Raw genomic sequence first — 71,582 nt, 5'->3', positions numbered from 1 at the left:
ATCCATTGAAGAATTATTGAGATACTAAACATAATTAATATACTAATAGAAAGTTGTGGAAAATATATAGAGTTTTAACAAAGAAAAAAAAGGATCACTTTCAAAAGTTATGTTCTAAATAAGGGAGATCCTTCAAAAGAGTACAATGTATTGGTTTGGGATTAGATTAATCATATTAATAATCTGTTACATCATAGTAATAAAAAAGGGAGTACATAAATAAACTGAGACCATATTCGCATGAGAGCATTCTTGAAGATAGAATGTTAGGAACCACCACTCTCCACAATGGTATGATATTGTCTACTTTGAGGATAAACTCTCATGGTTTTACTTTTGATTTCTCCAAAAGACCTCATACCAATGGAGACATATTCCTTATACCTCAACAATCCTCCCCTCGAACAAAGTACACCATAAGCCTCCCCTGAGGCCTATGTAGCCCTCGAATAGTCTCCCCTTAATTGAAGTTCAACTTTTTCTCTAAAGCCCTCAAACAAAGTACACCCTTTATTCGATACCTGAGTCGCTTTTGACTACACCTTCAAGGATTCAAAACTTCTTTATTCAACATTGAGGATTTTATTGACATGACTAAGTTAAGGGTATGACTCTGATACTATATTAGAAACCACGTAACCTCTACAATGGTATGATATTGTCCACTTTGAGCATAAGCTCTCATGGTTTTGCTTTTTGTTTCTCCAAAAGGCTCACATCAATTGAGACTCATTCCTTACTTATAAACTCATGATCATCCATTTAATTGGCCAGGGTGACTCCCTCCGACAATTCTCAACATAGAATAACTAAAAAAAACTTTTTAAAAAAATTAAAAAGTACTAAATATACCAATAAGGTATAACTTTCTTTTCCAAGGCTGAGTTCTAGGAACTCCAAAATTAAATGTGTCGTACTTGGAGCAATCTTATGATGTGTGACCTCTTGAGAATCTTTGTAGGATGCACGTGAGTGAGAACAAAACATACTGAAAGAACATGTGTTACTCTGTGAGAATAGTCTTCATTTTTAGAAGTAGGAAGTAAGTAATACGACCATGTCGCAAATGAGCCGGAAATGTCGAGGCACAAAAGTGTCGGATCCTAATCCAACACCTTGATAATAGGTGTTACACGATGTCTCAATAGATTTTGAGATGTTTTAATAAAGTATAATATGAATGACCTAAAGATATAGTTTACTAGCTAACACAAATTGTACTTCCACAATGAAACATGTTCGAATCTTGAAACAAAAGAGCAAGAGAGAATAAAATGTGTGTACGGAGAGAATATGGGGGAGAGGAGGTGGAAGCCAATATTTTGTGTATGAGCTATCTCTCTATATAAAGGAAGCAAGGTGGGGAAATGAAAATCATACACCATCCAAACACTTACCAAAAACAAGTGAAGATGGCTACCAAAGATGGCTATATTATTGTGTTCTTCTTACTTAACTTTGTATTTCTTCTTGTTGGAGCACAACGGGAGGAGGATCTTGCCCACAGAATCAATCGAAGAGATCTTCCATACAAGGTGATAAATGTGTTGAACTTTAAGTTTTAAGTGCCAAAATTCAAATGAATGTGGGTTTCACTCTATAATGTTGTTTTATTAGTATGAAGATGGTGTTTCAGCTGGGGGAATGAAGAACTGGAATATCTACAATCCCACACACCCAGGTCTTTCTTGTTCTACTTTTCTAAGTGTCTACCTTAACGTTATTTTTCTTTGCTCTATCATGATTTTGATGCTTCTTAGTTTAGGCTCGTTTGATATTGGTTTCGTTTTTAGTTCTCTTTTTTTGTAAAAGAGTTTTGATGCCTCAAAATCCTTTTCGTAAAATTTTCACATTTGTTAGGATCGTTTTAGATTACTAGTCACACTTTAAAAAGAGCCAGGTTTCGAGCAGTGTTCTAATAAGGACGTTGGACCTCTAAAAGGGTGGATTGTGAGATCCCAATTTGGTTGGAGAGGAAAATGAAACATTTTTTTACAAAAGTGTGGAAATCCCTCCCTAATAGAACATTTTAAAATATTGAGGAAAGTCAAAAGATGACAATACCTGTTAGGAGTGGGCTTGAATAGTTACATCATAGTTTCGTAAATCAAAGTTTATAATTGTTATAAATTTTTATCTAGAAGTGTTTTTTTAGCTCTACTATTTGTCTCAAAGATACTAAATACCATCTTGAAAGTCAATAATTTTATCCCACCATTGTTGAACTACATTACTTCTGATAGTTTTATTATTAAGAAAGTAATATATGATCTTATGAAAAGTATACTCAAACATAGAGGTTAATAATTGTGGTACCCGAGTAAATGAAGGGTACGTGAAGGAACTGACACTCATCTGAATGAGCGTAATCCTGAGGATGAGATAATTAAGAAAAACTTAAAAGAATTGAATGTTTATATATATATATATTAACAAAGTTTATCTTCTTATTGAATAGATAATCATATGAACTTCAAAGTTAAGTGTGACTTGGTTGGAATAATTCTATATTAAGTGACATTCTACTAATTTTTCTAAAAAATATGTGAGGAGAAAAATATGCTAAAAAGGATCCGTGTTGGTCTTGAAGTAAGTAAAGTGATCATATTGCAAAAATGCTAGAGCTATTAGATGCCGAATCTGGATTCTAAATCCGGATGGTTCATTACAATAATAACCGAGATTTCACAAGAATTAATGATATCAAATGCATTAATAGGCACTATAGTCTCTTAGTTTTCTTATAATAATTAATGGATTTGAATGTTAACATTTGCACTTCTCCTAATAATCACTCAATACCAAACAAACATAACCAAAACAAGCGATGATGGGTATCAAAGATGGCTGCGTTATCGTCTTCTTCCTCTTGACTTTGTATTTCTTCGTGTTCTTGTAGCGGAAGTGCAGGACGACGATAGTAATCACGTAATCAAACGAAGTGATTTTCCTGAAGACTTTATTTTTGGTGCAGCATCTTCAGCTTACCAGGTGAAGAAATGAGTATTAAGTTTCATTTTGTAAGTACCAAATTGAATGAAGGAATGTGGGTTTCACTGTTTCTTTTTGGTTGATGTTCTTGGCAGTATGAAGGTGGTATCTCAACAAGAGGAATAAATAATTGGGATATCTACACTCATAAATACAAAGGTCTTCATCATTGTGCTTTTTTAATTCTCTTAGCATATATTCTTTACTTTTTTTATTTTTTTTTTTTATCAATTTTTGGCCAAATTCTCGGAACAATTAAGTCAAAAGCTTTTTAAGAACTACTTTCATTTTCAATTTTTTGTTTTAAAATAATGTTTATAAGCTAAATTTCATTGAGATATATGGTTCCCATTAACCATATAGCAACATTTTTGTTGACACGAGTTTTTTGTCGTATTTTTGGCAATGAAATGCACAGACTTCTCTCGACCCTTTCCGACGTCGAGAAAAGTGAAAATTCTTATGGTATTTGATTATGTTTCTAATAATCTTTGGAGGAGGGTTGAGAAATGAAAAGTAACTAAATATTTGTGAATTGCAGAGAGAATTGTGGATCGTAGCAATGGAGATGTAGCCGTTGATCAGATCCATCGCTACAAGGTTTGTAGGATGGCAACCAAAACTAGGATTTAGTTCTAATCTATAATGCTCCTAACACATCAACTAGAACCTATTTGTTTGTGTACTTTTATCATAAAAGCACTTCTAAAATTTCAAAAGTTTGATAATAACCTTAAACTTTAAAAAAAAATCTCAAAAAAACACTTTAAAACTAAAAAAAAAAAGAAAGTTTAAAATTCTTATGGAAACAATTAACACTTTATTTTAAAATATCCTTGAACTTTTAAAACCGTTTAAAAATTACCTTTTAACTTTCAAAAGTATTCCCTTGAGTTTTTAATTGTTTTATTAATACTTTAAACTTCAAAAAAAAAATATTCAAAATACCCTTCCCAATTAACCAATTGTACCACGTATCAATAATATTCATAAAATTGTAAAACTAACGTTAAAAAATTTGGAGATAACCTATAAAATGTAAATAGACACCGAGCGTCCATCCATATATTGAAGATAAAAATAAATTTAACGACAAAGTTTTAATGCTAAAATTTTATTTTTTGAATTTTATTTTAAAGCAGAGGATATTAATGAAATTTTAGAAAAACAATAATTTTTTCTAATCATCACTAAAATTTAAAGGTATTTTTTAAATAAAATACTAACGGTTTCCCTTCAAAAACTAAGGTAAGAGTATTTCTTAGACTTTTTTGAAAGTTGACTGATATTATTAAAACTTTTGAAAGTTAGAGGTATTTTGAGACACAGTACAAAATTTAGCCGTTTTTTTTTTATTAATTTAGTCGAGACAAACTCTAACTAATTTTTTTATATTATCAAATTTATCACATTCTATTCATTGCTTACTAAATCATTTGGATAAATATAATGGAATGTATTGAGTAGAGAGCTCCTAACTCTTGTTTGGATCTTATTATTATTAGCTTAGTTATTTTGTTTTATAAAATAATATTGGAAGAATGACCCATACTTTTATATTTATAAATGCAGGAAGATCTTTCCTTCATGCAAGAAACTGGCTTTCATGCTTATAGATTCTCGATTTCTTGGACTAGAATATTGCGAGGTAATTAAGGAATTATCGACTCATAATTTCGAGAAATTTTCTTATATTACAGTAATATGAGTGCTATTCTCATTAATTGATTATAATATCAGCGTTTTTCATATTTTTTTAATGCAGATGGAACTTTGGAAGGAGGTCTGAATAAGGAGGGAATCGAGTACTACAATAATCTCATTGACGACATGATCTCGAAGGGTTGGTATTATCGTAATTTTTCATAACTTTTTCGAAAACATTTGATTGATTAAATCGATTAGATAAGTGATAACTTTGAAATTAGAGAAGAAAACTACCAAATTTTGTTGAATATTTTGTATGAACACTACTCTTTTCTCCTTTTCTTACCACTAAATATTATGATTCGTAGGCATCACACCTATGGTTACACTTTTTCATTGGGAAATTCCACAAGCTTTTGTCGATGAATATGGAGGCTTCTTGAGTTCTCGAATCATGTAAGTAAATTTATATTGAGGTTGCCAAATTTTCATCTTCGTCATTGTTAGAAAGTGTTTGCAAAAACATTAATTGATTGTAAGATTTCACATCGGTTTGAGAAAACAACGAAACATTTTTTTATAAGAGTGTGAAAACCTCTCCCTAGCAGACGCGTTTAAAAAATCTTGAGGGGGGAAGCTTGAAAGGGAAAGCCTATAATCGATTGTGAGATCCCACATGGGTTGAGAGGATAACTCGGGCAAGCCTATAATCGTGTGAGATCCCACATTGGTTGAAGAGGATAACGAAACATTCTTTGTAAGGGTGTGAAAAATTGTTTGTGAGACCCCACATCTGTTGGAGAGGATAACGAAACATTCTTTATAAGGGTGTGAAAACCTCCCCTTATCAGGCACGTTTTTTTAAAATCTTGGGGGAACATTCTTTATAAGGATGTGAAAACTCTCTCTAACATTAACTTTTTTAAAACCTTGAGAGAACATTCTTTGTAAGGGTGTGAAAACCTCTCCATTCTTGATAAAGGTGTGAAAACCTCTCCACAGCAGACACGTTTTTAAAACTTTGAGGGGAAACCTGAAAGGGAAAGCCTATAATCGACTGTGAGATCCCACATTGGTTGGGGAGGACAACGAAACATTTTTTATAAGGATGTGAAAACCTCTTTATAGCATACGCGTTTTAAAGCTCAAATAGTACAATATCTACTAGTGTTAAGCCTGAACGGTTACATTAATAACCTTAAAATTCAATTACAGGAAAGATTTTACGGACTTTGTCGACGTTTGCTTCCGAGAATTTGGAGATAGAGTCAAGCATTGGATCACGGTGAACGAACCAAATACTTACACCATGATGGGTTATGCATTGGGACAATATCCACCTGGTAGATGTTCAGAGTGGCAAATTCACAATTGTCTTGGTGGGAATGCAGCCACAGAACCATACATCGTTGGTCATAACCTAATTCTTGCTCATGCTCATGCTGTCAAAGTTTATCGAGACAAATATCAGGTTCTACCAAATATATCAACTTTTAGCAAATCCTTCAACTTTTTACTTAATTCAATCATATTTCAACCACTCTCTATGGCTTTGTTTTGCAGAAAACACAGAAGGGTGTGATCGGCATCACAGTGCTGGCTGATTGGTATGTCCCGTTAACAGATACTCCGGCCGACATAGAAGCTGCAAATAGAGCTGTTGATTTCTTTTCTGGTTGGTAAGTAAATTTATTGATACAACTCAAACCTCTTGAATTATTGATTTTTTCTTCTTTCAAATTTTCAAAACTTTCTATTAAAATTATTTCAGTACAAATTTTCTTGAGATACTCAAGTAATGAGAAGTGTACGAATGAACCGAGATCATATCTAAATGAGAAAATAGGATGGTTAAGAAAAGTTTAAAAGAATTGAATATTACTATTTATACCAACATGGTACACATTCCTTTTCCGTCGCTCAATCATAAGAACTTCAAAATTAAATATGTTTTATTTGGAACAATTTTATTTTGGGTAATTTCTAAGAAATTTTATTAGGAAGTATGTGAGTTGGAACAATTTTATTTTGGGTAATTTCTAAGAAATTTTATTAGGAAGTATGTGAGTTAGAACAAAACTGTAACAACCTCTTTGGATTATCCCTCTTGAGCTTGCCCTCAAAGTTTTTAAAATGCTGTCTCCGAGGGAGAGGTTTTCACACCCTTATAAAGAATTATTTCATTTTCCTTCTCAACCGATGTGGGATTTTACAAAAACATAAATATATGAATGAACCGGGATTATCTCTGAATAGAGCATAAGATGGTTAATAAAAGTTTAAAAGAATTGAAAATTACTATCTATACCAATATGGTACAAATATGGTACACTTTCTTTTTCGACCGCTCAATCATAAGAACTCTAAAGTTAAGTATGCTTTCTTTGAAATAATTCTATGCTAGGTAATCTCTAAGAAATTTTATTAGAAAACATGTGAGTGTGAACAAAACTGTAATGCTCAAGCCAACTTCTAGTAGATATTGTTTTATTTGAGTTTTCCCTCAAAGTTTTAAAAATGTTTCTTACGAGGAGATTTTCACACCTTTATAAAAAAAATGTTTTGTTCTCCTCCCCAACCGACGTGGGATCTCATGTTGGTTTGAGAAATAGTTTTAAATAACGTGACCATGCTGAGCGATCATGGCACTTGAACATGGGTTACATTTGTATTCATTATTTGACCAAATAACTTAAATGGAAAATATAGGTTCTTCAATCCAGTCGTGCATGGTAATTATCCAGAGACCATGATATCCCGAGTAAAAGAAAGATTGCCCCATTTCACAGAAGAACAAAGAATTTTGATAAAAGGAAGCTATGATTTTCTTGGAGTCAACTACTACACTTCCAATTATGCCAAAAATGATGACAAACCAGCTGAACGTCCATCCTACCTCACTGATTCTGGAGCCATTTCTTTAAGTACGTGATTCTTCCTACTTCTATACTTCTTACTCATAAATATAATGATATTTGCTTATAGTTTAGGGTTTCTTTGTTTAAATCTCTCTAATTACACTTCGTATGATCGTTACAGATGAACCTTCACTTGGTCCAAAGGTAAATTGTCTAAGCTTTATCTTAAGATGAAATTTGAAAAACGATATAAACATCTTATGCTTGTCCGTCTTTAAGGTGAATGCATCATCTTGGCTCGCGGTTTATCCCCAAGGGTTAAAGGATACGTTGATGGACATTAAAAGAAAATATAACGATCCAATTATCTACATCACAGAAAATGGTAATAGAACAAAAATTTGTTTCGATCCTTCTAATTATTTATTTTATTTATTCATAAAAGTTATGCATGGTGCAGGATATTTTGACTATGATGGTCCTAATGTTAAGGAATTGATTGATGATAAGAAGAGAGCGGAATTCTATAACGATCATCTCTATTATCTTCACAAAGCAATGGAGTAAGTTATTTCTTTTTTTCTTTTCTCATTTTGGCCACAAATGATTTGAATCAAATATTATAGGGATGGAGTAAAGGTAAAAGGATTCTTTGCATGGACGTTATTGGACGATTTTGAATGGCAATCGGGATATACCCAACGCTTTGGCCTCATCTATATTGACTTCTTGAACGACTTGAAAAGAATACCGAAGCTTTCACTGAAATGGTTCGCCAATTTTCTCAAGAACTAGAGATGTTTCAGCTACCAAGTTCTTGCTATTTGGTGAACTTTTATATGTTACATGTTATATGTTATTGCAAGTTTCTTAAAAGACTACTCATAGAAAGAAGTAGCTAAATAAAGTTGCAATAGCAAAACCTTGTCGTGTTTTCATCTTTATGATTTTGGCGTTGATTATCAATCAAACGAAGCTTGTCTTCTTTTAAGTGTTTCTTTTCTCTCTCTCTCGTTATATATAAAGTAAATTTGTGAGCTAGTAATGAATACTAAGTAGAATAAGTTATTAACTTATGGAGTAATTTTATGAACTTATCACGATCATTGGATTCACATCATATCTAACTCAATGATTGAGTTTACATTATCTAGTTCCTCTAAGCATCCTTAGATCACTAATTTCATACGATCTAGCTCCTCATAAGTTTGATTGGACTTATTAGACTTCATGTAATTTAGCTATGCACTCAATTATTCCCTTGTTAAACCACTTCATGATGGGGTGAGACGTAACCTCTAGCATAGTCTAACTCTAGGATGTGTGCGACTTATATCTCATTAAAGAGTCTATTATTAGAGATTAGTTGCTTCTTCACGAGGTTCTGAGAAGGTTTTGTGGAGAAAGTTCGACTGAAATTGGACTCCTCAGAACTTTCTCTTCTCTCTCTCTTTTTTTCTTCTCCTTTCGATACTTTTCCTTCTTTATTGACTAACTCATCAATAATAGTTTATACGACCTCCCTAATGCCATTTTTTTTCATATTTTTCTTGAGTTTACGAGAACTTTTTAAATATTTTCTCTTTAACCGACTTCAAATTCGACCTCTAAGATCTTTCATAAGTCATGGAAGTTTGACCACTATGAAAAAAAATAGTATTTTTAATTCATTGTCAAGGCTCCGATGTTACAATTTTCTTCTCATTTTTCCTTTCTTTTACAGAGTTGTCCCTGATTCACTTTTCCTAAAGCGTTCCGAGCACCATCCACCACCATTGGGTATGACTTGCCTCCTCTTATACTTCGTAACAACGATAATTCTTACCTGCGATGACAATCGTGAGTCTTAATTGGGTATTGAAGCTGATATGAACCAAGAGACAACAATCAAACTTTATTCTTCTTCAATGTAGCATGAATTGAAACATCTTTTGATAATTTTGACAACCTTTTCTTCACATCTTCAATGAAGCATATTGTATGATTGATGTCTCTTGGTTCATATCAGAAGCATACTAAAAAGAAAAGAAAGGTAAATGTTATGACTAAATTTAAACTTCTGATCGTTTAGTCGAGAAACAAGTTTGTTGTACATCGAGCAGCCATTGAATGGCTAAGGGCAAGATAGCAACCTAGACATAGGCAAGTGGGTCACAACATTATATGGTTGAGGCCCAGCATCTTCACTTCGGGGCTCAACGTCCTCACTATCTAACCGATGTGGGACCTCACAATTCACTCGATGTCTGGCTCTGATATCATTTATAACAGCACAAGTTCATTGCTAGCAGATATTGTCCGTTTTGGTCCATTACGTATCGTCGTTAGCCTCTTAGTTTTAAAATGCGTCTGTTAGGGAGAGGTTTCCACACCCTTAAAAAGAATACTTCGTTTCCCTCTCAAACTGATGTGGGGTCTCACATTGACTTGTAGAGCAAGTTTAGTAAATTTGTCAGTGCGCCCTTCTAGTAAATACTTATATTAGGTATGTTTCATTCACAACAAACAAAAAAGAACAAAAAGAAACATAGTACGTAAGGTTTTTGGTACAAATAAACTCTCTCCTCAGATTGTTATTTTTGCTTCGATTATTTATTTCAGATCAAAGGTCAAAACCAACTTATTTACTATAAGATTGAGCTTCATTTTTTAGTTCTTTGATCCTTTTATTTGCTTTTATTATTAATGGCGACCACCTTTGAGAAAAAAAGAAAATCTTTTTTTATTAATTGATTGGTTTATTTTATTATTTTTAGGGGAAATGTGTAGATTTATTTATCATAAGAAAACAAAGAAACAAAGAACAGAATTTTGTGGGCGAGATAACACGTAAGGAATCAAAAAAGAAATTATTGAAGATGAGAATCGAAACAAAGGATTTTATTTAACAAAAAGAAAAGAGGATTAGATCCTTGAGAAGAAAACGATAGTGTATAAAGCTTGATTCATGCTTCAATTTTGAAAAAGGATTGATCCATGCTTTTGATCCTTTGACTTCCCATTAATAAACTACTCATTTTTTCACAACTTGACGAGTAAACACTCCACTTTTTATTAAGACCAATCGAAAATGAACACAATTCTTTGGAGTAAACACTCGCACTCTTTATTAATACTAATAATCGAGAAGAGATTACAAGACACTACAAGACACACTCTATGTGGTAAATACTCGCACTCTTTATTAAGACCAATTGAGAAGAGATTACAAGACACTACAAGAATAATATTGCACTCGATGCTATGTATTTCTTGTAATGAAAACCTAAATTGGTTTGTATTTTTGGATGAAAACTTAAATAAGGTGGAGTACCTACCGTAGATTTAGACAATTTATTCTTAAAGTTTCTCAACTTTTTTTCCTAAAATTTCTAAATCTATTTCTAATTTTATTCCTAAAATAAATATATAACGAGCACTATTAGAATTGTTGGGTTTGACCCTATTGAACTAGTGATAGATATTTTATAACACTCATGACATTCTTCGACTTTGTTGTTTAGCGGCCAAGTATATCTTAGTATATATCAACTTTGTTCTTCTTATGAGTAAGCTTGCATCTTGGACATATATTTAGAATCAAGTAAATCAATCATTTTGTGCCTTACAAAAAGATAAAGGATAGAGAATCAGGTGTGGATTCTTACCATTAAGATTAAAAATGATAGATAGAGAGAGGTATTTGGTATAATTGAGAGGGATCATGGGGTTTGTCCACAGTGACTCACCACCTTTCCCAAATGCTCCAATGTGTTCGAATATGAACAAAGATAGAGGGGATAGTGAAAGATCTCTTAAAGAACTTGTAGGCATACAATAAAGTAAACAAGTTCGAAAATAATTTCCTATGGTGATAGATCACATGGCACAACCAATGACTTGATCTTTTCACGAGTGATGTACATCCTATGACTTGATCTCGACGGTTTATATCTTGAACGATTAATCTGGTTCTAGGATGTAACACTAGAGTTCCGACAAGAAATTAAATACTTGATTTTTTTTCTTTTAAAATCAAACTTTTGAGATTTTATTGAGAACGGTAAAGGCCGATTTTTAAGATGAGGTAAAAGAGAAAAATGTTTAGAAAAATCCTATAAATGCAAGCAAATATAAAGAAAATAGTAAAAAACTAAGAAAATTGGTCAAAGTCAACCTCAAAGGTAAATTGGTCATTTGATAATCTATTCCTAATTTGGGGTCTCCATGAGTCCTAATTAGATTTGTATGATGAAGAAAAAGAAAAAAGAAATGAGAGGAGAAATAGAGAAAAAAAAATGGGGCTTTAGTCTTTAGAGAGAGAATGTGGAAATCAACTCGAAAAGGTGGTTTGAAGTTGGAACTTTGTCAAACTTCCTTCAAAAAGAAATGCACAAAGGTGTTGCGAGAACCATTTTGAACTTCTGAATTGATCAAATTCGTCAAGAATCGAGGAAGAACCGAAGATAAGCGTTTCGTGTTCTTGATTTCAATTATCATTCAAATTTGAAAGCTTTTCTTAGAATTAAGTTGTGCATTCTAAATATGTTGATATTAGAGAACTTTTATGAAAGAAGTCAGAGTTGATTCGGATAGGAAGATGGCATTGGAGAACCGTTATGAGCTTTTGATTTGATCACATTTGTCAAAAATTAAGAAAGAATCGGAAGGTAAGCATTTTGTGAGATTTCGGTTTTCCTTCAAATTCTAGAGCCTTTCTTGGAATTAAGTTTTAATTTCTTAGTATGTTGATATTGTAAGAGTTTCACACAAGATTCATGTAGGAAGCAAGAGTTAATTCGGACGAGAAGGCCGTGTTCCGATGAACGTTAAGAAATAGTAAATTTTAAATTCTAGATCGACTTTGGACTTGATTATTTGTTGTTGTGGCTGATGAAGAATTAAGAAAAAAAGTATACATGTGTTGATGGATTATAAATCTACCACTTTCGTGAAGGAACCAAATGGATTCGAGCTATTTAGAGAAAGTTACCAAAATTAGAAGAAAATAGGAAGGAAATCAAAAATTGTGAATTGAATTTGGGTTTGGCTGAATTAATATGTGCTGCATAATTTTTGAAGACGTGCCAATCCACTCACCACCTGTGTCCGACCTGAGGGCAATCTGCTCCAGCTGACCCGAGCTCCGCACCCCAGCCAACCCGACTGAGGACACATATGTATGCGCTCATACCCTGTGTCACGATCGTGCTTCTTAAAGGCGTGTTGCATGTGGCCACATGTCGAATTCTTCGGTTATACACGTTTAGGACGTGTCGTCTGTAGCCGCATGCTAGTTTCAAACCTCTTTTACTTTCTTTCATATTAGATAGGTTTTTATTATTATTGTTGTGTCAATAAAGGGGTGTATGACCGTTCACCAAAATCATATCTACACCCGCTAGGACTAAAATGCACCAAATGTACTATTGGAGAATGTAACTAGTTGTCAATTCTTCATATCCGGGTTATATGCTATCAAAGTAATTGTTGTTGCCTACACGCTTTTAGCTTATAACATTGTTTTCTTTAAAATTGCTTTCAACGTATTTCCTTACCCACATTTGCTAAATCATTTCTCTCAAACATGACCAGAGGCTCAAGCATACACCAACGTTGTCCGCGAAATCCGCGTTTCTCACGGCTAACTTGTTTACTCGGTTAGAACAAGTTTCATACAGTCGTTGTCCTGGTATGGTAAGAGTGCAATTGTGACCCGAAGTCGGAGTTAAAAAAAATGATAACATAATCCCAAAATAGAGAATAATATAAATCAATCTTACAAACGTAAATCAAATTAAATTAGTTTGAAAATAAAAACCTTTTGCAAGAAGACAAAAAAAATCGAATATGTATAAAGCATCATTGAAAAAAGTAGAAACAAAACAAATAAATAAAAAGACTACAAGTAAATACATGTCATGACTTGGAACCTTATAAAAAGGAGGGAGCGACAGCCTATAGTGCACCACAAAGAGAGCAACCAAGCCACCTTTGATCTGAAACTCTCTCCAAGGATCAAAGCAGCAAAACCCTTACTTGAAGCAGAATGGCTAACGGTAAATGAACTAGCTTCATTTCTTTTTCTTCCTCCAACCTCAAAATTTCTTAATAATCTTTATTATTTACTCTTTACCTCCAATCAATCATTACATATCCTTCGACAATATGAAACATCAAACATATGGTTCGTCTTATATTTTTGTTGTTTTGTTATGCCACCTGAGTGAAAGAAGGATAAGAAGGGTTCATGAATGAGCTGAGACTACATCCAAATGAAAGCTATCCGGAGTATAGAATGACTAAGAAACACTTAGAGGAAATGAAAGTTACTACCTATACCAACAAGGTGCACCTTCCTATTCGGTAGCTCAATCATAAGAACTCGATAGTTAAACATATTTTGCTTGGAGTAGTTCTATGTTGAGTGACTTCTTGAAAATTTCCCTAAGATGCATGTGAATGAAGACAAAGTATACTGAAAAGACTCGTATTGGTCTGTGGAGATAGTCTTCACTCTTAAGAAGCGAGGAATGTCGGGACCATTAGGTGTCGAATTCGGATTCCGAATTCTTATCCAAATCCTGGGCCTGAGGTGTTACAAATGGTATTAGAGTGGTTCCTCTCCCAATAAGATGTGGTTTGGGGACGAACCAAGGCGGAAGCTGGTGAGCATGTGACACCTGAGTAAAGAATGAGTAACTAAATGAACCAAGACCACATCTGAATGAGAGCTATCCTGAGGATAGGATAACTAAGTAAGGCTCAAAAGAAATGAAAGTTACTACCTTTACCAACAAGATCCACCTTCCTTTTCAATATCTCAATCATAGGATAGTTAAGCGTGCATTGCTTGGAGCAATTCTACGTTGGTGACCTCTTGAAAATTTTCCTAGGATGTACGTGATGAGGACAAAGCATGTTGAAACAACTCGTGTTGATCAATGAGGATAATCTTCACTCTTTAGAAATGAGGAGTAGGTATCGTGTTGGTCAGTGATGATAGTCTTCACTCTTAATAAGCAAAAAGTAGGTAACGTGACAATATCGCAGGGGACGTAGAGGAATATCGGGGTCATTAGGTGCCAAATCCGAATTCCGAATTCTGATCTAAATCTTGGACACGAGCATTACATTTATGGTTTTTTTATTCCTAATTTCATCAAGTGTTATCTTTCACAATATTTATATTGTTTAAAGCTTTCTCTCTATTGCTACATATCTTTTCTATATGAATTTGGTGCCAAAAAAATCTCACCAGCAAACCAAACCAAACTCAGTTATGGCTTTCAAAGATTGTTATATTGTGTTCTTCACTAAAATTTGTGCTTCCTATGTTCGCAGTTTTCAATAACTGGCAGCCTATCGATGTGGTCAGGCGAAGCAGCTTTCCTAAAGACTTCGTATTTGGTGCAGCCTCTTCAGCTTACCAGGTTGAAAAAATGTTTTAAAAGTCTACAAAAAAAATAAATTAAGAACAAAGAATGAGTATTGATTTGTTATGGTTTGTTCAGTATGAAGGTGCTGCCTTTAATTATTGCAAAGGGCCAAGTATTTGGGATACCTACACTCACAAACATCCAGGTCTCTCTCTCTCTCTCAATGGTGTTTATTTTGAATTTCACATATAATTATCTCTCTCAATATTGTCTATTTGTTAAATTTCAGAGAGGATTGCTGATCACAAAAATGGAGATATAGCTGTTGATGAGTATCATCGCTATAAGGTGACTAAAATTGAAAGAAGTAAATAGTGTCGTAAGAGTGGATGAGCAAAACTTGTCTCGCTCAATCAACCCTAAACTATGTGAGATCCCACATCAGCTGGAGAGAACAACAAAACATTATTTACAAGGGTGTGAAAACTTCTTACTAGCTGACGCGTTTTAAAAAAACCCGGAGAGGAAGTCCAAAGAGAACTATATTTGCTAGCGGTGGACTTGAGCTGTTACAAAGTGTTTTAAAACCAGATACCTTGGGTGTACCAGTGAGGACGCTGGCCCCGAAGGAGGGTGGATTGTGAGATCCCACATCGGTTGGACATGACAACAAAACATTTTTTATAAGGGTCTGAAAACCTCTTACTAGCATACGCGTTTTAAAAAACTTTGAGGGGAAGCACGAAAGGAAAAGTTCAAAAAGGACAATATCTACTAGTGATGGACTTAGAGTCATTACAAACCCTCTCTAAAATGCCATAACATTAGAGTACAATATGCAAAAAATTACGTATAATTAGCTAATAATTGTTCACAATGCAGGAAGACGTTGCCATCATGAAGAGTATAGGTTTTGATGTTTATCGATTCTCAATCGCTTGGTCGAGAATTTTGCCAAGTAAGGACATAAAAGATGAACAAACCAATTCTCAAAATTCTACTTTAATATACATTTTCGAAGCTTAACTTTATAAACATTGTTCTTAAAATCTTCTTCTCAGCGGGAAAGCTTTGTGGGGGTAAGAACTTAGATGGAATACGCTACTACCATAATCTCATCGATGAACTGCTTAAACATGGTGGGTTCTTGTTGTATTATTCATTTAATTAGTGATTAATCTCATTTATTATCTTAATTAAGTTTTATTAATCTCAAAATGGGTCATATAATTTCCATTTGTAGGCATCAAACCTTATGTCACACTATTTCATTGGGATGTTCCTCAAGCTTTGGAAAATGAATATGGTGGCTGCTTGAGTCGTCAATTTGTGTAAGTAATTTTTTTATGAGATTATCGTATAAAACATAAACGTGAAAGGATATGTATGAGTGATTTTGAAAAGGGTTATTGTTCTAAAATAAGATTATCAGTTATTAGTAACAAAAGATCATAAAATTTGATTTCAATAACATTTCTTTTGAAAAAAATCAAATAAAAGGTATAAGATTTTTAGCTTTACACTTACAATTTCTTTAAATTGAACCATAGAATTTAATCAAGCTTGGATCCTTTGTATTTACCTTCAATCACGTATACTCACTATATCAGTCTAAGTTGGTTGTAGATATTATCCGTTTTGGTCTATTACGTATCGTCGTTAGCCTCGCGGTTTTAAAACGTGTCGGTTGGAGAGAGGTTTCCACACCCTGGTAAGAAATGTTTTGTTCCCCTCTTCAACTGATGTGGAATCTCACAATCCACCCCTTCGGAGGCCCAACGTCCTCGCTAGCACACCGCCAGTGTCTAGCTCTGCTACCATTTGTAATAGTAAATATTGTCTTTTTTAGGCTTTCCCTTCAAGGGTTTCCCTCAAATGGTATCAGACCAGACACCGGACAGTGTGCCAACGAGGACACTGGACCTCAAGGAAGTGAATTGTGAGATCTCACATCGGTTGGAGAGGGAAACGAAGCATTTATTCCTTATAAAGGTGTGAAAACCTCTCCCTAGTAGATGCATTTTAAAACCGTAATAAGCCAAAACAGACAATATCTACTCCACTCCTCTAATTCTAACAACTCTAATTCTAACAAAATGTGTCCATAGTTTTGAGGGAGAGCTTTGTTTGCAGATGCCATTTCCGAGACTTTGCAGAGTTTTGCTTTAAAGAGTTTGGAAAAAAAGTGAAGCATTGGATTACGTTAAATGAACAGTTCATCTTCACCTTCAAAAGTTATGTAATGGCTGAATATGCACCCGGTAGGGGTGCAGAATGGGATCCGTGTCGCTATCTTGGTGGTAATTCCGGCACCGAACCATACATTGTTGGTCACAACCTAATTCTTGCACACGCTGCGGCTGCCAATCTTTACAAGACCAAATATCAGGTTCTCTTTTATTTTTCTAAAAATAAAAAGTTATAAGTTGAAAGTTACGATACATCTGCTGCTCTTAACCTAAACATTAAGGTAGTGATGTTAAATGGATTCCTAGGCAGAACAAAAGGGTGAGATTGGCGTCACATTGGTGTCAAGATGGTATGAACCATATTCAAACTCTGAGGCAGATGGAAAAGCTAGAGATCGAGCCTTTGATTTTTCACTTGGTTGGTAAGTAAATATTAACCATGAATTCACTACCGTAACAATCTAAGTCCATTGCTAACAGAAATGGTTCTCTTTAGACTTTTCCTTCCGATCTTTTCTTCATAGTTTTAAAATGTGTATGCTAGAGAGAGGTTTCCACACCATTATGAAGAATGTTTTGTTCCCTTCTCCAATCGATGTGGGATCTCACAACTCTCAAAACTGATTGTGAGATCTCATATCGGTTAGAGAAAGAAACGAGTGCTAGCGAAGACCCTGGGCCTCGAAGGTGGTGGATTATGAAATCCCACATCGATTGGAAAAGGAAATGAGTGCCAGCGAGAACGCTGGGCCCCGAAGGGAGGTGGATCGTGAGATCCCACATCGGTTAGAGAGGGAAACAAAGCATTCTTTATAAATGTGCATCTCCTTAGCAGACATGTTTTGAGGACAATATCTTCTATTATATCATTAGCATTTTCTTACAAATATATGACCAAATTAAATGCATTTAGGTTCTTAAATCCAATCGTTTATGGAGATTATCCACAAAGCATGAGAGATTTGGTGGGGAGGAGATTGCCCACATTCACGAAGGACGAAAGCACTTTCATCATGAACTCCTTCGATTTTCTTGGCATAAACTATTACACAGCTAATTATGCAAAAGACAATCCCAATGACGTTCATCCACGCCCAAGCTATTTGAATGATATTCATGCAACTCTTTCAAGTATGAACTCTTACGTACTCATACTTTTTGTTAGAAAGTGTTTGACTTGGAAGACAATTCTAAAAAACCATCCCAAATATACTTGGTGTTTATTTCACATGTATCATATCTATTCTATGATCTAACTTTGTATGATATGTTCGTACGATAGCTGATCGTGACGGAGTTCCAATTGGTCCAAAGGTAAACGAGTGTTCAAAGTTTCTTCAATGATGAATTAAAACAATAATAGTGTGCATTCTTTTGTTATGCTATGAAGTTTAAATTAATTTTATGCCATTGTCACCTTTTAATCTAACAGTTTGCATTGTCACCTTTTAATCTAACAGTTTGCTACTTATGTGTTCAAAATGGTGTAGGTGGACCCTTCCTCGTGGCTAGCCGTTTATCCAGTAGGTTTAAAGGAGTTGTTGATACATATAAAGAAAAACTATAAGAATCCAATTATTTACATCACAGAAAATGGTATGAAAAATAACTTTATAATTTAATTGTATCAAGAAAAAATAATGTCTATATTTGATTAGTTTGTTGATTAATTAGACTCACAATTGCAGGATACCTCGACCTTGACAGCCGCCATGTTCATCATTTGATTAGAGACAAGGGCAGAGTCAAATATTTTCATGATCATCTCTATAATCTACACGAAGCAATGAAGTAAGTAACTAAGTTAAAGATTAAACTACTAATCACTTTTTTAGCTTATTTATTTGCACATAACTTCTGTTCCTACTCTTTCACCAATAGTTGATTGTAATTATGGTATGTTTTGGAAAATGTTGTAGAGCTGGTGTAAGGGTTCGAGGATATTTTGCATGGTCATTATTGGACAACTTTGAATGGGCAAGTGGATACACTGTACGCTTTGGTCTCACCTACATTGATTTCAAACACAATTTGATGAGAATGCCAAAAGACTCAGCAAAATGGTTCCACAATTTTCTCACTACCTGAAAACGATACGCTAATCTTCTATGTTATTATCATATTGTGTTTTGTTATTGCAACCTTCTAGAACACTTACTACTAGAAGAATATACTAAATAAATTGCAATAACAAATAAACTTATCTTTGATGATGTATGCTTTTATGTTTTCTATCGATGGTATCGATGGTATGAAGTAAAATAAATTTCTCCATCTCTTTTCTTGTTTGATCACTTTGATCCTTCTTTAATTATATTTTATTTTACCTATGATAGTTTGTTTTATTTGAGTGTTTTTAAGACATTAATGTTGAGGAGTTTGCGTGAAATTTCACAATTACCTATGTAGTGTGTGTCCATTAAGAAGTTTGTGATAGATTCTTAATTGGGTTTGAAGGGTTGTATATTGAGAATCGTCAAGAAAATCTGGTTCATGAATCTCTTTAATTCACGAATACTTTAGGTACATTTCCCGATTCAGGAGTCTATTAGATTCATTTTGTTCATCTCACATATTGGTACATTTTCTTATATTGATACTTGAATCATCTTGATTTATGTATGAACATTAATATTGTTTCGATTCATATATGATAATTAGTATTGTTATGTCTATATAAGGTTTCTCTAGTACTGTTTTGAGACGTGGAGTCATTGTCATTTTTTGTTTGCCTAGAGGCAATTGAGAGAAATTTTGCAAGAGAGACTTTGTAGTGTAGGAGTGTGAGAGATGCACCTGTAAACACTTTGGTTATAGTGATTGGCTATCACCTGTTGATGTAGGGGAATTTCTTCTCTCCAAACCACATAGATTTTTGTGTCTCTTTGTTTAATATATTTGTGGGTTTGTGAGTAAAATTAATATTGCTTCCGCTTCCACTACAACAATGGGTATCAGAGAATTTGGTTGTGGCATTTGTGGATTGAAGAAATCTTTGTATGGGCTGAAACAATCTTCTCATCAATAGTATATGAAGTTTCATCACTTCATGATGGAACGTAAGTACACTCATAGTCAATTTGACCATTGTCTGTATTTTTGGTTCCTTGATGATTACTTGTTTATCTATTTGATCTTGTATGTTGATGACATGTCATTGCTTCCAAGAGACAAGTGGAGATGGATAAGCAACGATTCAATGTTTGTTATCTGTCCACTATGGTTGGTGGAACCGTTTGTTGGCGTTAACATTGCAGTTTACTATTGTATTGTCTACCATCGAAGCAGAGTATACGACAGTCATTGAAGCTTTTAAAGAAACTGTAATGACCCTAAATTTATACTTACCTAGAGTTGCTACCGTCATCATAATGTAATCATTTTGTATAGAAATAAGCGCTTGAACTTTATCATAAAACATAAATTCATCTTAAAACACTATTATGGACTTACGTGTTTGAAAACATTTTTGAAACTACACATGAAAAATAATAAATGAAATAAATAAGCATTAAAATCAAAAACACTCTTTTCTAACCTAAGTCTAAAAATATAATTACAGCTACCGTATGCATGTGTCACTGTCTCCTAGGTTGCAATGCCACTGTCAGCCGTACAGAGGAGCCTTGCCTTTGCCTAAAAAATAAAAGTAGCACGTAACTTGAGTATTTAAAAAATACTCAGTAAGTGACCCCTCTATCGGGGTTAAAGGCAAGCACATACAAATCATGAATGGGACCTACCATACCAGTCTATTTTCCTAAGCGAGTAATTGGATGTGTTCTTAATTTTCTACACACGGTTCACAAGTGCGAGTATAAACCCACCAGTCGGTTCGCACACCTCCTGGGACCCTTTCTAGTTGAGTGAGCATCCTCTGGTAAGCTGTTGATGTCAGCCACCCATTAGGAATAGCAGTCGTCATGGCAACATTATGACAAACATAATGATCGCTTCCCTGCCTTGTAGCATACACGTCTATACTATCGTAAAAGGAGGAGTATCTCCTGATGCATGAACACACGATAATAAATGAGGTCCTAACATTTTCCCTTTTTCATTAACATGTATAACAATCCTGCTAGCGTCTTCCTTCATATCATAACATTTCTATCATAACTTTCCATGATTATATCAGGGTTGTACATTATGCCAATTTGTCATTTGCATGTCAATCATATCACATATCATTCATGTTGCACATATGTCATATCATAAAAATTATCATGTCGTCGAACATATCAATTCCACCCGTGGATGTAGGAGAATTTCTTCTCTCTGAACCACGTAAATCTTTGTGTCTCTTTGTTTAATTTATATTTGTGGGTGTGTGAATACGATCGATCTTGCTTCCGCTACAACAATTGACATTTTGATTGTGACATTAGGGTATAATTGTAATAACCCAAAAATTAGAAAAGAAAAAAAGAAAAGAAAATTGTCCCAAGTTGCTTAATTTGAGAAGTTGGGACTTGCCTCATCTATAGGAGGAAGTCCCTTACTTCATTTTATCATCCCATTGAACGGTTCGAAACTAGTCGGAGAATACATTTTCTGATGATTCTAGGCCAGCATCTTAGTTGATCAGACTTGGGTCTGATACGTTCATACCATTTCCTACTAGTTTCAACTCTTCGGGAGCGTTTAAGGTTATACGACTACCTTTTAGGTAATTTAATTCTTTCGGAGTCTAGTTTAAATTACAAAATTAGGTTTAATTAGTTTAAATTATAAGGAGTAATTTTAAATTATTTTATGTAAAAGTGAGTCAATTTTGAGAGTAGAATGCTAATTTGTAATTAGTTTAAATTATGTTATATGATGATGTGCATGATGATGACACGATGATGACGATCCATGATAACATGATGATATTTCATATTAAAATGATGTTGCATTATGACAATAATACACAACCCTAGTTAATGTTATGCATATTGTGTGTCATATACATCAGGTTACTTCTCCATTTATGATGATGAGTACGAACACGTACACTATGATGATGATGATAATGATGATCATGCTTGTTAGGAATCACAACTCTTCACAATGGTATGATATTGTCCATATTGAGTACAAGCTCTCATGGCTTTTCTTTGGGCTTCCCTAAAAGGCCTCATCCCAATGGAGATAGTATTCCTCACTTATAAACCAATGATCTTCCACTAAATTAACCAATGTGGGACTCACTCCCAATAATCCTCAACAATCCTCCCCTCGAACAAAATACACTATAAGCCTCCTTTGAGGCTTATGGAGCTCTCGAATAGCCTCCCCTTAATTGAGGCTCGACTCCTTTCTCTGGAGCTCTCGAACAAAGTACACTATTTGTTCGACACTTTAGTAACTTTTGACTACACTTTCGAGGCTCACAATTCTTTGTTCGATATTTGAGGATTCTATTGGCATGGTTAAGTTTAGGGCATGGCTCTGATACCAAATGATAACGGTAAATTACAGAGACTTGGCAAATGTACCAAAAATGATCATTCTTTATTCACAGGGTCCAATGCCTTTTATAGAAAAAATACATAAAACGCAGAAAAGACAAAAAAGGACACGACTTAACTGACTCCACTAATAACAAGAAAAAATAGCTAACAGAGATTTGCTACCTCAACACTTCCTCCCTTGAACTGAACTCGATCAAGAGTTTAGTTCATAGCACTCATCCCAAATGCTTCTCTGATCCTTTGAAATGATGCCATCTTCAAAGGCTTTGTCATTATGTCGGCTAGTTGCTCCTTAGTGTTGTAATAGATCAATTTAATTACACCTTCCTTTGTCAATCCTCTGAGAAAATGGTATCGAACTCTCATGTGCTTTGACTTTCCGTGCATGACTGCATTTTTTGATAACTTGATAGGCACATGTAGTTGCTGCTACATAGTCTGCTTCAGTAGTTGACAACGTGACGATTGGTTGCTTCCTTGAGGACCATGCCACAACTCCTCCACTCATTAAGAAAACATAGCCTGAAGTGCTCCTACTGTCATCCACATCTCCCGCATAGTTACTGTTGGTGTAGCCTAAGAGTTCACTCTTCCCTTCACGTCGATTCCATATCCCAAATTCCAGAGTTCCCACAAACATCAAGTCAGGTCGTGTGGCTATGAGATACATTAAGCTGCCCACCATTTGCTTATATAGCGTTGAATCGACCTTCACACCAACTTCATCTCGGCCAATCTGCTGTCCAGAGACTATCGGATTGCAAACGAAGTTGTAATTTTGCATCCCAAACCTCTCGATCAACTCAGCAGCATATTTTCTTTAACATATAAAGGTGCCATCAACCTTCTGCATCACTTCAATGCCAAGAAAATATCTCATCTTCCCCAAATCAGTCATGTCGAATTCATCCATCATGGAGCGCTTAAACTCATTCAACAACTCCTCATCATTACTGATGAACAATAGATCATCAACATAAATGCTCACAATTAGAATTTTACCTCCCTTTTCTTTGATGAATAATGTTTATTCACTAGAGCTGCTTACAAAACCTTCCTTGACGATATAAGCCTCAATGCGACTGAACCAAGCTCTAGGCGCTTGTTTTAGTCCGTAAAGAGCCTTTTGCAACTTATAAACCATGTCCTTCTTTCCTGCTACTTCATAACCTTGTGGTTGTTTAACAAATACATCTTTATTCAGCTTACCATGTAGAAAAACAAATTTGACATCGAGCTAATAAATTCCCCATCCCTTTTGTGCAGCTGCAGCAATGATCATCCTCACTGTATCCATTCGAGCCACTGGTGCGAATACCTCTGTGTAATCTACTCCGTACTCTTGAGCATACCCTTTTAAAACTAGCCGAGCTTTGAACTTGTCTACCTCTCCAAGTTCATTTAATTTTGTCTTGTAAATCCACTTAACCCCAATAGCCTTGGCTCCAACGGGAAGTGCAGTCAACAACCACGTGTGGTTCCGTTCGATGGACTGTATCTCAGCATCCATCGCTTGTTTCCATTTCTGATGTCCTGCAGCTTCTTGAATATTCTTTTCATGCAATAAATTTAATACAATCAATAGTTGTTTTTTTCTAAGTGCAAGCTCTGCCATGTTGTAGAGATGCTTTTGCTTTTGCTTTTGCTTTTGCTTTTGCGTCTGCACTCATCATCTCTAAGGGAAGTAGCCCTATGCTTATGAACATACAATATGCATGAGGTCCCTCTAAATTCATCATAATGTCTCTTCTGATACAACCCTCTAGACTCATCTCTTTGTTACTCTAGGTAACACATACTCGTGGATATTTATATTAATATCATTTTCACGCTCTTAGAGTTTTGTCCTATGTCGATCTAACGACATGATGCAATATGGCACTCATCATCATATAGCATGCTTAATATGGAAAAACATCATCATATTAAGGTAAACGTCATGCAATCATCATACTCATCATATTGCCACAAAGTGCATCAAACATATTAAGTACGACATTCATCAAAATATATATATACTGAGCACATCATCAAGTATCGTAACTCACACATCATCATAAGTCATACATCATCATAATTCATATACCACATCGTACGACATAGTTCATACATCATTGTAACTCATACAATTTTTAGCCTATCCTATGGTAAGGCCACTTACCTGATTAGCTTATACGGGTGTCTCTAATTTATCCTCAACGAAAGTTCGATTTTTCTCTTTGTATCCAAGCCAACCTATATGAATCCATGACATCAATTTCATGTTCAATTCTCTAACTCTTACTATGGTTCATGTGCTAAAATTCATGCGAGCATTAAAGACTTTGCATGGATAAAGTCTTGGAACATTATAATATACATCTAAGTATATATACATATTATATATATATTCTATTTATATTAAGATTTCATTTTGTATTTTTATTTCGAGCACTACTTTCTTGTCTTCTGATACTCTTTCTGTACTCTGTTTTTTCTCTCAATTTTTGTTCTAAGACATTCTTGACCAATTTATTCTTACTTCCTGTACTCTGCTTTTTTCTCTCAATTTTTGTTCTAAGACATTCTTGACCAATTTATTCTTACCTAATCATGTTATTGGTCAATTTCGATTGATTCTTACTCCCAACTCTTCCCTTTTTATTTTTCTCTTCCTTCTCTCTGTATTTCCTTTCCTCTTTCTTTCCTTCTCTCTTTATTTATTTATTTTTTTCTTCTTCATGTAGGCTTCTCTCTGGTCTTCTTCAATCTTTCCTTTCTTCTTTCCATCTTTCCTTTCTTATTTTTCTTTTTAAATTTTATTTCCGAATCTTTCCTTTCTTCTTTTCATCTTTCCTTTCTTATTTTTCTTCTCTTTCTTCTATCCATCTTTCCTTTCTTATTTTTCTTTTTAAATTTTACTTCGAAATCTTTCCTTTCTTCTTTCCATCTTTCCTTTTTTATTTTTCTTTTTTCCTCTCTGTTCTGTATTTACTTCCTATCTTCCCTTTTTTCTATATGTTCTGTATTTTTTATTCGGTGACAACTATTTGCCTCATTTATTTTGGTTATTTTCTATAACCTAACATCATAACTAAAAATCTAAATAACTGGACAAGCAAACAAGAAATCTAATTCTAATAATTAGACAAAGGAAAAGAAAATCTGATTCTCACTGATTTCTTATAAGATAAATGAAAATGAGATCTGAAATATGCCTTACAGTAATAACAAAGCAAGATCTCTCTCCAACAATTAAATCTACAATCTATAGCTATCCTTGTAAATCTGGTTGTTGGTATTTTTTCTTTTTTTTGTTGGAACAAATGCATCCTGTATTCTGGATTTGTGAGTGGGTTGAGGAGAGATTGTATTCTAGATTTGTGAGTTTGTTGAGGAGAGATAGTTGATGCACTCTGTATTCTGGATTGAGATTTTGAGGAGGTTGAGGAGAGATAGTTTGAGAGAGAAGAAGAGGGGTGAGTGGAGAGTAGTGACGGAAAATTATTATTTTAATTATTTAATTATTTACTTATTATTATTATTATTCTTTTTTTTTTTTTGGGTCGTTACTTGATGGACTAGGTTGGTTTTCTCAAGGAAATGCTCAATTATGGATGCTTGCTTTAGTACAGAAAGTCTCTTTTTTTATTCAGCTTCTTCCCGCTGTCTGCGATGTTGATCTTTTTCGGCGTCCTCTTCCTGCTTCTGAAATTATTTTTTCATTTCAATCTCTTCCCTTTTGTTATTTGATTCACCCAGCAGGATAAACATCCTATTACCACTCATAACATATTCGGTATTTTTCCTCTTGAGGGATGAAAAATGTTGCATGTGTTTCGATCTCCTCCTTTGAATAGCGCGTCTAAACCCCTTTCTTGAAGTTGTCGAACTAATTCCGAAATATAATACGCATCGTTGATCACATAGTATAATGACCCAAAATTTTCTACTTAATTTAAGGTCGCTACTATATACGTACCATAAACATTGAATGCGGAAGACTTCATTAAAATTCCATAAAACATAACCATTATCTTACAACACAGTCATGGACTTACGTGTTTCGAAAACATCTTTAAAATGACACAACAAAAGACTAAATAAAACGAATAAGAGTTGAAGTTAAAAACATTCTATTCTAGTCTAAGTCTAAGAAAATAAATACCACTATCCTATGCATGTGTCATGGTCTCGAGTTGTGATGCCGTCGTCAGCCGTACAGGAATGTCTTGCCTTAATCTGAAAAATGTAGTAGCACATAGCTTGTATTTAAAGAAATACTCAGTAAGTGACCCTACTATTGGGTTTAAATGCAACAATCACATGCAATGAGATGATGGGATCTATCTTTCATTTCGTTTTCCCTACAGTGCTGTCTTAACAGGTAATTTTGGACGTGTACCATATACTCTACACACAGCCCATACGTGTGAGTATGGGCTCACCAGCTAGTTCGCACACCGCTGGGCCACCTTCCTTATCCAGTGGGCATACTCTGGGAGCCCCTTAGGCCAGACACCCGCTAGAACTAGTAACCGTCACAGCAGTGCTATGCAAAGCATAACGATCGTTGTCCTGCCATTGGATGTACGCGTCCGTACCCTCGTGATGGGATAGGGATATCCCCCCAAATGCATGAGCACACATAATGCATGAGGGCCCAAAACTTTTCCATTTTCATTATTCTTTAATACAACCCCGCTAGCATTATGTACATATTATATCATTTTTCATATCGTTTCAGATATCGTTCATTATTCATGTCATATCGTTTCTCATTCTTCAGTTCTCAAATCATACATAATTCTAACGGGGTTATACTTCATGTCATTTATCGTAATTTCATGTCATTCATATCATGCTGTATACACACAATTTAAGAGACCTAACATAACGTTTTATGCTTTTAACATAACATTTCATCATATACACATCATACCCTGACATATTGCATCACAATGTATCATATCATAAACGAGTCATAACGTAAACACTTCATAGTCATATCGTTCTCTAATTTATCATAGCCTTAACGTTCTTATACCTATCACAGATATATCATTACGTGAACGTACCTTAGTCATCTCATCACAAGAACTTAACCTAACGCTATCGTTCTATCAATCCTAACGCTATCGTTCTATCAATCTATCACAAACCTATCCCTTTCTACCCGTAGCCTAACTGTATTCTTTCATCAATCTCTCTTATCCATATCACTCCGGTATTTAACCTAATCTTAACGTTTCATGAACATATTTTACTCCTATCGTTACATTTCGTTTTGTTCATTCTTCTTGTATTCTATCTCAAACATATCCTTGAACACATCGTACCGTAATTATTATCATACAATTCACATATTATAACATATACATAACATATAGGAAGCATATCGATCCACAGACAATTCACACATATCAATATATATGACACGTGCAGAACCACAGGGCACGTGTCAACATCAAATATAACCATGCCGAAAGTAAGGTCACTTACCTGGTTAGCTTAGGATGATGTTCCGTCGTTATCCTTAATGAAAGTCCATTGAAATCCGAGTCAACCTATGTGAGCCCATGACATCAGTATCGAGTTTGAACTCTATAAAATTATTTCTTTAATTTACATTGGCCATTTTAAATTATGATATTTTCGTTAGACTAAATTTAATGGAGTTCCTTGCCCTCATGTTTACTGTTTTATTTTTAAAATTCTGATCAACCCATATTTTCTCAATCTTCCCTCTTCCTCTGTAATTATTTTCACATAGATATTATTGGCCAATTTTGTTAATCTATTCTTACTTCCAAATCTTCCCTTTTTATTTTTATTTCTTTTTTTCTTCTGTTAACAGTATTCTGGATTTCCATTCCTATTTCATTTTTTTTCTTATTTCCTTTGTCTTCCTTCTAATTTAGTTAACAATTATATTCTTAGCTTTTAATTTAATCGATTCATTTGGTTATATTCTTTTTCTATAATTCATATAAAATTATTGACAACCTAAATCATTCAATAATTCATGAGATCTAAAATATAATTGGCTGTGATTTTCTAAAACTCATACAAAATTCTTTTCATTTAATCTCTAATTCAAAACTAAATAATTGTAACCAAATTAATATTACTTAATAAAATAAAAGAAAGATTTAACGTACGACTACTCACCTCTTCAAATGACATATCTGCTCGGCCAAACTAAATCTGCTTAAACTTTTTTTTTTTTAGGATTCTTCCTGATATGGGTGATATGGGTAAATCTGCACTTTTTTACAGAGGAGGAATTCCTAATTTGTTGCCAGATTTATTGTTACGGGAGGAGTGGTGAGAGATTGAAGAAGGAGAAGGATCGTTTACCAAATGTTCTTTTTTTTATATATTTTTATTATTTATTTATTTATTATTATTATTATTATTACTACTATTTTATTTTATTTTTCCCCGTTGTTACACATAGCTTATTCCGTTAAGTATTATTTTCACTACTCCTTTCCCACCAATCATCAGTTTGTGATTGTTCCTAGCTTGACATTATGTGTGAAGCTAGTGTCCAAGCTTGAGAACATATCTCTTTCTCCACACATATGGTTTGAACACCCAGAATTCACGAACCACACATCTCCTCTTTTAGTGCCTTGAAGCTCCACATATGTCATGAGAATAAATTCATCCTTTTCTTCGATCTCTGCAAAAATGTGCTCCATTGCACCCAATTGGACATTCATATTGGAAATGTCCAAGTTGGTGGCAGTTGTAACACTCGATTGTTGGAGCGTCCTCTGCCCCTTCCTCAATCTCTGTATGATCCTCTGCCTCTGCCTCTGACATTGAGAGCTTGATCACCTTCTTCATCACTCATCTTCTTGAATTTTTTTTCATGTATGGACAAAGAGCTTTGCAGTTCGTCAATCGTCATCTTTCCTGTGTCTTTTGACTTCTCGATGGCCACCACCACATATGTGAATTTGTCAGTCAGAGTTCGAAGTATTTTCTCAACAATCTTCGAATCTGACATATCTTCTCCGTTGCTTCTCATCTTGTTGGAGACAGCCATTACTCTTCCAAAATAATTATCGATGTTTTTTTCGTTCTTTATTTCAAGAACCTTAAAATCTCTTCTTAAAGTTTGGAGAAGAGACCGCTTCACCCTTTCGTTGCCTCCAAACTTTTTCTTCATCGAATCCCAAATGTTCTTGGATGTTTTGCGATTCAAGATCTGTTCAAACACAACCGGGTCAATTGCTTGGAACAGGTAGTGCTTCACTTGATGGTCCTTCATCTTGAACTCCTCAAGATTCGTTTTCTGCGCTGCAGTCACTTCGATTCCCTCTGCCGGTTCGGTGTAACCCTCTTCCACTAGACTCCACAAACCTGATGATCCTTCATCTTGAACTCCTCAAGATCCCAAATGTTCTTGGATGTTTTTCAATTGCTTGGTACAGGTAGTGCTTCACTTGATGGTCCTTCATCTTGAACTCCTCAATCTTGGATGTTTTGCGATTCAAGATCTATTCAAACACAACCCGATCAATTGCTTGGAACAGGTAGTGCTTCACTTGATGGTCCGCTTCACTTGATGGTCCTTCATCTTGAACTCCTCAAGATTCCTTTTCTGCGCTGCAGTCATTTCGATTCCCTCTGCTGGTTTGGTGTAACCCTCTTCCACTAGACTCCACAAACCCTTGGCATGCAAGAGGTTTTCCATCAGTTCACTCCAATGGTCACTTAAGTGACAATCAAACTGTGGAATCTTAGTGAGTGTTTTGTCGTTGCTCATTTTCTCTTCTCAGGGGTTTGCTTGTTAAGAATCACGACTCTCCACAATTGTATGATAATGTCCACTTTGAGCATAAGCTCTCATGGCTTTGCTTTGGGCTTCCCCAAAAGGCCTCATCCCAATGAAGATAGTATTACTCACTTATAAACCCATGATCTTCCACTAAATTAACCAATGTGAGACTCACTCCCAATAATCCTCAACATTGCTGACCTCTAGACGTTCGGCTATGGACAACTAGCCTGACTATGATGAGTCCAGGGGGTGCTGACCGCTTGAGGATTTACATTCGCACGTGTGGGTCGTGTGTAGGAAAGTACTACACATCCAATTTTGTTCGGAATGGAGGCCACCTCTACGATGATTTTAACGATAGGTCCCTTACCATGAGTTGCATGTGTTTACGTTCCCTGACCCAATAGTGGAGGCATTTACTGGATATTTCTTAAAATACTCTAGTTGTGTGCTATTTTAGGTAAAAGCAAGAGACGGTAGGCTCATGACCACATCACAAGTAAAGACCATTGTTCATGCATAAAATAGTGGTATTTCATTTCTTAGACTTTAGGTTAGTATAGGGTGTTTTTACTTTCGAATGTTTTTGAGTATTTTCTTATATTGTTTTAAAGATGCTTTTGAACAAATAAGTACATGTCAATGTTTATGATGAAGTTTTAAATGTTTATTTCCGTATAAGAGAGTGTATATTACCATGGATAGTGACTTTCGGTTAGCATAAATCTGGTATCGTTGCAACAACATTGTATCAACCTAATCTTATAGCTCTAATAAAGTTCTTATCTTTCTTCATCCATGCCTTTCCTTGTTTGAGATTCCAGAGCTTTTTCTATTTTATTTGTGTACAAAAGAACGCTTGAGTTGAACTTCCGATTGTTTTACTTTTTACTTTTTACAAACGAAGCAAGCAACAAACTAGTCTACACTTCAACAATTGGCATCAACAAAGGCCTGAAGTCAATCTGAAAAGTTGCAAGGACTGCAATATTTGCAATGCCATCAACAACACAATTTTACAGCCTACATATGTGGCAAAAACCACGCACAGCACCTTCTTCGCCAACAATTTGATCGGTGTCAAATTCTCATCCTCCCGATTTAAAGAACGGATTGCCTCCACACAATCAGATTCGATAACGATGGAGTGTATTCATTTCAAAGAAAAGATGACAATGCCTTAAGAATCGCCGTCATGTCAACCTATAGAACCAAATATCGTCCTGTCAAAAAGGTACAACCCTCCTCCAAGCCCTCCTCGATCACACGACTCGAGAGCCCATCAATTCAAAGGAATTGTTTTTTTTTTTTTTTTTTTTTTGGACATGATGAGATCATGGAGAATAAATTGTGTAAGAAAGGTCGATAATATAATAATAAATTATAGGGATGAAACATTCCTTACAAGCGTGTGGAAACTTATCTCTAGCATACGCGTTTTAAAATCGTGAGATTGACGGCGATACGTAATGGGCCAAAACGGACTATATCTGCTAAGAGTGGGCTTGGGCTGTTACAAATGGTATTAGAGCCAGTTACCGGATGATGTACTAGTGAAGATGCTGGGCCTCCAAGATGGGCAAATTGTGAGATCCCACATTGGTTGAAGAGGGGAACAAAACTGTGAGATTGACGGTGAGACGTAACGGGTCAAAGCGGACAATATCTACTATCAGTGGACTTGAGCTATTATAAATGGTATCAAAGCCAGTCACCGAACGGTGTGCCAGCGAGGATGCTGGGCCTCCAAGGGGGTGGATTGTGAGATCCCACGTCGGTTGGAAAGGGGGAATGAAACATTTCTTATAAGGGTGTGGAAACTTCTCCCTATTAGACGCGTTTTAAAACTGAGACTAAACTTCTCCCTAGTATATGCATTTTAAAACGGTTAGGTTGATGGTGATACATAATGGGTCAAAACGGACAATATATGCTAGCAGTGGGCTTGAGCTCTTACACCATCACAGTAAGATTAAAATAAATAAAAATAATTTAATTCCCTTATATATGTAACCCATAAAGAAACATATATGACCATGTATGAAGCTTGATTCATGCCTGAATTTTATCATATAGTATTGGTTCATGCTTTATCTTATTAATTATTTGATTCTTTGATTTGCTACTAAGCTGGTTTATTAAATGGTTGTTTTATTTTATTATTTCTTAGGGAACCATGTAGATTTATTTATCATAAGAAAACAAAGAACAGAATTTTCTTATGGCGATAACGCATAAAGAATCAAAAAAGAAATTATTGAAGATAAGAATCGCAAAAGATTATAATAAAAGGAAAGAGGATCATATGCAACAATCTTATCCTCTAAATACAGTGAAGATCCTTCAAAAGAATGCTCTATAAAGCTTGATTCATGCTTCAATTTTGAGACAGGGTTGATCCATGTTTTTGTTCCTTTTGACTTGCCATTAATGAATTATTTGTGACGTTCGTTGACTTGATTGTTTAGTGACGAAGTATACAATGAGTGTATTTTTGTTAATTTTTCATTTGTATATTCAAACTTCGTTGTATTTAGACTATGCTTGCATCTTCAATATTTATTTGTGGTAAAGTTGATCAAAAGGATGGGAGAGGTATTTGGTATCAATGAGGGGATCAGGGCTTTGTCCATGGTGACTCACAAATGTTCCCCCATGCTCCAATGTGTCCGTATATGAAGAAAGAGAGATTGGATAGTGAAAGATGTTGATAAGAGAAAGTGATGGATTTGACGGCGAGAGGAAAATAGTTATTCGATACCAGAGTAATAATCTTACTTTTCAGGACTTAGATACACTAGAATTGTTACTATTTACTTATTTGACTGATTTTCAAGATTTCGAATTTCATGTTAGGACCCTAATGACAAAATGAAAAGAAAATAAATTAAAAAAAAGATAATAAAATAAAAGGTGAAAACTGATCAATTTTAAATTGAAATAATGACAATAACACCTAAATTAAATACAAAATCGATTTTAGTTATAAGATGATGCTCTTCAAATTTATTACAAGCGAGGAAGATGAGTTTGGGATATAATTACAAAACAGAGTACAAAAAAACTCAAATAAAAGGACGGACTAATGCTTCGGAACGACCCCCTCTGTGATCGATAGCTCTCAAACACTACTTCACCTCAACCAACAACCTGCAAATACCTCATAAAAAAAGAAAAGAGAAGGGAGCGAGTATAAAAATAATAAAAAAATAACCTACTTATAGGATCTCATCAGATCATTATGGTAGAGGTATCCACGAGCTTTACTTTGAGCTCTGAGAAGTTTGAGCCTAGTCTCTACAACTATCTTAGCATCTGGGATGTCTCGAAGTTTTGAGTTGTACTTCAGCTGCTTACGAACCCACTTTTGGTACGGAGGAGGTGGTTCACCCATTTCATGTGTCGCAGGTCTTCTGGGCTGAACTACTTTTTTATTCTTAGACTTAAGGTAGCTTGCTTTTCCTAAGCAATGTGAAAAGGGTGTCCTAGGTCGAGGCGCTACCTTGTAAAATTCTCTCTCTAGTTGGGATATTATGGTGTGTGCTAACCTACTCACATGACCATCTAGTCAGCTAAGGTTGGAGGAGCGACCCCCCTATGCTTACCAACTACTAAGACTACCTACATAATCTCACGTCCCCACATAGGATGAATTAGCTGTGTAGGATAATCTAATTGAACTGTCGGTCACACAACCCTAACCGGCCTAAGCCTGGCTCAACGGTATTTGTACCAGAGTGGAAAGGGAAGTGGAAGCTCTTTTGACACTATATCAATTGTTAACGACTTAGAGGCTACCTTTGTCATTCTTGAATGTCGTGGAGGACTACTAGTTTAGGGATATCTAGGCGGGTTAAAACTTGTCTCTTGTTTTCAAAACGTCTAGAATCAACTCCTCATGCTAATCCACTCTCTAGGTGCTCACAGGTCTTTCCTTCAGATCTCCGCTCACGATCCTTGGGTGTAGTATCTATTGGAAACATACTGACATGGGTCAATATGTAAACCACTCTATTTGTAGCACCGTAATTAGATCCAGACCCCAGTGCTCTCAGACTAAGAAAGCCTCAAAGAATTGGACCGAAGTACCCGAGAGACAAAAGTTCGCGTTAAGCCGCATAGTCGCCCTAGGAATCCAATGGACCTTCTCAGCTCCTAAATATGACCAAGATGCCTTTTAGAATATGCATACTATGCTCTAGGTAATTTCGTGAGCGGTGATCTAGGACATTATATTTTTAGTAGACACTACACTCTAGGATCGTGAGCTGCGATCAGAGAAATAGACTTCTGTGCACCAAGAGATTGGATTAGCTTGAAGAGTTGGTTTTAAATGTCTTGGAAACAAGAGACAAGTTTTAAATTGCCTAGATGTCCCTAAGAACCTAGTAGTGCTCCACGACATCAAAGAATGACAAGGTAGCCTCTAGGCCATTAATAGTTGGTACAATGTCAATAGAGCTTCTACTGTCATTTCTACTTCGGTACTAGTACTGTCGAGCCAAGTCTAAGTTAGTTAGATTTGTGTGACCAACAGATTAATTAGACTATCTTGCACATCACATACGTCTTAAGAGGGGATGTGGGATTACGTTGGTAGTCTTAGTAGCTGGCAAGCACAAGGGAGTTGCTCCCCCAACCTTGGGTGACTTTATGGTTATGTAGGTAGGGTTTTTCAGCGAACTTCCCATGGATGACAAGAGTAAGCTATCACACACCCTAATATCCACACTAGAGAGAGTTATACGATGTAGCGCCTCAATCCAAGACACCGGTTTCACACTAAATATGCAAAGCAGGCTACCTAAGTCTAAAAATAGAAAAGTAGTGCACTCTAGAGATAGAAAATTTTCACTTAAAAGACCTGTAACGTAAAAAAGGAGTGAACCACCTCCTCTATACCCAGAGTGGACCTGTAAGCCACTTAAAAGTACCAATTGGAACTTGAACCTTATGCTAAGATAACACTAGAGACTTGGCTTAAACTTGCTTACACCAGAAGTCAAATGCGCTTCTCTACTTACACATGTCCTTAGCGCTTCCAGATGTGTTATCCACCCAGTCGTGCGACGAGAGTCCCTTTGGTTGCCTCAACTTGTGCGAGACCCAGATTCCGATGAAGAAATTCGATTCAAACTATTTTCTTTGTATTTTGGTATCTTCTTGCACAAAGCTCGAATTGAATTGGTTCCTTCACCAAAAGTTGTTGAGCTTTTTGCCCATCTTTACAAATGTATTTTTCTTATAATTTTTTTTTGGAGAATCACGAACTAGAGTATTGAATCCTTGCCAAATTTGTTCATGGAATCTGTTGGAATCACACCTAAGGTAACCCATCGAAATTTAAGTTTCTAACTCTCAAGATTACTCGTTGATCGAGGGGAAGTCGAATCTAAATACCCATCGACCACAATCACATCAAATGAAAATTAAAATCTCAAAATTTAAACTTGAAAAAATAATGTAAATTAATCTTACATAAAACTCAGGCCATTACATCAGCTAGTAAATCAAATTAAAAGAAAAGAAAACCCATTTACAAAAAGACAAAAGAATCGAATCTATAAAGAAACAAAAAAACAAATAAAAAAAAATACAAACCCAAATGGCTAGAATTAAATACACCTCTTGACCTGAAACCTTATAAAAAGGAGGGAACGGCATGGTAGAGTTCCACCACAAACAACCAAAAACCCTTTCATCTGAAACCCTTCTCTTGAGGCTCAATGGCTAACGGTAAATGAACTTGTTTCATTTCTTTCTCTTCCTCCAACCTCAAAATTTTTCGAATGTTTAGATCATCATCATATTCGTTCTAAATCCCAATTTTCATCCAAAGTTCAAAAGGAAACGTTCTAATATAAGGGTATTGAACGTTCGATATCGATACGAGTGAATTGGTGACAAAAAGTCTCAATAGCAAACCAAACCAAACTGAGTGATGGGTTTCAAAGATTGTTATATTGTGTTCTTCCCTAAACTTTGTGCTTCATGTGTTTGCAGTTGTCAATAACCAAATCCAGCCTATCAACGTGATCAGGCGAGGCAGCTTTCCTATAGACTTCGTATTTGGCACAGCATCTTCAGCTTACCAGGTTGAGTAAAAGTTGGATATACAAATAATGATAAATTAAGAACAAAGGATGAGTATTGATTTGTTATGGTTTGTTCAGTATGAAGGTGCTGCCTTTAGGTATGGTAAAGGGCCAAGTACATGGGATACCTACACTCACAAATATCCAGGTCTTTCTCTCATAAAATTGCTTATTTTTTTGAATTGCACACTGAATTATGGCTCTCAACGTTGCTTATTTGTTTGATTTCAGAGAGAATTAAGGATCGTAGCAATGGAGATGTAACTGTTGATCAGTATCATCGCTATAGAGTGAGTAAAATTGGACGATTCTTAAATATAGATTCCTAACTCCAAACTAAGTCAATCTTAAACTTGTTTTGGTAACTATTTTTGTGAGATCTGAATAGAGAGGACGCGCCCCTAAGATGGAGTGGATTGTGAGATCCCACATCGATTGGAGAGTAGAACGAAACATTTCTTATAAAGGTGTGGAAACTTCTCCCTAGTAGACGCGTTTTAAAATCGTGAAGCTGACTGTCATACGTAACAGGTCAAAGTGGATAATATCTACTAACAGTGGATTTGAGCAATTACAAATGTATCCGAGCTAGACACTGGGTGGTGTGCTAGCGAGGACACTGGCCCCAAGGGGGTGGATTGTGAGATCTCACATCGGTTGGAGAGAGAGTAACCAAACATTCCTTATAAGGGTGTGAGAACCTCTCCTTAGTAGACAAGTTTTAAAACCGTGAGACTGACGGCTGACGACAATACGTAACGGACAAAAGTGAATAATATTTGATAGCGGTGGAGTTGAGATATTACACCTAGCTTCTTTTAAAAGCACTTTATTTTACTAATTTGCCATCAAGACTAATGCTATAAACTGATTGTTATGCAAATATATTACGTATAATTAGCTAATAATTGTTGACAATGCAGGAAGACGTTGCCCTCATGAGGAGTATAGGTTTTGATGTTCATAGATTCTCAATCTCTTGGTCCAGAATTTTGCCGAGTAAGGACTTCAAAGATGAACAAACCCAATCTCAAAACTCTACTTTAATATACATTTTCGAAGCTTAACTTTATAAACATTAATCTTCTTCTCAGCGGGAAAGATTAGTGGGGGTATGAACGAAGATGGAATAGATTACTACAATAATCTCATCGATGAAATGCTTAAATATGGTGGGTTCTTCTTCTATTATTTATTTAATCTCAATGATTATTATAAGCAAGTTTTATTAATCTCAAAATGGGTCATATAATTTTCATTTGTAGGCATCCAACCTTATGTCACACTTTTTCATTGGGATGTTCCTCAAGCTTTAGAAACCGAGTATGGTGGCTTCTTGGATCGTCAAATTGTGTAAGTAAATTTTTATGAGATTATCATATAAAATATAAAGGTTAAAGAATTTTGATGAGTGAATTTGAAAAAGGGTTATTTTTCTAAAATAATAATAAAATCTTCGACCATAACATAGTGATCTCACATCGATTTGGAACAAGAACGAAACATTATTTATGAGAGTGTGAAAATCTCTTCGACGCGTTTTAAAAATTTTGAGGGGAAGCCCGAAAGAGAAAACCCGAAGAGCACGATATCTGTTAGCGGTGGACTTGGAGAGTTAAAAATGGTATTAGAGCCATACACCGGGCGATGTGCTAACGAGGAGGTTGAGCCTCGAGGGGAGGGGGGTGGACACAAGGTAGTGTGCCAGCGAGGAAGCTGAGCCCCGAAAGGGTGTGGACACGAGGCGGAGTGACCATGGAGGAGGTTGAGGTCTGAAGAGGGGATGGACACGAGGCAGTGTGCCAGAAAGAATACCGGGCCCCGAAGGGGTAGACTGGGGGGTCCCATATCAATTGAAGAAACGAACGAGTCTCAGTGAAGACCCTAGGCCCCTGAAAAGAGTGGATTGTGAGACACCATATCAGTTCGAAAGGGGTGAATTGTGAGATCCCACACCGGTTGGGGAGGAGAACAATACGAAACCTCTATCTAGCATACGCGTTTTAAAAACTTTGAGGGAAAGTCCGAAAAAGACAATATCTGAGGGGAATTCCGAAAAGGACAATATCTTTCCGTGGCGAGCTTGGACCGTTACAAAAACAAAATTTTAAAAGTTGATTTTAAAATGGTAAGAATGTGGCCAACATTTTTGTCTAAATGCACTATAAATTTACCCTAAGGAAATTATTTGCAGAGATCATTTTCGGGACTTCGCTGATCTTTGTTTCAAATTGTTTGGTGGAAAAGTGAAGCATTGGATAACCTTGAATGAACAGTACATCTTCACCTTCAAAAGTTATGTAATGGCAGAATACGCACCTGGTAGAGGTGCAGAATGGGATCCATGTCGCTATCTTGCTGGTAATTCCGGCACCGAGCCATACATTGTTGGTCACAACCTAATTCTTGCACACGCTGCGGCTGTCAATGTTTACAAGACCAAATATCAGGTTCTCTTTTGTTGTTTAATAAAGTTCTAAGTTTGGAGCTAATGTTTATGCATATTTAAATTAAATGGTACTCTTAGGCAGACCAAAAGGGTTTGATTGGCATCACATTGGAATCAACATGGTATGTGCCATATTCAGATTCTGAGGCGGATAGAAGAGCTAGAGATCGGGCTTTTGATTTTTCACTTGGTTGGTGAGTACACTAATACCTTTAGGAATCCATTACTAAGATCATAACTCTTTCTATTCAATCCTTATGAACAAATTCAATGATTTAGGTTCTTGCATCCACTCGTTTATGGCGATTATCCACAGAGCATGAGAACTTTGGTGGGGAGGAGGTTGCCCATATTCCCAAAGGAAGCAAGCATGTCCATCATAAACTCCTTTGATTTCCTTGGCATAAATTATTACACAGCTAATTATGCAAAAGACAATCCCAGCAACGTTTATCCAGGCCAAAGCTACTTGAATGATATTCATGCAACTCTTTCAAGTATGTACTCAAACCAAAACCTTACATTTTTAAAATTTAGCTGCAAAGAAAACTTATAACTTCGTGATTTGTTTATAAAATAATCAAGTTACATTATTACTCTTAATCTTTCATATATTTTAAAACTATCTCTAGAGTAAATTTTTTTTGGAATTTAGGATGAAATTTAAGGAGTACGTAGGTGACGTGCAATGGTGGGGCAATTTTTGAATCTCAATTTCTATTTCTGATCATTCACATGTCATTTTAAGTCTGAGTTCTCATCTAATATTCTAGTAGATTTCTACATTAATTAAATTGATATTTATCCTAATCTATAATATGATAAAGTGTTTATCTAGGAATACAATTTTCAAAAGTATCCCAAATATACTTTTAAGTTCATCTAATACTTAATTAGCCTTTCTTTCTCATATGGCATATCTATTCTATAACTTGACTTTGTATAATATCTTTGTATGATAGCTGATCGTGATGGAGTTCCAATTGGTCCAAAGGTAATTTGTGTTCAAACTTCCTTCAATGATGAACTATAACAATAATAGTGTGCAAATTATTCTTTGGATGTGCTCTTTCAAGTTTAAAATTAATCTAATACTTTTGTGTTAATAATGGTGTAGGTAGACCCATCATCTTGGCTAGCTGTTTATCCAAAAGGATTGAAAGGAGTGCTGACATATGTAAAGAATAATTATAAGAATCCAATTATTTACATCACAGAAAATGGTAAGAAAACAACTTTATAACTTAATCATATGAAGATATGAAGATGAATATAGTGATTTGATTAATTAAATTTTACAATTGCAGGATATCTCGACTTTGATACCCACCGTGCTCATGATTTAATACGAGACAAGGGTAGAATCAAATATTTTAATGACCATCTCTATTATCTTAACGAAGCAATGAAGTAAGTACTAAGTCAAAAATTAAACTACTAATAAATCACTTTTTTAGCTTATTTATTTGTACATAACTGTTGATTGTAATTATGTTACATTTTGGAAAATGTTGTAGAGATGGTGTAAGGGTACGTGGCTACTTTGCATGGTCATTATTGGACAACTTTGAATGGGCAAGTGGGTACACTATACGCTTTGGTATCACCTATATTGATTTCAAGCACAATTTGATGAGAATGCCAAAAGACTCCGCAAGATGGTTCCACAACTTTCTAACGTCTTTTAAATGATATACTAACCTTCCATACTATATTGTATGCACTATTATCATTTTGTATTTTGTTATTGCACCCTTCTAGAGTACTTACAACTCGGAGAAGATACTAAATAAATTGTAATAACAAATGCATTTATTTAACTTTATGGTTTCTATTGATGGTATGAAGTAAAATAATTTTCTCGTCTCATTTCTTGCTCCCTCACTTTGGTTCCTTTTTTAATCTTCTTTTGCTCCTATTCAATTCGATTTTATCCGATTTTGATATTAACCATGACTTCAATTAGCCCCAATTTGAGGAAATTCAAAAAACTCGGGACATCGAATGAGTAGGAATGGATCAGCTTAGGCACATACGAACAAGTAAATAACCACATGAATTTATTTCGAATAAGACTTGTAGAAATCGCTAGACTATGCTATCATGCAAGCATGAATTGCCTTATATAGCTAGAGAATGCATGATTAGAACATTTAAATGAACTGATCATGAGTATAATATATGTGTTATGTGTGAATGACTAAAATCTTCCTCAAAAGAAAACTTAGAACTTTCACTCTACAGAAGAATTACACTACGCCAAGAGCTCGAATATGAATTTAATAACATGATTCAGGTGAAAGGATTTATATCCCTCTATGAGAATGCACAAATGAACCAAGTTAATAATAGGGCACTAGAGTTGGTATGATTTCTTGATTGCTGAGTCAATAAGCTTGACTTGTACTTGATTTACTTTTTAAAAAATCTAACTTGTGAAGTAAATTTAGGAGATAATAACTTATGGAGCAAGCTTTAAGAGATTTAATGTGTAGCACATTTAGGAGGTAAGAAAATCGAAAAATATTGTAATTGAAGTTTTTTTTTTAAAAAATCTAGATCATGTTCAAATTCTATCTCAATTTTTGGAAAAAAAAAAATCATGTGAAGGGTTTAAGTTTGATTGTAGAAAAATTATCGTTTGAATGTTTTAATTAGAAGTTCGAACACTTTTAGTTGTTAGTCAAGAATTCTTTAATGTATATTGCATCGAGTTAATTTAATTTTGAAGTGGAAAGTTCGAACCTTTAAATTCTTGATTGATGTATATCTCATCTTAGCTAGTTGAGTTAAGCACAAATGTAGGACTCCAAATTTCCAAATTTTTTTATTGAAATCAAGATTGTCACTACATGCATAACATATCATATCTATAATACACGAAAAAAATTATTTAAAATATTTTATTATGAAAACCCTTTTATCGTAGGTACAATCGTTTAGAGAGCAAATCTCATTTTATTATAAAAACCCATCATTAAAAGCCGTCCAAATGTAACTGTCGTAGGTACAATCGTGTAGAGAACAAATCTTCTTTTATTTGACAAAAGAAAAAAAAAATTCATATAAAACATGTCCGTTCAAACTATGAAGTTACACCAATACAACATTGTTTGCCCAAAGTTCACTTTGAACCACCAGTTGAATTGGCCTTTCCAATCTGCAACGTACTCGTCCAAATCATCATTTCTCGATTTATAACGAGTTCGTTCAGATCTACAAATTTTCTTAAGAAAAAAATTCAAAATATCAAAATTCTTGATTTTATAGAAAAATATCACCAAAAGAAAAAAATAAAGTAAAATAGGAAATACACCAAAACCAAATTAAAACCTAAAAGTAATGGTACTTTGAACATAGGAAAAGTTAGAAATTTTGCCCAAAAACTATATGAATTCAAATCAAACTCAAATTAGATTATAATATAAAACATAAAAACGTTAGAATTTGTTATATTTTCGAGTTTAAATCTAACAAATATTTTTCAATTAAGTTTCAAAGAGTCGTAAGACTGTTACTCGTTTTAAAATATGTGAGGTGGAAGGTTTGAACTTAGGACCACACTTTTAAATTTTGGTTTCTTTTTATTTTATTTTTTATAATACTAATGTGATTCTCTCAATCTTGTTAATCATATTTGTTTTTCTTCCTGTTTAAAAAATGGATAAATAACATTAAAAGAAAAATTTATAACTCTCGTGTGCTTGACATAATTGATGTTAATTAAGGAGAAAATATAGAAAATATAGAAAATGTAACGTCTATTTTGTGTTTTCCTTTATTGTTTAATTAAAAATAATACAGCTTTGTATTTCAATCTCCATTAAAAAAAAAATAGCAAATAAGAAAAATTGATATTTATAACCATGCAACAAGTATGGATATCCAACCTCAAAACATTCATAGCAATTAATGTGTTGCCTTGATATTAAACTTAAATCACCCTCCCAAACATTATTAAGAGTGGATACACATGAAACTTTCATGGATATATAATGAACCAAAATCTGAATGGCTGAGCATTAATAAAAGAGCCTCGAGTATCTAAAGAAAGATGAAACCTCTAACCAGCTTCTGGTTTATCTTATTGTTTGTTTTGGAATCGAGCATGGTTATTAACACATGTTTTGCAGGATCCAACAAACAAGCTATAGAGAGCCATGGGCAAGTACCAGGGAGCAAATGGCAAGTGACTATTTACAATTATCAAACAAACTCAGTTTTAAATGCTCATTGCAAGTCAAATGACGACGATTTGAGCAAACGCATTTTGGAGAAGCAAGCCCAATTCAACTGGAGCTTCAAAATGAACTTTTGGCGTACGACTTTGTTTTGGTGCAATTTTAATAGTTTGAATGGGTATGCTTCATTTGAGGTTTTTTGGCCAGAAAATTCAAATTGGCTTTCTGAACGTTGTGACTTTAAAAATTGTATTTGGGCAGCTTTTGATGATGGATTTTATTTAAAAAATATTCCTTCGAATAAGTTTGAATTGATACACCCTTGGAAAAAATGAAATAAAATCTCCATCTCTTGTTGCTCCCACAAATATTTTTTTTTTTTTTCCTTATATGTTTGATTGCTTACATATGTAATAATTCAACATAGAGTTGTTGAGTTTCTTATAGACCTAATATGTTGTAATTTGTAGTCAATAAAAGTGGGAGGAATCTTTTGAGATTTTAGAGTTCTTTTGATGTTATAATTTGGTTGGATTTCGAGTTTCTACTTATAACAACTCATACCCAAGATTCGAAATCTGAATTTGGCACTGAATAACCCTAGCATTCTCTTTGATATAATATGGTCAGGTTACTTACTCCTCGTTTCTAAGAATGAAAACTATCCACACAAACCAACATGAATCATTTCAACATGTTTTGCCCTCACTCACATGTTTGTAACAAAAATTCTCAAAAGGTCAACATAAAATTACTTCAAGCAAAGCACACTTAATGTCAGAGTTCCTACAATTGAGCCTTGAAAAAGGAAGGTACTTCTTGTTCTTGTTCATATAAGTAGTAACTTACAATTCTTTTTAAGTCTTTCTTAATCATCTCTACTCTCTTTTATTTTGGATATCACATTTCTCAAGAACCATTTCATTATTGAGGAATATTTTATTGGTTTAAACTAGAAAGGGAAACAATTTATGACCGAAAAGAAAATATGTATAATACTTGAAAATGGAAAGGTTAAGATCATAAAACCGATATATACAAAGAATCGAGGTCAATTTTCCTTAAAAAAATGACGATTAATTGCAAGTTTCTAATTTGAAGCCTGTCAACCTGCACAACATTTTTTTCATAAAAATTATCATTAAAGAATACTTTTTCTGCTCAAAAAGAAAAGAAAAAGCACGTTATCTATTTTAACGTCATATTTAACAAAATAATTTTATTGAAAAGCAGGTCTGTGGCCCGAGTCTCTTAAAAAGCAGGTATTATAGTGCCTTGCTGAGTATTAATATTTTTTTAGATAATATCAAGGTCATAGCACGAGAGTGACTAGCAGAGTACAATTCCTACAAAGGTCCAAGCTCACTGGTAAGATTTTTATACTCATTTATACTATTTTTTTTTTAAGCTAAAAACGACTACAGGAGGAGTCGAGAAATTGCTATTCAGTAACTGAAAATTTATTGAAATGTATTGAAACACATGTATGCTCTTAAATAATTCAAAATTGAAGACTCGATTTAATTCTAGATCTGTGGCTTTTAATTCTTAAAAAAATGGATCATTACATACCATTCCTAGTAATTTAAAATTTTTGGCATAACGAACTGAAATTTTCTACTTAGTTTAAAGTCGCTAGTCGCTAGTGTATACGTATCATAAATATTGAATGCGGAAAACTTCATTTAAATTCTATAAAACATAACCTTTATCTTAAAACACAGCCATGGACTTACGTGTTCGAAAACATCTTTAAAACAACACAACAAAAGACTAAATAAAATAAATAAGCGTTTAAGTTAAAAGCATCATATTCTAGCCTTAGTCTAAGAAAATAAATACTAATATTCTATGCATGTGTCATGGTCTCGAGTTGCGATGTCGTCATCAGCCATACAGGAATGCCTTGCCTGAACCTGAAAAATGTAGTAGCACATGACTTGAGTGTTTAAAGAAATACTTGGTGAGTGACCCCACTATTGGGGTTAAATGCAAGAATATGCGAATGCAATGACGGAACCTATCTTTTCAATCTATTTTTCTATGGTACTATCCTAACGGGTAATTTGGACGTGTACCATATACTCTACACACAACCCATACGTGCGGGTATGGGCTCACCAGTCAATTCGCACACCGCTGGCCACCTTACTTGTCGGGCGAGCATACACTGGGATGCTCCCTAGGCCGGACACCCGTTAGAATTAGTAACCGTCATGGCAGCGTTATGCAAAAAATAACAATCGTTGTCCTGCCATTGGATGTACGCGTCCGTACCCTCGTGATGGAATAAGGGAATCCCCCAAATGCATGAGCACACATAATGCATGAGGTCCCCAACATTTCTACTTTTATCATTAATGAATATAACCCCGCTATCATCTTTCATGCTTAACATGTCATTTCTCATATTTCAGTCTACGTATCATACATAATCCTAACGGGGTTACATTTCATTTCATTTACCGTGATATCATGTCATGCATAACATGTTGTATACATACAATTTAGAAAACATAACATAACGCTCCATGCTTTTAACATGTCATTTCATAACGTGCAATTCATACAACAATTACCTCAATGATCACACAAAAAAATCTAAAAATAACATATCACATCACAATATATAATATCATAAACATGTCATATCATAAACACTTCGTGATCATATCGTTCCCTAACTTATCATAGCCTTAACGTTCTTATACCTATCACAATCATATCGTTATATGAACGTACCTTAATCATATCATCACAGGAACGTATCCTAACGCTATCGTTCTGTCAATCTATCACAAACCTATCCCTTTCTATCCATCCATATTCTTTCATAATATCTCCTATCCATAGCACTCTGGTATGTAACCTAACTTTAACGTTTCATGAATGTATCTTACTCCTATCGTTACATTTCATTTTTTGCATCCTTCTCATATCCCATCTCAAACATATCCTTCAACACATCGTACCATAATTATTATCATACAATTCACATATTATAACATAACATATACATAATATAAGCATACCGATTCATGGATAATTCACACATATTAGTATATATGACACGTGCAGAACCACAGGCACGTGTCAACATCAAATATAATAATGCCGATAATAAGACCACTTACCTGGCTAGCTTAAGTCGTTGTCACAAATATATCTTTAATGAAAGTTTGATTCCGTCCTTTGAAATCTGAGTCAACCTATGTGAGCCCATGACACCAGTTGCAAGTTTGAACTTTATAAATTATTTCTCTCATTTACCTTGGTTATGGTTAAAAGTCTTGAGGTGTTATTTATATATATAATGCTATTTTCAACTAGACAAAATTTTTAAATTATGTTCAACAAATTTTTCCTCAATCTTTCCTCCTCTGTAATTATTTTTTATTTTGTAAATAGATTTTAAATTATGTAAACATTTTTCAATTTTGTAAACAGATATTACTGGCCAATTTTAATAGATTGTTTGGCTACTATCTTAAGAGGTATAGATCTCCCAACTAAAATTTTATTGATTCTAACCTTATTTCCTATAAGCTAACAAAAATCTAATTAATTGGATATCGGGTCTAATTATTACAAGATCTGTTAAAAAATGAAGGAAAATTTGATTCTAAATTAATTTCTTATAACCATAACTAAAAAGGAAGTCTGAGATAAGATTTTAGCGTGAAAATCAAAATCTCTCCACATATCTCCTCCGGTTCATAAGCCATTTTACATCATATCTCTTCTTGTTCATAAGCCATTTTACTTTTTCTCAAATCTGACATTTTTATTTTTATTTTTGGATGAGCTGTGATACTGTCCTACGGTTGGGATGTGAGGTTAGTGGAGAGAGGTAGGTAAATTTTATTTTATTTTTTATAATTATTTTTATTTGTTTATTTATTTTTTTTATTATTATTATTATTATTATTTTGGCTATTACAAATGAGGTGGGAAAAATATATTTTAACTTGGTGGTGGTTGCACATGGTTAGTTCACTTGGTCGAGTTGTTCGTGTTTGTCAGTTGTTTTTTTTTTTTTCTTTCCTTCCTTCCTCTTGATCATGAATGACAATAATACCACATGGTTGACTAAAATAATGCCATCAGGTATCCTATGATATTTATCCATTTTGATCGAAGTCTGAACACAATCCAAGTGAGAAATAAAGATTATTATTGAAGTTTGAACACGATCCAAATGAGAAATAAATATTATTATCATCTTAGAACGTGAACATTTAAGTTTACAAAAGAATATTTTATCGAGACACATAGAGAGATATAAAAACATGGAATCATGAAATAAATAAATTTGTTATAAATTTTTTTTTGAATGAAGTATAAGAATTTGAATTTAAAAAGAATACAGGTCCATTATAGAAAAGTTACTCAAATAATAATAATATAATATTTTAGTTTAACCTATGGTGATGTAATATCTGATATTTTTCAAAATAAAATTAGAAAAAGAATTTTGGTGGCCGTTTTTTTTTTTTTTTTGAACGATAACGTTTAGGTAGGAAAAGGATGGAAAAACATATATTTTACAGTCGCTTAGGTAGTGATTTACCTAATAATGAGATTTTGATGTATTAAAAAATTTCGAGTCTAAATGCAATCGTCCAAAATTTTGGGTCTTCGACTCGTAAAAAGTGGGAGGAAATTTGGTTCAATTATTTTGAGGTCTTACTTCAACGGGAGATAAGTTATCAAGTAGTGCTGTTAATTTAGTTCAATTATTTGAGTAAGGTTAGGTTTTTTCTTGATGCTATTATTGTGAGATCCCACATCGGTTGGAGAGGGGAACGAAACATATATTATAAGTGCGTGGAAACCTCTCTTTAGTAAATGCGTTTTAAAAACCATGAGCCTGATAGCGATAAATAATGGGTAAAGTGGACAATATCTTCTAAGGGCTTAGGTTGTTACAATGGTATCAGGGTTAGTCACTATGTAGTGTGCCAGCGAGGACGTTGGGCCTCAAGGGGGTAGATTGTGCGATCCCACATCGGTTGGAGAGGGGAACGAAGCATATCTTATAAGCGTGTAGAAATCTCTTCCTAGCAGACGTGTTTTAGAAATCGTGAGGTGTAGTGGGCTTGGACTGATGACGACGATATGTAATGTGCTAAAACAGACAATATCTAGTAGAAGTGGGCTTAGACTACACTTACTGTCGGCTTTCATGCACTTCGACTATACATTGGATTCCCTCAATCATCGAGTAGAATCATGGTTAGAAAGGAATTATTGAAAGAAGAAACAAAAAGCATAGCTAACACACATGCAAGCTAGCCGATTCCAACCCTACAAACCTTTGTTATGATTTTAGGAGATTTTTGAATTGTAAAGAAAAAATAGCATTATTTCTATGCCAATTGGAACATTTGGATTCACTTGGATAAAATTTGTTATAGAATGTTTTTGAGTGAAATATGATTTAATTTCCTTTATTTGATTTATTTACATATATCAAGTGATTGAAACCGGTAAAATTTATCGATTTTGATTTATTAAAGAATGTAATGTGAATGTTGAAATTAGAAGCGTGATAAGTTGTTTAGTTATACATTCTACTACACCCGATCTAATGATTTATGATTCTGAGCCTCTTTTATAAAATTATTATGTACTGACTTAAGAGCTTGTCAACTAATCCCTAGCACTAATTTGTATTGAACGACAAAGTTTCACGAGTAGCTGGCTGAGGAATGAGGTCACTTCCTTTATGATTATGGGTGAGGAATAAGATCACTCACTTTATGGTTAGTTAAACTTTATTAGTAAACTATCTCGATTACTATACTATAAGAGAATAGTTAGAGAGTCGCTAATTACTCTCTAGCAATAAACATTCTCTAGATTATTTGAATTCGTATGAAGTCAATATAATTGAGATAACTTAAAATAAGTTGGATCGTGTGAACAAGAAATAATACCCCGAGTTCACATGTCCTAACGAAATAGAATATATATAAAACATTATAAATAAAAGAAAACAAACAAATCAAATAAATAAAAAATGGCTTGAAGTAAATACATTCTGAGCTGAAACCTTATAAAAAGGAGGGAATGACAGCCTATAGTCCACCACAAAGAACCAAAAACCCTTTCTTCAAACTCTCTCCAAAGATCAAAGCAGCCAAACCCTTCTCTTGAGGCTCAATGGCTAACGGTAAATGAACTAGTTTAGATCATCGATCATAATCATATTCGTTCTAGATCCCAATTTCCATCAATGTTCTAATATAAGGGTATTGAATGTTCGATATCCATTCGATACGAGTGAGCAAATCAAAATCAATGTTCTAATATAAGGGTATTGAATGTTCGATATCCATTCGATACGAGTGAGCAAATCAAACCAAACCAAACCAAACATAGTGATGGGTTTGAAAGATTGGTATATTGTGTTCTTCCCTAAACTTTGTGCTTCCTGTGTTTGCAGAGGTCAATAACAACGGCCAGCGTATTGACATGATCAAGCGAAGCAGCTTTCCCGAGGACTTCGTATTTGGTACAGCATCTTCAGCTTACCAGGTTGAAGAAGAGTTGCATACATTGTTTTAAGGTTCACAAATAATAAATTAAGAATAAAGAATGAGTTTGAATGGTTATGTTTTGTTTAGTATGAAGGTGATGCTTTTAAGGATGGTAAAGGGCCAAGTACATGGGATGCCTACACTCACAAACATCCAGGTATGTCTCTCTCTCTCTCAATGTTGTTTATCTGTTGAATTGGACACACAATTATGGGTCTCAATGTTGTTTTTTTGTTAAAATTTCAGAGAGGATTGTTGATCACAGCAATGGAGACAAAGCTGTTGATGAGTATCATCGCTATAAGGAAGACGTTGCCCTGATGAAGAACATAGGTTTTGGTGTTTATCGATTCTCAATCGCATGGACAAGAATTTTGCCGTGTAAGAACTTAAAGGAAGAATTAAACTAATCCATATGCTTAATTTTATGAACACTAATGTTGTTAAAATATTGTTGTCAGTGGGAAAGCTTAGTGGGGGAGTGAACAAAGATGGAATTGAGTACTACCATAATCTCATCGATGAGCTGCTTGCAAATGGTGCCTTCTTCTTCTTCTATTCTTTATTTAATCTCAATCATTATTCTAACCATGTTTTATTAATCTCAAAATGGGTCATATTTCCATTTGTAGGCATCAAACCCTATGTCACACTTTTTCATTGGGATGTTCCTGAAGCCTTAGAAATTGAATATGGTGGCTTCTTAAATCGCCAAATTGTGTAAGTCAATTTTTTAGAATATAAATGTAAAGAATATGGTGGCTTCTATGAAAGAACAATAAAATGAAATTATTGTCCTGAACGACAATGTGAGATCCCACATCGGTTGGCGAAGGGAATGAAATATTCCTTATAAGGGTGTGGAAATCTCTCCCTAACATACGCATTTTAAAATCGTGCGGCTGACGATGATACGTAATGGGCCAAAGTGGACAATATCGGTTAGTGGTGGGCTTGGGCTGTTACAACTGGTACGAAAACGCTAGGCCCCCAAGGGGGTGGATTGTGAGGTCCCCACGTCGGTTGGAGAGGAGAATGAACATTTCTTATTAAAGTGTAGAAATATCTCCCTAACAGACACGGTTGATAACCGTGAGACAAAAGTGTAGAAATTTCTCCCTAACAGACACGGTTTATAACCGTGAGACTGAATGCGATACGTAACGGGCCAAAGTGGATAATATTTGCTGGCAGTGGGTTTGAGCTGTTACAAATGATATTAGAGCTAGACACCGAGGGGTGTGTCAAAGAGAACGTTGGCCCCCAAGGGGGGTGGATTGTAAGATCCAACATCGGTTAGAGAGGGGAACGAAGTATCCCTTGTAAGGTGTTGGAAACCTCTCTCTAGCATACGCGTTTTAAAATTACGAGGCTGACAAAGATACGTAATGAGTCAAAGCTGATAATATCTACTAACAGTGGATATAGACCATCGTAGATAAGAAATAATTGGCGAAACTATTTGCAGAGAACATTTTCAAGAGTTTGCGGAGCTTTGTTTCAAGGAGTTTGGAAATAAAGTGAAACATTGGATTACCTTTAATGAACAATTCATCTATACCTTCAAAAGTTATGTCGTGGGAGAATATGCTCAAGGTAGGGGTGCAGAGTGGGACAAATCCCGTTATCTTGGTGGTAATTCGGCCACCGAACCATACATTGTTGGTCACAACTCAATTCTTGCCCACGCTGCGGCTGTCAATGTTTACAAGACCAAATATCAGGTTCTCTTTTCTCTATTTAGTTCTTTTTTTTAACCAAATCTAAGGTTATTGTGAGATCCCACGTCGATTATGTGAAAATTTCTTTTTAATAGATGAGTTTTAAAAATTTTAAGAGAAATATCAAGAGAGAAAATCTGAAGAGGACAATATCTGCTATCGTAAATTTCATTATTTTATGTGTATAAACGTGTTTGTAACACTTGTTAAATGGGATTGATATTGATAGGAAGAACAAAAGGGTGAGATTGGCATCACATTAGAAGCAACTTGGTATGTACCATATTCAGACTCTGACCCATATGCTGCCTATCGAGCTTTTGAATTTTCACTTAATTGGTAAGTAAATATTAACCTCTATAAGATCATAAATTCCTTCTATTAAATCATTACCATTTTCTTACAAATGTATGACCAAATTAACTGCATTTAGGTTCTTACATCCAATCGTTCATGGATATTATCCAATAACCATGAAAGCTTTGGTGGGGGAGAGATTGCCTAAATTCACAAACGAAGAAAGCATTCTGATCACAAACTCCTTCGATTTTCTTGGAATAAACTATTACACAGCTAATTATGCAAAACACAATTCCAATTCCAGTTCCAGTTACCCAGAAGGAAGCTATTTGCGTGATGTTAATGCAACCCTTTCAAGTATGCACTCCTACTTAAAGCCAAAACCTTTAATTTAATTTGGATCGAGTACCAATTTCTATTATGGATCACCAACATATCGTTTTAGGTTCTAATTATCGTCCAATAAGTCTCAAATAGCTATCCCAAGTTCATCTTATTGAATTACTATTTCTTTTTTCATATGTCTAATTTGATTTTGTATAATATCTTTATATTGTAGCGGATCGTGATGGGGTCCCAATTGGTCCAAAGGTAATATTGTTTAAAATTCCTTCAACAATTATAACAATAATAGTGGGCAAATGGTTCTTTTGTTATGCTTTTTATTTTATCTCATTTTCACTTTTTAATCTAATAATTTGCTATTTATGTGTTAATAATGGTGTAGGTGAGACCATCATCTTGGCTAGCAGCTTATCCACAAGGATTAAAAAAATTGTTGTTATATATAAAGAAAACGTACAAGGATCCCGTTATTTACATTACAGAAAATGGTATTGACAAGAATTTTATAATGTAAATATATGAAAAAAAGAAAAAAAAGTATGTTTGATTAGTTCGTTGATTATTTAAACTTTACCATGACAGGATACTTTGACTATGATAGCCCCAACGTTGACGAATTATTAAGAGACGAGGGCAGAATCAAATATTTTAATGACCATCTCTACTATCTTCGTGAAGCAATTGAGTAAGTAACAAAACAATGGATTAAGCTATTCTTTTTTTCTCAATTATATATTATTTTATAATTTTACATAACTTCTATAACTAATCCTTAAAAAATAGTTGATTGTAATTACGTTATATTTGTGGAAAATATTGTAGAGCTGGTGTAAGGGTTCGTGGATATTTTGCATGGTCACTATTGGACAATTTTGAATGGGCAAATGGATACTCTATGCGCTTCGGTCTCATCTATGTCGATTTCAAGAACAATTTGGAGAGAATCCAGAAAGACTCAGCAAAATGGTTCCACAATTTTCTCACGACCTGAAAATGATACAAAAATCTTCTATGTTATATGCATTATTATTATACTGTGTTTTGTTATTGCAACCTTCTAGAGCACTTACTGCTAGGAGAAGATACTAAATAAATTGCAATAACAAATACACTTTATCTTTGAGTTAATGTTATGAAGTACAATAAACTTTTCATCTCTTTCTTTGCTGGATCACTTTGATTCTTTCTTAATTTTCCTTTACACAGGATCGTTGAAGTATTTTAAAAATATTAACGTTGATGAGTTTGCGTGAAATTTCATAATTATTTTCATATAGCTTGTATAATAAGTAGTTTGTGATAAATTAGATTTAAAGGTTGTATCAATAAAATCTTTTGGCTTTAAGAAGTTCTGGAACTTTGAATGGTGTGTAATAGGTCTTTACGGCTAACTCATTTAAATAAACATTTACACTACCAAATACTTCGAACTTTTTCAAAAGTTACCTGTTATATATCTTAAAATGAGGTGTATTTATTAAGCGGATGGATGTTTTTCAATAAATGTGAGGATGAAAATTTAGAAAACATATTCAGCATCTCATTCCGTGCAATATGACTATGTTACCGACTTGTTTCTAAATGATTTTAAGAGTGAAAAGTATTCCTACAAATTAATATGAGTCTTTTTGGTATATTTTATCCTTACATAATTCTTAGAAATTTTTTAAAGAGTTGTAACGCCCTAAGTCTAGGCTAGCAAATATTGTCGTCTTTGGGCTTTCCCTTTCTGACTTCGACTCAAGGTTTTTAAAATGCTACTGCTAGTGAGAGGTTTCAACACCTTTATAAAGGATGTTTCGTTCTCCTCCTCAACCGATGTGGGGATCTCACAATGCCTATCCAATCTGCAAGATGCCATAAGGAAAATCACTATATATCCTTAGGTAGTCAAGGATCGAACGATTGCTGCAAGAGTCTGAGTTGAGCCAACTATCTGCCTTAGGTATTGCAAAAGACCTCTCCAACTTCCAACAAAGACTAAGATGATGTTTAGATTTTGTTATCTCATGCTTTAGGTGATCAATAGGTTTATCTCCCTAACAAGCATGCACTAGAGAACCTAAATATGATTGGGGACTAGTGTTATTTATATGTTGACCTAGGTCAATATGTTTTCAGTGGACTGAGCACCCCAGGATCATGAACGACAATTAGAGATCTAGACCTGTGTGTACCCAAAGATTGGATTAGTCTCGAGGAGTTAACCCTAAGCATTCTAGAAACGATAAACGAGATCTAAATCGTCTAGACACCGATAAGAACCTAGTAGATCTCCATGGCACCAAGAATGACCAAGGTAGCTCTCTAGGCTATAAGTAGTGTGCACAATGTCTTTAGACCCTTAACTACTCTTTCCACTCCGATAATAGTACTATTGAGATAGGCACAGGTCGGTTAGGGTAGTGCAAGCTTTAGTTTTGTGGAAATGGCTAGTGGTCTCTTGAACAAGGCCATTTTGCTGTAAATCCGTTCCTGAGAGGGAAGATTGAGACCACATCATTTAGCCCAGTACATGGCAAGGACATAGAGGGTCGCATCCTCTAGATTCGGGTGACTCCATGATTCCGAGGGATGCACTAGCTAGCCTCCCTTGGATGATTTTCAAACTAGAAACTACCATATTACCTCATCATAATGTTATGATTTATTGTCTCAAATCAGGTCATTGGTCATTCATTAAGTATTGCAAGCTGTCAAGGTCAGACCTTTACGGACCCTAATAGAGTAAGACTTAGACCATAAATCTTTTTGGAACTTCGATACACTTCAGAGGCTCAGATCGCACTAGATATTAGGTCTGAACTTCCTAGAGCTCAGAAAAAAGTTTGTGAAACCTATTAGGTTAATGCTCCAATAACAACCTACAAGTAGCTTAGTATAATTTTAAACTCACCCCTTTTTCCCTTTCTTTTCAGGTATTCATAGGTTGTCTATCAAGGTGGAGAAGCATTTAAGAGTTGTGCAGTCACAGTAGGGGTCATTCTAGAGCATTAGTTCGTCTTTGTGTTTTAGTCTTTTGTATTCTGTTTGGTAATTGTATCACAAATTCATTTTCTTCGCTTGTAATAAATTTGAACTGCACCATCTTATAATTGGACTTTATTTTGTATTTAATTTAATGATGTTAACTTTATTCTGATTTAAATTTTATCGAAATTTCATCTTTTATTTTATTTTTATTTTTATTTTCTTCGCTTTCGTCTTTTTTATCTCAATTCAGGTTTCAAAGTTTCAAAATTTTGGTTGTGACAACCTTGTTGGCACATGTAATGACTTTCACTTCTTTTAAATCTTTCTTAGTCACCTATTCTTAAGATAACTCTCATTCGGGTGTGGTCTCAATTTATTCATGTGCCCCTTCTTTACTTCGATAATATTGCATCAAAGACTTTCATCCTGAACCAAAACAAAACTAATATTTTACAAACTGTCTTGTAATTTCTTGTTTTAATAAAAAGTAGGAGTGATTACCAAAATAATAATAATAATAATAATAATAATAAATAAATAAATAAATAAAAGTTGTGTTCAACCTTCTTAAATTTTCTTCTTCAAGTTATTCTTTCTACTTCAATTATCCATTTCCATGTGCTCGGATTAAGGGCCAAAATCAACGGTCTCCTATCTTCTCAAGTACACCATTAACATTATCAAGAACCTAGGTCAGACATAATAGCGCCCCTACCAAGGGGTTGCCAATTAAGCTTACATGTTAAGATGAGAAGTTGTCATATTGTCCTATGAGATATGAGATATGACGAGATCGCACCTCAACCCAATACAAAAAGATTGAACAACCTCCTCAAAAGACCTCATACAAAGATAGTATTCTTTACTTACCCACAAATCGTAGAGAAGATAGACTCAAGAATGACCGTACTTGCATTGCCATCAACAACACAAGTTTGTAACCTACATATGTAACGAAAACCACGCACACCCTACAAGCGAGCTAAGCAAAGCATGTTCGTCGTTAACAATTGATTGGCAGCAAATTCTCATCCTCCCGATTAGAGAACGGATTACTTCCACACATTCGGATTCGATGAGATGGAGAACGATTCACTTTAAAGCAAATATGGAAATGCCTTTAGAATCGCCGTTATGTCCAATGATAGGACCAAAGATGTGTGAAAAGGGACCTGGAAGTGCTACTGGGCAAGACATCCCGTGAATTCAAAGGAGCAACCCGTGAATAGGTGATCAGGGCTTTGCCCAAAGTGACTCACAAATGGTCCACAATGCTCCAATGTGTCAGTAGTGAAAGGCGTTGATTAGAGAGGAAAATTGTAATAGTCCTACATACTCACAGGAACCGTTACTATATACATATTTTGTCTACAACCGATGAAAATTAGCACTCTGTCGTGAAAGTTGAAATACAGAGGAAATCGATAAAAGATGAGAGAGAAATCGAGATAGGTGTTAAAAATCATGACGCTCCACGATGGTATGATATTGTCTACTGTATGCATAATCTCTTGTGATTTTGTTTTTGGTTTCTCCAAAAACCTCGTATGGAAGATAATATTCCATATTTATAAATCCATAATCTTTCCCTTATAGCCAACGTGGTACTACTCCTTCCAATAAACCTAAACAATCCTCCCGTTGAATAGAGTACACTGCAAAGACTATTAGTCAATTTTGAGCCCTCGAATAGACTCCTTTTAATCAAGACTCGATTTATTCTCTCTTTTTCTTTGGAGCCCTTGAACAAAGTACACCTTTTGTTCGACAGTTGAGTCACTTTTGACTACACCTTCAAGACTCACAACTTCTTTGTTCGATACTTGAAGATTTTATTAACATGGTTAAGGTTAAGGACATAACTCTAATATCTTCACAATGGTATAATATTATCCACTTTGAATGTAAGCTTACATGGTTTTGATTTTGGTTTCTCCAAAAGGTCTCCAATCAATTGAGTTAGTATTCCTTACTTATAAACTCATGATCTTCTCCTTAATTAGCTAATGCAGGAGTACTCCTTCCAATAATTCTCAATAATAGGCTTACAATCACTAGTCGGTTCAAGCGTATGCAAACGGGGGTCAAAGGTCATGAACGGTAGTATGACAAAAATGATCGGTGTTGGTGCTGCATGTGATGAACGTTAAAGAAGCATCGTGATGCATGTTTTCTCTTCAACAAGGGGAGTGGATCAGCGAGAGGGAGAGATGAAGCAGGAAGAAGGATTCAAATTGGTGAGCGATTGTTGTGGAGATGACTTGGTGGTGCTGCTAGAATGCAAGCTAAGGTTGATACTTAGGATAGTGTGCAACATACCTTAAATAGTCACGTTTTCTCTCGATTATTACAATCCTCTCCTTAAAGACTTTCGTGCTCAAATTTTTGAAAAAGCACATGATTCTTAACTATCATCTCATACACTTCCTCACATGTTGCGTCCTTCCACTAATGATTTGCCAAAGAACCTTAACAACACTATCTCGTTCTTCAGATCTCTTGCAATAATTTTTATGGTACTCTCTATATAACTTTAAACTCTAGTCCAAATATAATGATTCTTAATCAACTATATGTGATGGATCTTTCACATACTTCTACAACATAAAAATATGATCCACATTGTGAAGTGTCTAGAGGTACGATGGTAAGTTTAAGTAATGAGCTACTAAACCAAGCTCAAAAATCTCAAATAATCATGAGATTTTTTTTATTTTTTTATTCTATCTTAAAAAAAAAAAAAATTCCTCATCTTAAATTTTGCAATTTATTTAAAAGAATACTTAAAATTGTTTTTTATTTTTATGTGGCACCCAGATAATGTAGATGTTTTATAACATTTTTTATCCGTCGTGTCAGTCTATATTATTAAAAGTTTGAAACTTTTTATAGTATTTTTTTATACCTATAATAGATGCTATAATAGATGACGAAATTTAGATTATATACGCTGCTATGAAAACATTTTTTTATGTTTTATTAAAACTATAATAGAGTTAAAATATCGTATTATCTTTTAACTTATAATAATATTTTTAATGCGATAATACGGTATTTATAGCTTTATGCTCTATAAAGTTGTTTATTTATTTATAATCGTTATAATTATCCAAATAACTTTTGATAACCTTCCTTTTTGGTGGTATAAACTTCTTTTAATATTTAAATATCTTTTAATAATTATATTTTAATAAAATTTAATTCAAATCCTCATTTTTAACTATATAAACACACCTGAAATACTAGAAAACATTAAATTCCATGACTTCTATATTTATAACTAAAATTTCATAATCTATTAGATAAGTTATTATTCACTATTTGGAATGAGGCTGAATGTCTGGGGGCGATATCACCTACGGACTTTATAATATTAGTCTTTTATCATCTTTAATTTCCTATAAATAACCAACCATCTTAACGTTATATACCAATACTTTACTTTTTGTTTAAGTAAATAGTATAGCATTTGTATCAATATGCATAGGTAATGGCCTCGTCTTTAGTCACACATGTGATACATTATTAGTTGAATAACTAAGTGAAGAATCAATAATACAAAGATAATTAGATAACGTTGTAAATCCAAAATATATTCACATGACCATTACACATAGTTGAAAAGATCGATGAATTCATAAACGAGATCAACAATCCACAGACCAAAACAATCTACTTCTTTCTAAACTTTTCTTACAAATATGATCGAATTAGATGCATTACGACTCTTACATCCAATTGTTTGTGGAGATTATCTACTAAAGCTGAGAACTTAGGTGGATAAGGGATTGCCCACATTCACAAAGGATGAAAGCACATCCCGTCTTCGATAGAGTCTCAATTTTTAATCTGAATCACCAATATGTTGTTGTCTAATATTCTAACATATTTTTATTTTTTAATAAAAAAGTGTTTAACTTGGAGTACAATTCTCAAAAGATATCCCAAATATACTTTTCAATTCATTTATTTTTTATTAGCATTTCTTTCTCATATGACATATTCGGACGAGGTCTGATATTACTATCCACAAAGTTTAAGAAAACAAAATTGATTTATGTAACACAACAAATATAAGATAAGATAATTTGATCATAGAAACATACATAAAAAGAGTTCACTTCAATTATTGATATCGAACACAAAACAGAAAGATAAGAAGTTCGACGCATAATTAAGATTGCATGACAAACCAACATCATAACATGATAGAAGAGAGCATATTTAGGTGCTTAGGAAATTGCGAAACCACTTTGCTGAGTCTTTAGGGATTCTCTTCAAGCCGTTCTTGTAATCAACGTAGACGACACCAAAGCGTATGGTAAATCCACTCGACCATTCAAAAACGTCCAATAGTGACCATGCAAAGTATCCCTTCACTCTTACACCAGCCCTACAACATCATTCAAAATAGGAGTTAGGGCCAAACATAATTCTAAAAATGTATTATTTCATCTCTATTTACTTACTTGATTGCTTCGTGTAGATTCTTGAGATGGTCATGAAAGTATTTTACTCGAACGACATCTTTAATTAGTTCGTCAACTTTGACGCTATTAAAGTCGAGAGATCCTGAAATGCATAATTTGATTCATGAATAAAGTAAGTAGATACGTTTTTTTTTTTTTCCTTTTTATCTTCAAGCTAATGTAAAATGTGATTTTTATACCATTTTCTGTGATGTAGATAACCGGATTTTTGTAAACGTTCTTTATATAGATCATCAAATTTTTTAATCCTGCTGGATAAGCAGCAAGCCAAGACGATGCATTCACCTGTAAATGTGTAGATAACACATTTAGAGTAATCATTGAGAAATCAATATAGTTAAAAATGCATTATTGAAGGGAAGTATTAAATGATTACCTTTGGACCAATTGAGACTCCATTACGGTCACCTACAATACCAACCCATTATTACACAAAGTCATGAGGAAAAATGGTTTACTATACTTTTTAGGTTATTTTAGAAAGAGTTCATCCATTTTTATTTGAAATGGAGTGAACTATTAGAAAGTTTAAAAAGTACGGTAACTTAATTAAGCTCATACTTGAAAGAGTGGCGCGAAAATCGGTCCAATAGCTCGAGTTCGAACTAGTTGCATTCGAATCGTCTTTGGCATAATTAGCTGTATAGTAGTTTATGCCAATAAAATCATAAGAATTTGTGATCAAAATTCTTTCGTCGTTTGTGAATTTGGGCAATCTCTCCTTTACAAGAGTTCTCATGCTTGGTGGATAATCTCCATACACGAGAGGATGCAAGAACCTACAATATTACTCAATTAATTAATTTGGGAACTTGGATATAATTTGTTTTGTTTTTTTGGAAACTTCAAGGTAGTACTATGTATCAATTTACTTACCAACCAAGAGAAAAATCAAGAGCTCGACTTGTAGCTTCTTTGTCTGCTTTAGCATCGGAATATGGGACAAACCAATTCGAAAACAATGTGACGCCAATTTCACCTTTTTGGTGTGCCTACATGTTAATATGTTTAAAGTTCAACTTAATAAAATGGATATGTACTAGCAGATATTATCTGTTTTGGCTCGTTACATATCGTCATCAGCCTCACGACTTTAAAATGAGTCTATTATGAAGAGGTTTTCACACCCCTATAAGGAACGTTTCATTCCCCTCTCCAACCGACGTGGGATTTCACAATCTAACCCTTTGGGGGCTAGCGTCTTCGCTGGCACACCGCTCGATATTTGGCTCTGATACCATTTATAACAGCTCAAACCCATTGCTAATAGATATTGTCCGCTTTGACTCATTACATATTGTCGTCAGTTTCATGGTTTTAAAATATTTCTACTAGAGAGAGGTTTCTACGTTCTTATAAAGAATGTTTTGTTTCCCTCTCCAACCAACGTGGGATCTCAAAACTATTATAGTAATTAGGAGATAACCTGATATTTAGTCTTGTAAACTTTAACAGCGGTAGCATGAGATAGAATTTGGTTGTGACCAACAATGTATGGTTCAGTCGCAGAATCTCCACCAACGCAATTAAATGGTTGCCAAGAAGAGCATCTCCCCGGCGCAAAATTTCCAAACACATAACCACTTGTAATGAAGATGTATTGTTCATTTAAGGTGATCCAATGCTTCACTCTATCTCCAAACTCCTTGAAGCAAATGTCAACATAATCTCGAAAATCATTTCTGCAATAAATTTCTACCATCAATATTACTGAGCTATGTTCATATTCATGAAAATTATTTATTAACAATGTCGTTTTGACATTTTTTGTTTTAGAAGAAATCAAAATAAGTGAGTTACTCACATAACTCGATGACTTAGAAACCCTTGATATTCATCTTGTAAAGCTTGAGGAAGATCCCAATGGAAAAGTGTGACATAGGGTTTAATGCCTACAAATGAAATATGTTGACTAAATTTCATCAAAATGTTTCAAAGAATCAATAAGATTTAACCAAATATTGTGATAATACCAACCATGGGCAAGGAGCTCATTGATGAGATTGTTGTAGTACTCAATTCCTTCCTTGTTCACCCCACCACTAAGTTTTCCCTCTACATCAATAAATGAGGATTATTATTTTAATAACAAATGTAATTAAGTCACTATTTTAGATCTTATTGATGTAGTTTTATAAAATATATTAAAATACGACTCATAAAAACAACTGATGGGTGTAATTGTATCAGCTCAAACTCACCACTAACAGATATTTTTCACTTTGACATGTTATCTTCTTCAGTTTCACGGTTTTAAAACACGTTTGTTAAATGGAGGTTTCCACACTCTTATAAGAATTACAAAAACAAAGCCTAAATAGTGTGTTTAAATAATTAGTAAAAGGTTGATAAAATTTCTTACTTGGCAAAATTCTAGGCCAAGAAATTGAGAATCGATAGACATTAAAACCTATCTGTTTCATAATGGCAACATCTTCCTGTAATACATCATAATAAAAGTTAAGAGATGTTATATTTTGTATGTGGAGAAACACGTTTGAAGATCAAGCTAGATTTATTGAGTTGTGTTGTTGAACTAACCTTGTAACGATGGTATGAATCAGTAGCTATATCTCCGTTACTACGATCGGCGATTCTCTCTATAGTTTCTCAAAAACAATGTAACTTAATTTTTTTAATATCTTTTAGAGAGAATATTTTGAAAGAGAGAGAGAAAGAACCTGGATGTTGGTGAGTGTAGGTATCCCAAATACTTGGACCTTTTCCATACTTAAAAGCAGCACCTTCATACTGAACAAAGATTATAAAGAAACAACATGTCATCAATGTCCATGCATTTGGAGTATCCAAAATGAAAACTGGCTCACCTGGTAAGCAGCGGACGATGAACCAAAAACAAAGCCTTCAGGAAAGCTGCTTCGCCTTACAGCATCGATGGGATGGGTTGGCTCAACGGTGGCCTTTGAGACCACTACAATGACAAGCATACAAACAAGAGAGAGGAGATTTGAGGTATGTTTGGAAGCCATGATTATCAATGGGTTTTGGTTTGATAGCTGAGACTTCCACTACTCTCTAACTAGCTTTATATAGAGACCTTGGGAGAGAGTTTTGATCCAACCCATTCAAACCTATCCACAAGTCTGTTAAAGAAACGTTTTTACACCCAAGAGGGCATATCATCTTTGTTGAAATATAGCCCGACGTCTGACTCTGATATCATTTGTAATTTACCAAGCTCAGCGCGGTTGGATGATGAAAGTCCCACATTAACTAATTTAGAGAATAATCATGAGTTTATGATCAAAGAATACTCTCTCCATTGGTACGAGGCCTTTTGGGAAACCCAAAGCAATGCCATGAGAGCTTATGCTCAAAGTGGACAATATCATACCATTGTGGAGAGTCGTGTTCATCTAACATGGTACCAGAGTCATGCCCTAAACTTAGTTGTGCCAATAGATTGGTAAATCCTCAAATGTCGAACAAAGAATTCCAAAAGAAAAGGAGCTGAGCCTTCTCGAAGGCATAGTAAAAAATGGCTAAGACTCCAAAAGAAAAAGAAGTCGAGCCTCGATTAAGGGGAGACGTACTTTGTTCGAAGGAAGGTGTTAGACGATAAAAGTCTTACATCGGCTAATTTAAGGAATGATCATGGGTTTATGATCAAAGAATACTCTCTCCATTGGTATGAGGACTTTTGGAGAAGCCCAAAGCAAAGCCACGAGAGCTTATGGTCAAAGTGGATAATATCATACCATTGTAGAGAGTCGTGTTCATCTAACAAGCGCTAATAAATATTGTTCGCTTGGCTTGTTAGTAGTTTCATCATCAGTCTCACGATTTTAAAAGTACTACTAAGGAGAGTTTTCTTCACTCTTGTAAGTTTTTCCTTTCTTGATTATCTGAAAACAAAAATTTTAAAATAAGATATTCAATGAAATGAAATTATATTTCATATTTTGAGATACGTGTTGGATAGCAAATTTAAAAATTAGATCCAAAGTTAAGCCGTTGTTCAAAGTAGTATACAACCTAGCATTGGGTTGAATATGAATTTATGAACCAATTTTATATTACAAATTTTACACTATGTTATATTTTTAATGCAAAGTTTATAACATAAAAAAACTATATTAATTAAAGTTCTTTTATTCTTTTAAATATAATTCTATTATTTTAATTTTGGATATAATGAACACATAAAAATATTATTATTTGGGTAAGAATTATATATAAATTTGAAAAGAACAAATTTTGTTTATATATATATATAGTATTTTATTTCTAAATATATTATAGTTTTTAGACGAAAGAAAAAACGAATAGCGTTATTATTTTCTTAGTTTATGTCTTTTACGTCTATTCCTTCTTAAAATTGAACGCCCAGGTACAAAAATGGAACATTAAAACCTAGTTAAATTATTCATAAAGAAAGATTTCAATAATTAAATTGGACAAATTAATATTAAAACTATTTCAAAGCGGTTGAATTTAATGCGATTGAGTCTAATGAATACATATAGAGGGTCGACGTCTATAAGAACATATAAATATAAAACATGAACGACATCAACTATTTATTAATATGGTGTAAAAAAATTTAATTTAAATTTTAAAAACATTGGTAAAAAAATAGATAAAAATTTAGACTGAATTAATAAAAATATTCCTAAATTTGTTTCAAAATACATTTAAATCTTAAAAAATTATATTTAAAAAAATATGTATAAAATTTTAAAAGTAGTATTAATATCTTTTATTATTATAAAAAAATATTTAAAAAATATTTACCATTAATATAAGGACGGAAATAATGTAGTGACACCTCATAAATTATATCTAAATTTTTTAATTATAATTTTGAAAGCTTAGAGTATTTTTTAGATACGATAGTCACGGCGATTTTTTTTTTAAAAAATAAAGATATTTTTTAAAATTTATAAAAAAGTTGGGTATTAATAAAAATTAAAAAAATGTTTTTGAATTACTTTTTTATTAATTCAGTGGGAGGAGAAATTGTGTTGCACATTAATTAAAAATAAAAAGTAATTAATTAATTATGAAATGGCATTGGATAAATCCTGTTTTATGGTTGTGGATAGTTGAAAGACTGAATGGCTGTGATTAAAGATGATGACGTAAAAAAAAACTAAGGGTAAAGTGAATGGACGGTTGGGATTTGAGAAACTTTAGAGCCGTTCATTTAAATTAACAGATCACGTGAATGTGGACCCCAGTTGTACAACGTAGCAGTCAATGGTCTTGTCCAGATTGTCAGCCCCGATTCACAAATTTGGATCCCAAATTCACAACACAAACAAACAAAACCCTCCACAGATGGAGAGATAAAAAAGAGAAAATTAGAAAAGGGATCCCAAGTGCCTCCTCTTTCCTACTTAAGTCCTTGCTATGTCTTCTTTCGTCACCAAACATTCATTCACATAGGTAAGATAGAGACAACGATATCGATAGGATGCCAAAGATAGGCTTGTTGAAGATTCGGGTACGGCTTTCGGCCTTAACCTCGAAAGTTGGAGTTATGTGGTTATAATGTAAGTCTATGTATATGAAATATGAATGCTTGCTAAATTTGGTGTCAATTGGACACCGAATGAATGCTCCATGATATCGTATGTCTGTTCGTCAAAATCACGTCTTTACCTATCATACCAAAAAATGCATTGAAATATATCTTGGAAGAGACATGGTGTCAACTTTCCACCACTCTTGGACGATGTGGCCTAAGCGAGTTACCCTATGTTACATATGTGTGTCATAGTGAGGGGTGAGCGTTGCGAAATGAGTATCTTTGTGACATCCTTTGAAATGGGTCTTTCAAGGATAGTGTCGGACTGCACGGGTGTATCGACGTTACGCCCCCGCCCATCTATCGAAGGTTGGTTATGTACTTACTATCTGAAACGAATTTCGAAAATGAACTAGTATGGACATGGAAGGGTCCAATGCCTCGATATAACTCGGACAAATCGGTGTTTGGGATATCCCCATTATATGAATGACACATGGGTCTATTCTCGATGACATGACTGGACGATCTATGATGGCCAATGACATCTCGGGACTTGGAGTGACATCAAGACATGGTGGGATTGTCAATTAGAAATTAAGATGAGATACGACGTTGTATTGAGAGACTTTGGCTTTGAGTAGAGGCAACTCATTTGGGTCGTAGAAGATTGAACATGCACGTAGAGGCAACGTGTGTGGTTGAACAAGCTTGGATTTATCCCAAGTTGTGTTCGATGGACACCAGTCACAGAATAATAAGTACATATTGCTCCATTTCATCCCACTTGAGTAGTTCGAAGCTAGTCAGAGAATACATTTTCTGACGGCTCTAGGTCAGTTTCTCAGCTAATCCAAGTTGGGTCTAATACACTCAGAACCCTCCTTACTAGTTTCATTTAAATCATTTGGACTTAAGTTTAAATTCTTTTATGCAAAATTAGGTGAGTCAATTTAAATAGTAGAATTTTAAGTTACGATGTTGGGACTCCTGATGTAGAATTAAATTTTAAGGAGTAACATTAAGCTAGCTTCAAAGGAGTAGTAATTTTGGCATAGGCCAACCAATTAAGTGGCTCTACTATAGAATAATTGTATTATGTATGATGATGTGTGCCCGGTAACCCATGCACACGTCATAATTATGTTTTTATGTTATGTCATCCTATGTATTGTCATGACATGCTATGTTATACTATGACAAGTTATATCATGTTTAAATGCTATGTTATGATGTTACCATGTCATGTAGCATAGAATTGTTATGAGATTGATATTTTGTGATGCATGAACCTCCAAAGACCATGCCACGAAAAGTTATATAAAAGAATGTAAATGAATTATGTATGTGTAATTTACAGACTTATTATGTTAAAAAAGAATGGAGGTTTGTCTTGCATCATAAATTATGTCCGAATAATAATTTATGGGGACCTCATGCATATTTGGGTGTCACGTGCATCAGAATACTTCCCCATTATGATGAGTCCGAACACGTACCATTACGACTGATGATTTATGATATTTATGTTCGCCATGATGCTATGTGGGTCATTTCCCTCAGTGGTGTTCGAGAAGAGACCGTTAGCAAGTGCTAGTTCAATGAACCAGGCCTAGGGGGTGTGTGAGCCCACTTAGTGGGTGCATGCTTGCACGCATTGGCCATATGTAGAGAAGTATTATACATCCAGCCTTGTCCGGACTGAAAAGCTGCCTAAGGTCATGCTATGATATGTTAAAAGGATATATCTACCATATTACATGTGTTTGCATTTTCTAACCCTAATAGTGGAGTTACTTATTGAGTATTTCTTAAAATTCTCAAGTCATGTGCTACTCTTACATTTCAGGTAAAGGTAAGGCACCTTTGTATGGATGACGGCGGTGTCGCAATGAAGGCTATGAAACTAGTGTTAGAGTAATTGTGTTATGTCTTTTTGTAGCCCTTAGGTTAGAGTAGGCCACTTATTTGTTTTTCCATTTCGTTTCGTAGCATTATTTTCTGCTTTATTATTTTTTTTTTTATGGTTTTACTTTGAACGTTTATGTCCATGACATCGTTTGAAATTATTTTAAATGAACATTTTCACATTTAACAATCATGTCATGCATGTAGTAAGGACCTTATTTTTAATAGAAAAATCAGGTTGTTTGTAACGACCCTAAATTTCCATATACTCAGAGTCGCTACTAACGTCTCATGCTCATCTATAATGCGAAAATATAACTCTTACATTAACACCATTTATAACGTAAACTTCGAGAAACGCTTAAAACAACTTCTTCTCTGGAAAACACAGCCATGGTCTTACGTATTTAAATACGAAAATACTGAAATATAGAGAAAATAAAAACAAACACAAAATAATTTAAAACAATGAAATGCAAAACAACCTATTCTAACCCAGGACTAGAAATTTAAATATGAGTTTACCCTATGCACGTGCCACAGTCTCTGCTTGCGATGCCACCGTCCTCTGTACAAGTGCGCCTTGCCTTTACCTGAAAAAATGATGTGACAAACGACCTGAGTATTTCGAAGAATACTCAGTAAGTGGCCCACTATAGGGGGCCATGCAAATGCAAACACATACAATCATGATTTAGGGACCTATCTCTAATCATCTTAAGGGTGGCCTTCCATCTCGTACAAATTGAATGTGTAGTACTTTCCTACACACGATTCACACGTGCGAGTGTGAATCCCCAAGGCACTCGCACACCCCCTGGACCCTCTGGGCAAGCTAGTCTGCAGCGACGTCCGGAGGTCAGCGGAACCCCATTAGTGTCATGCGCCTCATGAACATCCTCACTGTGCGCATTCGCACTCATTATTATACTATGCGTGTCCGCACTCGTCATCTCTAGGAGAAGTAGCCCTATGCTTATGAACAGACAATATGCATGAGGTCCCTCTAAATTCATCATCATGTCTCTTCTGACACAACCCTCTAATCTCATCTCTTTGTTACTCTAGGTAACACATATTCGTGAATATTTGTATTATTGTCCTATGACGATCTAACAACCTGATGCAATATGGAACTCATCATCCTATAGCATACTCTAGATGGAAAACATCATCATGTTAAGGTAAACGTCACACAATCATCATACTCATCATATTGCCATTAAGTGCATCAAACATATCAAGTACGTCATTCATCGAAATATAATACTACGCACATCATCAAGCATTATAACTCATACATCATCATACACTCGTACATCATCATATACTAGTATACGACATCGTACAACACAGTTCATACATCATCATAATTCATAAAAATTTTAGTCTATCCTATAGTAAGGTCACTTACCTGATTAGTTTAAGTTGTTGTCACGAATTTATAAAGTTTGATTTTGTCCTTTGAAATCCAAGTCAACTTATGTGAGTTCATGACATCAGCTTCAAGTTCGAACTTCTATAAAATTATTTCTCTAATTTACATTGACCCATATGTTAAACACCATACAAACATTAGAGGTTTTGTATGAATAAAGTTTTAAATATTTACTTATATTCCTTATAATTTCATTTTCCTGCCATCCATTTAAAACTCTTTTAACTATATTTTTTTTTCCTCTTACTAAGTGTTTCCCTTTCCTTTTTGTTTTAATGATGTTCACAATTATCTTAATTTTAAAAGATTTTTGAATTGCACAATAATCCATACTATATTCCCCTTTTTTTTTTTTTTTTTTTACTTCTCTCTATTTCATCTGTTTTTTCACAAATCTTTCTTTTCTTTGTTAAACTTTTTCATTTTCTCTGTATTTACATTGCTAATTTTTTTTTTACCAAATCTTCCATTTTATTGTGTATTTACTTCCTATTTTTCTTTTTTTTTTCTCAGTTTTGTATTTATTATTATTATTTTTTTAATTTTGTGTTGATTTAGTTATTTCTATAACCTAACATACTAATTAAAATCTAAATAAATGGGCAATAGATCTAGTTCTGAATAGTTAAATAAAGGAAAAGGAAATCTGATTCGACATGATTTCTTGTAACATGGATATATGAAAAGAAGATCCGAAAAAAAGACTTTAGGTAATGACAAAGCAAGATCTCTCTCCAATTAAATCTCCATCTCTCCCATTAAACCTCCAACATATGGTCTCCCTATTTGAATTTTGACTAAGGAGTTGGTTGAAGAGAGATAGTTGGGAGAGGAAGAGGACTGATGGAGAGTAGTTTTGGGAAAATTATTATTTTTATTATTTAATTATTATTATTATTATTATTATTATTTGAAGAGGTAAATTATTAAAAATTATGAAATTATGGAACTTCACGTTAAAGCTTGGATAAGCTGGTTGAATTTGAATGCTAGAATTTATGATTTAGATACATAATATAAGATTTAAGAACTATATAATGTACACGAATCACACAACCCTTCTAAAGATTTTAAGAGCTTACAAGTAAGTCATTAACCCTTCTAAAGATTTTAAGAGCTTACAAGTAAGTCATTATACTAAGTCAAGTGATGAAACATAAATGGTACAGCCTAAAAAAGTGTGTTGGTACAGCCTAAAAAAGTGTGTTCGTAAGCTGCGAAATTATAGGAGCTGAGATAGATGTGAGTCACACTTTTGACTAATTATGTCAGGTATGAACATTTAAAATGGTTGGGAAACAGGTGGTTGAAATATTTTTTAGCCGGCAGATATGGTTGTCTTTATTGAGATGCTCATATTTTGTTGTTTTTTTCTCTCTAATCTTGTCTTTCTCTTGATCATGAACGACAAGAAGAACCCACATGGTTTGACTAAAACATTGTGATGGAAATATGGGGTCATATAATATGATATAAAACCAAAATTGGTTGAAGTTTGAACATGGTACGTGCCCATTTTGGTTAAATTCAACACAATCTAAATGAGATATAAATATTATTATTAAAGTTTGAATGCGATCCACGAGACAAATAAATATTATTATTAAAGTCTGAACACGATCCACAAGAAAAATAAATATTATTATCACGTGGACATTATGTCTATATAGGAATATTTTATCTAGACATCTAATAAAAATAATAATTACTTTTTGTAAAATATTATAGATTCCATCTCCCAATTTAAGATTAAGCGCATACCAATTACAAATTAATAATAGTATTAAAAGTATGATATAGAATATAACATTTATTTTAATTGGTAACGGTGTAATATCTAGATTATTTTCGAAATGAAATTGAAAAAAGAATTATGGTGGCTATTTATATTGATTAACCACGGTAAGGTAGAAAAACGATAGAAACCTGTGTTTATAGCATGTGGGGACTATTAAAAGAAAGATCTTCAACTATCCTATAGAACTACCTAGGATGGACACGTTTTCATATATAGTGTCGTAGTAGTTGGTGGACACGAGAGTTACTCTCTCAAGATTATGATTATTGTGCTATATGGAACCTATTAGAAAGTTGTCAACTATTCTTTAGAGAACTGTATTGATTGATAGGATTGAAACGATTATGATTACGAGGTCATGCATCACCTATATATATATAATTTAAAATGACGGGATGCAATAGTTTAAAGGGAATAGATAGATTATTTGAACGTTGTGAACTCAATAACCGAGATAAGCTCCATGTGAACATTAAAATAACATTCCAGAGTTCATATCAGCCGACCAAGTTAGAATATGCATAAAACATTAGAAAAACGAGTAGAAACAAAACAAATAAGTAAAAAAAAAAAAAAAAAAGGACCACAAATTCATAAATGTGTTGACTTTGAACCTTATAAAAAGGAGGGAACGACAGGCTTGAGTCCATTAAGAACAAAAAAAACCTTTTATCTCAAACACTCTCCAAGATCTAAGCACTCAAACCCTTGCTCCTCTTGAAGCTCAATGGCTAGCGGTAAGTGAATTACTTTCTTTTATTTTTGTTCGTAGTCCATCGCTACATCATATTTGAGATCTCATGTTAATTGGAGAGGAGAACGAAACATTCTTTATAAAGATGTGTTAGGAATCACAAATCTCCACAATAGTATGATATTGTCCACTTTGAGCATAAGCTCTCATTTTGCTTTTGGCGTTTTCCCAAAAGGCCTCAACCAATGAAGATGTATTCCTTACTTATAAACCCATGATCATTCCCTAAATTAGCCAATGTGAGACTACCTCCCGACAATCATCAACAGGATCTGGAAACCTCTCCCAAGCAAACACATTTTAAAAACTTTGAAGAAAAGCTCGAAAGGGAAAGCCCTCAAAAGAGAAAGTTCAAAAAAGACAATATCTAGTAGCGGTGAGCTTAGGCCGTTACAATTGTGTTATTCCCTAAACTTTGTGCTTCATGTGTTTGCAGTTATCGATAGCAGTAGTCAGCCAGTCGCCATAATAAGACGAAGCAGCTTTCCTGAAGACTTTGTATTTGGAGCAGCATCTTCAGCTTACCAGGTTAAGTAAAAGTTGCATAGACTATAATGTCCCACGTTGGTTGGAGAGGAGAACAAAACACCTTTTATAAAGGTGTGGAAACCTTACCCTAGTAGACGTGTTTTAAAGCCTTAAGGGAAAGCCCGAAAAGGAAAACCCAAAGAGAACAATATCTACTAGCAGTGTGCTTAGACCGTTACATATACAAATAATAATAAATTAAGATCAAAGAATGAGTATTGATTTGTTATGGCTTGTTCAGTATGAAGGGGCTGCCTTTAAGTATGGCAAAGGGCCAAGTATTTGGGATACCTACA

The 71,582-nt window shown here is 34.3% G+C and overlaps 6 protein-coding genes across 6 annotated transcripts in view; 5 read left to right on the top strand and 1 right to left on the bottom strand.

The window, feature by feature from the left end:
* Positions 1 to 1,380: 1,380 nt before the first annotated feature.
* Positions 1,381 to 8,491, top strand: LOC111461391 (beta-glucosidase 24-like). The gene is made up of 15 exons (XM_023104903.1): positions 1,381 to 1,535; positions 1,618 to 1,681; positions 2,900 to 2,991; positions 3,087 to 3,150; positions 3,533 to 3,591; positions 4,564 to 4,639; positions 4,757 to 4,834; positions 5,007 to 5,094; positions 5,854 to 6,109; positions 6,202 to 6,317; positions 7,348 to 7,562; positions 7,678 to 7,700; positions 7,776 to 7,881; positions 7,957 to 8,059; positions 8,123 to 8,491. The coding sequence occupies exons 1-15, from the start codon at positions 1,413 to 1,415 to the stop codon at positions 8,289 to 8,291; spliced, it is 1,632 nt and encodes a 543-aa protein (XP_022960671.1). The 5' UTR covers positions 1,381 to 1,412; the 3' UTR covers positions 8,292 to 8,491.
* A 4,936-nt stretch (positions 8,492 to 13,427) lies between these two features.
* On the top strand, positions 13,428 to 19,332 carry LOC111461401 (beta-glucosidase 12-like). The gene is made up of 14 exons (XM_023104915.1): positions 13,428 to 13,534; positions 14,820 to 14,908; positions 14,990 to 15,059; positions 15,144 to 15,202; positions 15,737 to 15,812; positions 15,916 to 15,993; positions 16,098 to 16,185; positions 16,988 to 17,243; positions 17,350 to 17,465; positions 17,957 to 18,174; positions 18,326 to 18,357; positions 18,534 to 18,639; positions 18,732 to 18,834; positions 18,963 to 19,332. The coding sequence occupies exons 1-14, from the start codon at positions 13,525 to 13,527 to the stop codon at positions 19,129 to 19,131; spliced, it is 1,470 nt and encodes a 489-aa protein (XP_022960683.1). The 5' UTR covers positions 13,428 to 13,524; the 3' UTR covers positions 19,132 to 19,332.
* Positions 19,333 to 35,981: 16,649 nt separating this feature from the next.
* On the top strand, positions 35,982 to 40,684 carry LOC111461395 (cyanogenic beta-glucosidase-like). Its single transcript, XM_023104906.1, has 14 exons — positions 35,982 to 36,055; positions 36,255 to 36,368; positions 36,447 to 36,516; positions 36,600 to 36,658; positions 37,292 to 37,367; positions 37,463 to 37,540; positions 37,634 to 37,721; positions 38,563 to 38,818; positions 38,896 to 39,011; positions 39,097 to 39,314; positions 39,780 to 39,811; positions 39,935 to 40,040; positions 40,125 to 40,227; positions 40,335 to 40,684. Exons 1-14 carry the CDS (start codon positions 36,014 to 36,016, stop codon positions 40,507 to 40,509), a joined length of 1,533 nt encoding a protein of 510 aa, XP_022960674.1. The 5' UTR covers positions 35,982 to 36,013; the 3' UTR covers positions 40,510 to 40,684.
* An 8,415-nt stretch (positions 40,685 to 49,099) lies between these two features.
* On the top strand, positions 49,100 to 53,027 carry LOC111461400 (beta-glucosidase 24-like). The gene is made up of 13 exons (XM_023104914.1): positions 49,100 to 49,173; positions 49,447 to 49,538; positions 49,628 to 49,697; positions 49,787 to 49,921; positions 50,002 to 50,079; positions 50,173 to 50,260; positions 51,009 to 51,264; positions 51,491 to 51,600; positions 51,695 to 51,918; positions 52,121 to 52,152; positions 52,289 to 52,394; positions 52,489 to 52,591; positions 52,729 to 53,027. The coding sequence occupies exons 1-13, from the start codon at positions 49,164 to 49,166 to the stop codon at positions 52,895 to 52,897; spliced, it is 1,473 nt and encodes a 490-aa protein (XP_022960682.1). The 5' UTR covers positions 49,100 to 49,163; the 3' UTR covers positions 52,898 to 53,027.
* Positions 53,028 to 58,956: 5,929 nt separating this feature from the next.
* On the bottom strand, positions 58,957 to 62,420 carry LOC111461396 (beta-glucosidase 12-like). The gene is made up of 13 exons (XM_023104907.1): positions 62,198 to 62,420; positions 62,051 to 62,120; positions 61,911 to 61,969; positions 61,732 to 61,807; positions 61,347 to 61,424; positions 61,174 to 61,261; positions 60,796 to 61,051; positions 60,246 to 60,361; positions 59,931 to 60,148; positions 59,746 to 59,777; positions 59,549 to 59,654; positions 59,349 to 59,451; positions 58,957 to 59,272 (listed from the first exon to the last, which is right to left on the bottom strand). Exons 1-13 carry the CDS (start codon positions 62,357 to 62,359, stop codon positions 59,104 to 59,106), a joined length of 1,533 nt encoding a protein of 510 aa, XP_022960675.1. The 5' UTR covers positions 62,360 to 62,420; the 3' UTR covers positions 58,957 to 59,103.
* Positions 62,421 to 70,668: 8,248 nt separating this feature from the next.
* Positions 70,669 to 71,582, top strand: part of LOC111461402 (beta-glucosidase 24-like) — a 4,492-nt gene continuing 3,578 nt past the window's right edge. Inside the window, exons 1-3 of the mRNA XM_023104916.1 lie at positions 70,669 to 70,741; positions 71,195 to 71,286; positions 71,528 to 71,582. The exon at positions 71,528 to 71,582 is cut by the window's right edge and continues 15 nt beyond it. Of these exons, the coding sequence (XP_022960684.1) occupies positions 70,732 to 70,741; positions 71,195 to 71,286; positions 71,528 to 71,582 (157 nt within the window). The 5' untranslated portion in view covers positions 70,669 to 70,731. The remainder of the gene's footprint in view (positions 70,742 to 71,194; positions 71,287 to 71,527) is intronic.

Source organism: Cucurbita moschata, unplaced genomic scaffold (assembly GCF_002738365.1).
Source record: "Cucurbita moschata cultivar Rifu unplaced genomic scaffold, Cmos_1.0 Cmo_Scf00025, whole genome shotgun sequence".
Classification (NCBI taxonomy): Eukaryota; Viridiplantae; Streptophyta; class Magnoliopsida; order Cucurbitales; family Cucurbitaceae; genus Cucurbita; species Cucurbita moschata.
Note: the sequence above shows the minus strand (reverse complement) of the source record. Positions and strands in the feature narration are given on the sequence as shown.

What these genes read in the sequence shown, in the direction of transcription:
- LOC111461400 (XM_023104914.1), top strand. An exon ending in GGGTCCCAATTGGTCCAAAG is followed by an intron (nt 52,153 to 52,288) that starts GTAATATTGTTT and finishes ATAATGGTGTAG; the next exon opens with GTGAGACCATCATCTTGGCT. An exon ending in TATCTTCGTGAAGCAATTGA is followed by an intron (nt 52,592 to 52,728) that starts GTAAGTAACAAA and finishes AAAATATTGTAG; the next exon opens with AGCTGGTGTAAGGGTTCGTG.
- LOC111461396 (XM_023104907.1), bottom strand. Translation starts at nt 62,359, where the DNA reads ATGGCTTCCAAACATACCTCAAATCTCCTCTCTCTTGTTTGTATGCTT. An exon ending in CATCGTCCGCTGCTTACCAG is followed by an intron (nt 62,121 to 62,197) that starts GTGAGCCAGTTT and finishes ATCTTTGTTCAG; the next exon opens with TATGAAGGTGCTGCTTTTAA. An exon ending in CAATGAGCTCCTTGCCCATG is followed by an intron (nt 61,262 to 61,346) that starts GTTGGTATTATC and finishes TTTCATTTGTAG; the next exon opens with GCATTAAACCCTATGTCACA.
- LOC111461391 (XM_023104903.1), top strand. Translation starts at nt 1,413, where the DNA reads ATGGCTACCAAAGATGGCTATATTATTGTGTTCTTCTTACTTAACTTT. An exon ending in CTACACTCATAAATACAAAG is followed by an intron (nt 3,151 to 3,532) that starts GTCTTCATCATT and finishes TGTGAATTGCAG; the next exon opens with AGAGAATTGTGGATCGTAGC. An exon ending in TTCTGGAGCCATTTCTTTAA is followed by an intron (nt 7,563 to 7,677) that starts GTACGTGATTCT and finishes TGATCGTTACAG; the next exon opens with ATGAACCTTCACTTGGTCCA.
- LOC111461395 (XM_023104906.1), top strand. Translation starts at nt 36,014, where the DNA reads ATGAACTTGTTTCATTTCTTTCTCTTCCTCCAACCTCAAAAT. An exon ending in CGATGAAATGCTTAAATATG is followed by an intron (nt 37,541 to 37,633) that starts GTGGGTTCTTCT and finishes TTTCATTTGTAG; the next exon opens with GCATCCAACCTTATGTCACA. An exon ending in TATCTTAACGAAGCAATGAA is followed by an intron (nt 40,228 to 40,334) that starts GTAAGTACTAAG and finishes AAAATGTTGTAG; the next exon opens with AGATGGTGTAAGGGTACGTG.
- LOC111461401 (XM_023104915.1), top strand. An exon ending in TTTACAAGACCAAATATCAG is followed by an intron (nt 17,244 to 17,349) that starts GTTCTCTTTTAT and finishes ATGGATTCCTAG; the next exon opens with GCAGAACAAAAGGGTGAGAT. An exon ending in GAGTTCCAATTGGTCCAAAG is followed by an intron (nt 18,358 to 18,533) that starts GTAAACGAGTGT and finishes AAAATGGTGTAG; the next exon opens with GTGGACCCTTCCTCGTGGCT.